Raw genomic sequence first — 52,809 nt, 5'->3', positions numbered from 1 at the left:
AAAGTAAATTTTACTTAAGGTTACTCTTGGGGAAATGCTCAGATACATCAATACATATATATATTTCCTTTTATTCTGTATTCATATGTTCCCATAACTCTTACTGCAACAGAATAAATGTCTCCGAACCTCATTTGACCATTTTAAAGGGATAAAAAAAAAAAGGAGTTCAGAAAGTTGGTTTTATTCATAAGATTCTGACTTAAAATTAAGGGTCATGACTCCCGCTGACCGTCCTTCCCGTCGCTGCCGTAAACGGCAGGGCAGATTTGAGCCGCAAACATAGGAGCGGGGTAGGTGGACAGTGTGATCCAAAGGGCGACCAGGGCTGCACCGTGATGCAATAGTGTGGCAGTTACTGTAAAACCGTGAGCACCGGAGACGCCTAGTCATCCAAGAAAAAGTAGTTGCCGCTCTTCTTCTGCTCCACATCCTGAAGACGGCAGAAAGCGAAATATGAGCGCAAAAATGCAGGGGAAAACAACAACGGAGAGGGCTCACTGGCCATCGTCATGGAGACGAGCGCAAGAGGTCAAAGGTCAAAACGTAAAGCCGGAACGGGACTCCTACCTTGATGGAGTTCATTTTGTTGATCCGCGGTCGGAAGTTGTTGGGGTCTCTTCTGAAAGTGATCTCGAGCTGTGACAGGAACTTGTTCATCCCGGCAAGCAGCGTTTGAGGCCTGGCACGGGCAACAGAGGAGCCAAATTACACAATGTCACCAAGGAAGTTCAAGAATAAGTAATGCAACATTATTACACCAGGGCTCGACTCACAATAACTAGACAGGTAACTATTGACATGTCACTTATACCAGCATTGTGTCTAACGCATAATGAAAAAAATGATTAATTTGATGGTGGTAATACATAAAAAATGTCTGCAGAGCCATTATATGAGCAGTGTACTGTAACGGCGGGCAGTGCCCCAAAATCCGGTCCGATCTACTCACGTGTTGGCGGTGGTGCACTTGGACGGGATGCCGTCGAACACGATGACGCGGTCGGCTAGATAGGTGGCCATGATGAAGTCGTGCTCTACAATGAAGGCGGTCTTCTTCGCATGGAGGATGAACCTGGATAAAATGATTCAACACGCAATAGTGTGAGACCACCCTAGAGGGCGCTATTTAGGGGTACCACCCCAGAGGGCGCTATTTAGAGGTACCACCCAGGCCACTATGGCAGTAAAATCCGCACTGAGTGACTTGCGGCCGTGACTAGCTGAGCACGGCTGGCGGTGACAATCTCGTCCAATGGCACCTACCGCTTGATAACCCTGGCGGCCATCAGACGCTGTTCGGAGTCCAGGTAGGCGGACGGCTCGTCGATCAGGTAGACGTCAGCTGGTTTGCCCAGACACAGAGCCAGGGCCACTCGCTGCAGCTCTCCGCCGGACAGGTTCTGAACCTACGGGAGGAGGAGTCGTCACACGCGGCCCTGCTGGTCCCGAGCGATGGACCCCGCCCATCACACCAGTGTCCCCGGCCCATCACACCAGTGTCCCCGGCCCATCACACCAGTGTCCCCGGCCACACTCACGTCCTGGTCAATGATGCTGTCGATCTGCATGGGCTTCATGACGTCCGTGATGAACTGCGGGTGAGTGTAGGCGTCGCGGATCTTCTCGTGCAGCAGCGCGCGGACGCTTCCCTAAGAGACCAGCGATTGGGAAATCACATGACCAGGGGAGACAAAAAACGTGGAGACACAACCAGGACAGGACAGGCGACGTGCGGCATACTTTGAACTTGGGGCTGATCTTCTGCGGTTTGTAGCTGACATTCAAGATGGGAACTTCCCCTGAGAACGACAGCATGTCAAACGTGGCGGAATATTACACATCATTGGCTGGAGAACAAGAAACTGAACCTATCCGTCTGCAAGACGTCTGTGAGGCCGCTCACCTCCATCATCTGGCTTAAGGCGGCCCGCTAGCATCCTGATGAACGTCGTCTTGCCGGTTCCTAAAAAACATATCGGATCAAGGTTCCTTTCCCACAGAAGCACCAGCCGCATTTTAAAAGGACAGCGCCGAGCCAGACCTCCCACCCCAGCCAGTCGTGCTCACCGTTCTCCCCCAGCATGACCATGATCTCCGAGTCTGTGAACTCCCCCCCTATAATCGCCAGCGTGAAGTCCCCCATGGCCTTGTTCATGTTGGGGTACTGGTACCGACACAGCTTCTTCACCTCGTCCTCGTTGGCCGTCTCGGCCACCTTGAACACCAACGACGTCTCGCGGAAGCGCAGGTTCTCCGTGGGAACGTAGCCGTCCAGGAAGATGTTAATACCTGCGGCGCGGGCCATCGGGACAGAACAACTGAGGCTTAGCCTTAATTACCCCACAAACGTGATATTTATGCTTAAAGAGCACAGGTGGACAGACCAACAACTTGCACGACCAGTCAAAACATTTTTACACACCACAGGTTTTTACCATTCTTCCACTGATTTCATAAACTGCAGATTTTTTTATTGCGGTTAAGCATTGGAAAGTTGAGTGAACAACTATAAATGAAAATATAAGTGAAATAAAACACGTTTCCTTTATAACATGGAAAGAGTATGTAACAGTGCTTGTCTGACATCCTATTAACTGGTTGTGTGATGACGGCAAATTCATGGCCGTCTTTTAAGTTTAAATGCAATAGTTAACCGTTTCATCACAGGCAGACACAAGGGTACAGAGTAACAGACACTGTCCCTTTTAGGCAGAATGCCTCAGATTTTCTCTGCTGTTATAACTGCTAGAGGAGGTCAATTTTGATTAATCAAAGATGATATTTTCTTGCTAATAAAGGTACTAAAATGGTGAATAAACTGTAAATGTATTTGTTAGCATGCAAATGTAGAAAATCTCAGCGCTGCAAAAACTTCTGACTGAGAAAAAACTAAAAGATAACCCTATCCAGCAAACATGACCATAATGGGCATAAAATCTGAAAGAGTACCTTCACGGACGCTGAAGGGCATGGTGACCACTCCGTATGCGCTGGGCACCCCATACAGGCAGCAGATGAAATCAGACAGGTAGTCCAACACGCTCAGGTCATGTTCCACAACAATGATGTACCTGGAGATGCAACAGAAACAGAAAAATCACATCGGAGGAAAAGGAAATGGAGATCCTCCATAAGATTAATTGCTGTGCAAACTCCCTGCATTTTTTTGGGGTGACCAGGTGCAATGCAGGAGCCTCACTAACAAGTAGCAGGGGAAAGCCTCGGACGTGCACAGACAGGCAGGCGCGCAGACACAGACAGGCAGGTGTGCAGAGACACACGGGCACAGACAGACAGGCGCGCAGAGACAGACAGACAGGCGCGCAGAGACAGACAGACAGGCGCGCAGAGACAGACAGACAGGCGCGCAGAGACAGACAGACAGGCGCGCAGAGACACACGGGCACAGACAGGCAGGCGCGCAGAGACAGACAGACAGACAGGCGCGCAGAGACACACGGGCACAGACAGACAGGTGTGCAGAGAGACAGACAGGCGCGCAGACACAGACGGGCACAGAGTAACAGGCGCGCAGACACAGACAGGCACAGAGTAACAGGCGCGCAGACACAGACAGGCACAGAGTAACAGGCGCGCAGACACAGACAGGTACAGAGTAACAGGCGCGCAGAGACAGACAGGCACAGAGTAACAGGCAGGCAGACACACACACACAGACACAACCTGTCTGGGGTGATGAGGGACCGGATGGTGATGGCAGCCTTCAGACGCTGCTTCACGTCCAAATAACTGGACGGCTCGTCAAACATGAAGCTGGAGAGGCAGAGGAAACACCACGACATACAGTCATTATAAACCCCGTACATCCCCATAAGCATGCTAACCACTGCAAGTAATAGTTAAGGGTCCCATCTTCGTGAGGCCGAATCCATTTCCGGCTGGCAGCGACTCACATGTCGGCCTTCTGGATGCAAACCACGGCACAGGCGAATCGCTGTAGCTCCCCTCCAGAAAGGTCCTCCACGTTCCTGTCCCTCAGGTGAGTCAGATCTTCCCCAGGGAGGAAAAAAAATTAATTACGAGTCTAGAGGTTCCCAGCAACCTGAACACTGCAGCTTCATTTAACATCCTAACATAAAAGCATGCAGATAGCAGTTCTATATTAGCTGAGGAAACCATATCCATGTTTCCTTGAGCAGATGGCTCACGCAGCACAGTAGCACGGGTGGCAAGCACAACGAAAACAGCCTGTCTCGAGATCACCATGACAACGGGGTTTATCGCACTCGGAGCGAGACGCACCAAGCTGGTCGCAGACCACGTCTTCGGTCTTAGTGTCGTCCTTCCTGCTCAGAATCGACCCCACGCTTCCCTAGGAGGACAGAAACAGTGCTTTTAAAATCACAAAGGCAGTTGAAAAAAGAGAACAGCAAAGTCCTCTAAAATCCCACGGCACTGACCTTGACAGTCTTGGGAATCTGGTCCACATACTGGGGCTTGACGATGGCCTTCAGGTCATCCTCCAGAATCTTGGTGAAATAGTTCTGCAGCTCGGAGCCTCGGAAATAGGTGAGGATTTCCTGCCAATCTGGGGGAGCCTGAACAACCAAGTAATCTACACTTCAGTCCCAGCAGGTATCTGGTTTGGCTTCTGGTTTGTTCAAAGCAACCACTCTGCATTTTTTTCATCAATCGATCATTTATCGTGAACACCAAAATGGCCGAAATGCAGCCCTCACTCACGTCGTACTTCCCCAAGTTCGGCTTCTGTTTTCCCGCCAGGATCTTCAACGCCGTCGATTTCCCAATGCCGTTGGTGCCCACCAGCCCCAAAACCTCACCGGGTCTCGGAATTGGCAACCTGGAAGACGGGGGCCCAAGCAGAGTGCAAGGATGAGGGACGAGAACCTGAATTTGCTGAGAACAAAGGGACGGAGCTCGGCTACGGTCTGGTCCACGACTTGATGGGATGAGATGCAGACACCAAGCACAGAGTTCTGTTTATTTTGGACGACACGGTCAGCATACTCACCGGTGCAATTTGAAAGAGTTGGCACAATATCTGTGCGTTGTCTCCTTTTCAAGGTTGCTTGGCAGGTTGACAATAGACAGAGCACCAAACGGGCATTTCTAAAAATAATAAATGACATGAATGCATCGCATCACTAAGGATGTCGCTTCCAGCGTTCACGCCGCGCTGAGAAAACACGCCGAACGACTGACACTGGGAGGGCGAAGACACTCACTTTAATGCAGATACCACATCCAATGCAGAGGGATTCAGAAATCCATGCAATCTTGCTCTGAGGTGTCACCTCAATGCAGAGCTTACCTGGATTCAATGAAAATGACAACACAGACATGTAAGCAATCAACTTCTAGGCTATTTTTATTAATTCACCAAATACATAAGAAATAAGAAAAAGACACTGTAGCTTTTTTGCAGGCATCTTTAAAGAGAGAGGAAGTAGTAGTAGTTTTCTGATCTTTCCAATAACCCGTTTGAGTAATAAGGATGATCAGACGCTAAATGTCTATGAGTGTTTGATAAACCAGTTACTGAACGGCTGGTGTATGTTCTTACCCATGCGGACCACGGGGCAGCTCTTCTTACACTCCTGTCTGCATTTCTTGGGCTTACACTTGTCATGGTTTACGATGGCGATACGGGTCGGTTTGTCTGACATCCTCTCACTCCTTCACCGCCTGGCAGGGCAGATAATTTTCTCAGGACGAAAGGGGTGGAGAGCTCTCCTAGACAGATAAAACGACGAAGCTCGGTCTGCGAAAAAAAAAACACGAACAACGACGAAGTTTCAATAACGTCGCAAAGGCCAGTTTTCTAGACAAAATGTCAGCTACACGGCTCCCAACTTCGGTCAGCTGGCTGACGTGATTTTTTCAACTCGAGACAAGTCTGCACACACATTGACATGTATGTTTATAACAGTTTAATACCTTGTAAATAATCTGTAGGGTTTACAAACTGGCCCGATATTTTTTAGGTTCATAATGGAATAAAATAGATTTGCCGTTAGATTTCTTGCGTGAGCGTTAGTCTGAAAGTGTGAATGTCACGCCAGATGCGTGAGAGTTGGCAATCCTGCATACATCATTTCACTAAACATACGATGCAGCCCAACATACGTCAAACGTTATCTAACACCGCGCTAGCAGAACATCTGAAATGAAATAACGCATATTAAAGTAAAAGCGTCAATTGTACAATCAAGGCCACAAAATATGAATGAATAAACACCCGCACGGAGCATAGTTAGGGCGTGGATATGTGGCATTTTGGACACGGCAGCGAAAGCGTCAGGGAGGCCTCCCGCTTCTCCGCATCCATCAGGTCGCCCGGCAAACCCTGCGCTTTAGCATAGCCGCACCGAGGGACACGAATGGCGCAGGCAATCGAAAGGGCGACATCCAGTTGGATACCTCTGCATGGGAGGATAGCCTTGCAGGGCGGGTAAAGGGAATGGAGCCGGCTGGCCACGACGCACATGGGGGTGGACGGGACGGCAGGCTAGCCGTTAGCTGCCGTGGCGAACTAAAATGTCATCGGCAAGAGTTTTATTAGCCGGCTGAGTAAAAGGGTCAAATTAACGGGCCGCCCGCACGACGTTTCGTTAACTCACCCCACGACGGCTCCCTGGCGGTTGCTGTTGCGCCGGTAACGCGGCTTTCCCGAGCTCCCACCTCTAACAACGTGTTCTCAGTAGGAAAGAAAGCCGGGGCTGGGAAGATGGCGCGTCAGCACGCGCTCCATGCGCGACCAGGGGCGCTTCTCCACTGACGTCATGACGGTCGACGTCATCGGGGTGATGTCACTGAGCGCGACCGCGGAGCCGAGTGCTACGCAGCTTGGGCTCATGTTCAGATCTCTTAAATGAAGCTGGCGGCAATAACTGTCCCACTTTTTTACTATTTTAACTATATTGGTTATAATTTCTTAGCATTCCATATCAGTAATGATTCCTGTTAAGTTTGTATGTGGCTCATCGCTTCTTAAAGCATTTAGGGAAATTGTAAAGTTTTCTTTGAAATAACCTGGTTCAGATTAAGCATGCTGGCACGTTTTATACGTGTATATTTTACTGATAGACAGAGCCTCAGGCGGTTTTTAAAAGCATCTCAAAGACAGAAGGATGGATGGCAGCCTTGGCGTAGACTGATCGAATAATAAACCGCGAAGTGTTGCCATTATTTTACCGCACTGATTCGGATTTTCTCTTCCAGATGTCCCGTAGAAGTTCATTGAATAAGCAGAGGAGCACAATGGAGACAGCTGACCTGAAAACAGGTCCACAGAAAGCATGGCCGATAACACAATACAGAGCACGCGGCCCTGGAGTTGTTAGCTTTCGAATTAATAATCAGAAATGAGCTACTGCATCACTTTGGGTGTTAATTAGCTGCCTAAATGATCAGTTAATAATTTGGTTAAGTAATAGACCATTTTGTACCTTCGCTGATCACAAATTGTATATTTCTATGATAAAATAGTCACGAAATATACACTGATTGACAGCCCTACTGAAGGGAGTAACTCAAAAAAATGTAACTTAAAAATACTTGTTATTTTTGAGCAGACATAATTCCATATCACAAATGCACTGTAACTGCAGAATGGGGACAGGGTAGCCTTATGAATAGCTGGCTTATTATGATGGTAAATGTCAAGCTTTGTTTACAGGGGTGGACTTTCCAAGGTAGTTTAGTGTTCGCTTTTGTATTCGTACGAAATGTAACAACTGACAACCGTGTGTGTGAACACACGTGACCAATAAACTCGATTCTGATGTTGATCTACTTTAAGGGAAAGAGCTGAAAACTGCCATACGCTAAAATGACCATAAAATATCTTTTGAATGGATGTTCCTTCTTTGTACACTAGAGGTCAGCATTGCTACACACTAAAATGCATCCGGATGCGACGCTTGTTTTTGAGACGAGTCAATGTGTGTCTGCACAACTGCGACCACCAGCATATTGAAATGAATAACAAATACATAGTTTCAAATTAGGTGGTATGTATTGCAGTAAAGAATGTCTCACGCTTTTAAAGCCGTCTGTCTCTCATCACTCTGCACAGCAAGAGGTTTAAATTGAGTCAGGCTCTAGTGAGCTTAACTTTGTGTTTCCTTAATCCTATACAGGTGTTTGTAATAGCTGGCAACAGAGTACATGCATTTCCTACTGATGTATAGGTAGTACAACTGGTCATACTGTTGAAGTCTCAGTCAATGTGGATATTCTGGAGTTATCGTTGCTGTACTTTAAGCACTATTAGCCGACCTAAATACAAGCACACATCTTCAAAGATTGTGACAAAACCTATATCTGTCTGGACATCTTTTAAGTATACCGAGATAAATATTAGGCTTTCGTTTACAGCGTTAGAGACGTCGCAGACTACCCCATAAACAAAACTGTAGACAAAACTGTCCGCCATTGTTTACGGCGCTGTTGTGTTCCGAAATCAGGGAAACGGTTTAGTCTGGGGAAAAAAAACATGTCGAGCTCTAACATAAATGTTATTCCCATGCTGCAACCAGATGAAGACCGCCCGGAAGCTGGCTCTCCGTGATGTGCAGCATGATCGACACCAGAGAAGCTTGCTATCAGGCTCGTTCATGCTCCTAGCTTAGCTCAGGGTCACTTGGGTTGTAATATCTGTGCCCTTGGTGTGGTTTAGCATGCTGATGCATCATATTTATTTGTTTATATGTTTTTTAGATAGCAGGGATCAGAGAGTTCCTGGGGGTCAAGGGCCCAATGACCACGGAATTTGAACTGACGGCTTTCTGGTCACAAGAGCTTAACCTGCTGAGCCACATGACGCCCCCATTTAAATCATTTAGCAGATTGTTTTTGACTAGGTAGAACTAATAATAAAATAAAAAAACAGATGCCACATATCGTATTGTGTAATGTATACTAACATATATTCCAATATCATGCATTCATTGATCAATTTATCCATGCAGAAGTGCTTATTATTTACAGCAGGGGTTCTCAAACTTTTTGATCAAAGGTCCACATCAGATTTCTGTTCTAAGTCAGAGGTCCAGCACAATTTTCAGTAACAAAACACCATTTCATGAGCTTCAATGACAATAACAAGAACTTTCAATACAGACATAAATATACAACAAAAATGGGAGCTTAACATAAAGACTGGTTTAACGCTCAGTCATCATTTCAGATGTCTGTCATGGGGGGAGGGGGGGATTATGGTGAGTTATATGTATGTACAGTTAGTTTGGTGGTACCATACAAGAATTTCCAAAGGCAAAAAAATTTCACTGGTCCATTACCTCAGTAGGCAGCTCCCGTGCTTCCTATTGGTCGATGAAAGTCTTTGTCAATGTCCAATCAGAAAAGGAGTGTGTATACATATATAAACATTACTTTAGAGGTACTCACGTTAACCTCTTTATGTCAACCATATTGATCCATAAGGAGCATTATCAGCCGGGTCGCGCTATATTTCCGTGTTTTAGGCCTCTTTGCCGTCTCTCCGCAGCGCCTCAGCCGTCCGCCTCCCGTCGGAGCCTGGCAAGGCGGTGCCCCGGAACTTGATGCCAGGGCACTGGCCACACTCGCCGAGCGATGGGGCCGGGCTCAACCTCTCTCCTGTGGTGGGGGCACCTGAGCTGGCACGGGATGGTGGGGGGGGGGGGGGTGCACTGAGGGTGAGCCCTGCCCACCCAGACCAGTCAGCCGGGTATGTGCCATGCAGCAGCTGTGCCCCCCCCCTGCCCACAACAGTTCCACTGTTTCACTCCCAATGCAGTGCTAATTAAAACTGCGCCTATTGCGATCCCTGCCAGCAACAACCCCCCACGACCCCCCCCTCCCCAGCAGCTCTGTCTCTCACAACTGCCTCCTCTGCACATTTGTATTGAGTTATTGACCAGCCTTTCTCTGCGCTGAATTTACTGCTTTCGGCCCGGTCCCCGTCTTCCTCGTGTAATTGATTCCTTCTCTGAGCAGCCCCCCCCCCCTCCTCAGCCCGCTTTGCCTTTTTCTTTCCTCTCCTTTTCTTCTCTGCTATTGAGAACAGCTTGGGAAATTTAACTCGGGGGGGCTGGGGGAGGGGGGGGGGGGTTACAGTGGAATCCCTCCAGTAACACAAACAGCAATTGAGATATAACCAGATGCTTCCCAGTGCCATTAGAGCGCCCGAGCACCAGTGCCGCGAATGGGAAAGGCGCTCGTCCGACCACTTCCGAGGTAGCAGGCGACGTCCCCAGAGCTGTCCTGATTTTTCTTCCCTCTGGTCGTCCTTAAATTTTGTCTTGTGATACTCCTCAAAAAAAAAAAAAAAGCACCCGGCCTTGTTTTCTTTGCCGATTCTTTAGCAGAAGTAGTTTCATCTCATCTCCCATCCATCCCTTAATTGCCGCACAAAAGAATAATGGCCCGTGTTGTGCTCCAGAGAGCAATGCTCTTTGGATCTGCTCCCCTCATCCCCAGGCCTGCTGCTTGAGAGTGGCATTCCATTATAGATTAGTTTAAAGTCTTTCCTGCTCTGCTTGGATAATCCCCGTATAACACTACTCCATGCACATACTTTGGTGTACTGTATTCTGGGTAAATCCGCAGGCCCCCGTAAGCCTGCCCCATACCCACAAGGGCCGTCTTACAAACGCTCTCGACGGCATCCTTTGTGGGGTTTTAAAAATACTACACGGTACTACACAAATATAGTTCAAAGTAGTAATTTTGACCCGATTGTCACGTGAGTGGTGGTGGCAGCATGACCTGTCAGGTCACTTAAGGGGTTTTGTTGAGTTTTTTTAAAGTGTGCCTTGCATCTTTTGGCATTAATTTGTTATTTTTTGTGGCTTAACCTCTTTTGAGTCGCCAGTCTGTCGCACAACCTTTGCTTTTACAATCGCCGGCTAATATTTTTCCACAGAACGAGCCTCGATAGGGAGGAGATAGAGGCAATGGTGGCAGCCCTTTGTGGACCTGTTACCCAGAACCTTCGGCATGGATGGATAGGACAGGGGGGACACGCAGTGGCGCACCAAGCAAGCGGCGCACCAAGCAAGCGATCACCGAACAAGGCGTGTGGCAAGTGCGGGGAGGCGGAGCTTAAGATCGGCAGTTTGGCGTTCCGTATACCGATTCCCATGGAGTCGAAGTCTTCGGAAGATTCCAGGCTCCACACTGCGATCCCACCGGATCCGCCCCTACATGGAAACACGAGCGGCCATTTTGATAGCGGTGGCTGGAGAGTTCGAAGCCCGTCGAAGGCCCAGGCGTAGAATTAACTATGTAAAGCCTTCTCCCTGATCGAACAGGAAGAAAGGACGTGTTTATTTCACCTTAAGTGAAAGGGACAGTAGGGGTAACCCGAGGCTTTACAGTCCAGTGCCTGTGTTTGGAAGCTGCTCTTTCAGCAACGTGGGTGGCAGCTTGTGCTAGAGTCATCATTCAGCTGCTCGGAAAATGTTAATATTGTTTTATAATGAAAGCCGAACCCTGCGCTGAATTCCCAAATAGGCGAGGAGAGGTTGTAATTGCGGACTTCTAAATTAGATTTACATATTTATTGTCTTCTTTCTTGTGGCGGCCCGCGAGAATCCTTACGGCCCAGTCTGTTTCCACCCGCATGCGAGGCCTGGGCCTCGTCGCATAAACACACGACAATAAAATAACAAGCGCGAGCGAAAGAAACTTTCCGCTTTATCGTGATTTTTTTTCTGTTTGCCTCCCTCTTGCCCCTTTATTTGTAGGACAGCCTTTGGCATTACATCTTATTATTTTTTGGTAAATAAACCAGTTTCTGGTAAGAATTACACACAGCTTAGTGTGAGGTCCCTCTTATAAAAGGGCTCTGGAACCTTTTATCTAAAATGTTTTCTATTTGTGCTATTGTAAGAAACTTTTGACTGCTCCGAGAGAAAGAGACCAGGTTTCTGTCGTTTCTAGGGGTGAATTTAAGATTTTTTTGCGGCATTGTGGTGAGAGTTATTTGAAAGGGGTGCATTTTTCCTCTGATTTCGCTCCCGCCTCCTTTGTTCATCTCTGCGCTGTAAGTAGTTCCAGGTTGGCCCTGTTTTTTGTGGCGGCGGCCGTGTGTGTGCGTGTGCGGCCCGCGCGGGGTTCTGCGCGACACCTGCTGTGAGGTTGAATGGGGTCGGCAGCGCGACCGCTGCAGCTGCTGCTTCCCAATACGGCCACACCCCCCCACCACCACCACCACCTCCCCCCCAAAGAGCTGGCCCCACAGACCACGCCCACCCACCTGCCCACCACACGGCAATACCTCTGCCCATGGGTGTACACTCACCTACAGGCCGAGGTGGGTAGTTCAGGTCCAGAGAGTACAAATCCAGACCAAGATTTTGTTTCATCCAACCAGTTGAGTATATAGAGTCACAGACATGGAGTACTCAATTGGCTGGTTGAAACAAAATATTGGTCTGGATTTCTACTCTCTGGACCTGAACTATGGGTTGTGCTGCCTTACTGCATTGACACTGTCGCTAACGGCTGCGTTTCCATGGTGACACATTCCCCCGAGGCTGTCCGCTGCCTGCTGTCCCTCCCAGCCGTATAGGTGGAGTGACTGAGTCACCGTCTCCACCCTGGAAGCCCTTCACACCCCAGGACCTGTCAGCCCTCTCCGAATGAATAGTTTGCTGCCAGGGGGAAGTGGTCACACCCTTTTGGGGGAGCGAGGTGGCAAACTTGACCGTGTCTCAAAATTCTTGGTGCCCTCCTGCCTCTGCTTAAGGCGCCGTATGTGTCCCGGGTCTGGGATCTCCACGCCGTCCTTGTCTGAAGACCATGGCCCTGTCTGTGAGCTTGTTTGACTGACGGCGCTGCACTTCCCCGGTTTGGCTTCGGCATAAATTCTCCGTCAAAATTCAACGCTCATTGGGCGAGTCAAACTTCATTCGCGGACAAACTTTAGGCCAAACACTGGGAAGCAAAATCAGCAAATGAATGCATTTTGCTTATTTGACATTTGTATCTAAAGAAGAGGTGGAAAATTCAGGCCCAGAAAGTAAAAATACAGACCAGGATTTTGTTTCAACCAATCAGTTGAGTATACAAACTATACTCAACAGGTTAGCAGCCTAACCTGTTGAGCCACAGTTACAGGTAATATGCGAATAGACATAGCCCTGATTATTCAGGGGCTGACAGTCATGTTATGTCCTGTCCAGTGTCCATTTCATGGACCAAGAGGTCCAAGATGGCACGGACAGGAAGGAGGGGAATGTTCTCTCTTATCTATCCACCAGAGGTCAGCATTTTATTAATAAGTACCAAATCCTCACAAATCATATCGCAGGACATGTAGTGAAGCCATGTATGGGTTCTATGTAAACGGGAATCTGATTGGTTCTTGTAGCCGTGTTTCTATCCTGATTCGTCACAGTCACCTGTAGAGGGTGCAGCTGTAGGCTTTGTGTTTTTTTGTTTTTCTTCTTGAGCAGTAAACACGGGTTCAGACCGGCTGGGTTCAGCAGTTCATGCGCCAGGCGGCTTGCGGGGGGGTCTAACTGGGGGGGGGGGGGTGACACGGCATCCTCCCCGACAATCTGGCTCCGGCCGCTCCACGCGCTCAGCGTGGCAAAAGAAGCACCAGGTGGCGTCAACGGGAAGCTGCCACTGGGCCACCGGTGAGTGACAGGCGCACTGACATCAAAGGACGTTAATGGACATGATGTCATGGCAGGCTGAAGGTGGTCCTTCGAGTCTCGACCCGGCGACTGGGGACGAGCCATTGTTCAGCCATGTCAAACACTTGAAGGCCGAGCACTGCCTTTGCTAGGATAGCGGCAGTTGATGTACTGAGAAGCAGCACTGAGGCTAAGCTGCTCGTAAGACTGATTGTAATGTCATTTTGAGGGTGACCGTGTCCCGAGGTGGGGTCTTTTGCTGGTTACTTCTACAGTCGTATGCAGGGGCGTCAGAGGGGTTTGGATACCCTGACAAATTCAGGGGGCCCATCACTTTACTGGGGCCTCTGAATACGTAAAATAATAAAATTACATGGGGGGGGCAAGGTGACATTTTGTCAGGGGGCCCAGAATGTTTAGCTACTCACCTGCTCACATGGCTCAGTATCTCCCAGCAAGTTAGTAATCTACACTCACCTAAAGGATTATTAGGAACACCTGTTCAATTTCTCATTAATGCAATTATCTAATCAACCAATCACATGGCAGTTGCTTCAATGCATTTAGGGGTGTGGTCCTGGTCAAGACAATCTCCTGAACTCCAAACTGAATGTCAGAATGGGAAAGAAAGGTGATTTAAGCAATTTTGAGCGTGGCATGGTTGTTGGTGCCAGACGGGCTGGTCTGAGTATTTCACAATCTGCTCAGTTACTGGGATTTCCACGCACAACCATTTCTAGGGTTTACAAAGAATGGTGTGCAAAGGGAAAAACATCCAGTATGCGGCAGTCCTGTGGGCGAAAATGCCTTGTTGATGCTAGAGGTCAGAGGAGAATGGGCCGACTGATTCAAGCTGATAGAAGAGCAACTTTGACTGAAATAACCACTCGTTACAACCGAGGTATGCAGCAAAGCATTTGTGAAGCCACAACACGCACAACCTTGAGGCGGATGGGCTACAACAGCAGAAGACCCCACCGGGTACCACTCATCTCCACTACAAATAGGAAAAAGAGGCTACAATTTGCACGAGCTCACCAAAATTGGACAGTTGAAGACTGGAAAAATGTTGCCTGGTCTGATGAGTCTCGATTTCTGTTGAGACATTCAAATGGTGGAGTCAGAATTTGGTGTAAACAGAATGAGAACATGGATCCATCATGCCTTGTTACCACTGTGCAGGCTGGTGGTGGTGGTGTAATGGTGTGGGGGATGTTTTCTTGGCACACTTAGTGCCAATTGGGCATCGTTTAAATGCCACGGCCTACCTGAGCATTGTTTCTGACCATGTCCATCCCTTTGTGACCACCATGTACCCATCCTCTGATGGCTACTTCCAGCAGGATAATGCACCATGTCACAAAGCTCGAATCATTTCAAATTGGTTTCTTGAACATGACAATGAGTTCACTGTACTAAAATGGCCCCCACAGTCACCAGATCTCAACCCAATAGAGCATCTTTGTGATGTGGTGGAACGGGAGCTTCGTGCCCTGGATGTGCATCCCACAAATCTCCACCAACTGCAAGATGCTATCCTATCAATATGGGCCAACATTTCTAAAGAATGCTTTCAGCACCTTGTTGAATCAATGCCATGTAGAATTAAGGCAGTTCTGAAGGCGAAAGGGGGTCAAACACCGTATTAGTATGGTATTCCTAATAATCCTTTAGGTGAGTGTATGTCTTCTGTGTATTATGTCTTATGTTTTGTCTGTGAGGGAGGGGTTTTCAAGTAAGAATTTCATTGTGCTCTGTACGCTGTACTTTGTACATATGACAATAAACTTCAAACTTCAAAACTTCAATGACTGACTGTTGGAGTTGTATATGAGGGTGGATGAGACGTAATGTCCCATATAAATCAGACAGTATTCAGCGTGAACTCGGTATGGACTCAGTGTAACACAGCGGCCAAGCCAGTGATGGAGGCCATTTTGTCCATCACAATAATAAAGTGCCCTGGAAGACTCTGGAAGATGACGATGATGAGTGTGTTGTCATGTAGAACTAGGGAAAAATGCTCCATCGCAGCAGAGATTGCATTTACGAGCCCATCGAAAGCTTTATACTTCAAGCAAACGAGGAAGATTAAAGGAGACCTCAGGACTCTTTCAACTGAAACCCAAAGCCAGGCTCTTAACAGATTCCTGAGGTTTCTCTTACTAATTTTGTTAATTAGCAAGCCAGCGACGTGCATCATAACGACAGTGTGGGCGCCCTCATTTTCTCCCCTGGTTCTGTGGTGATGGACGAGCTTCGCGTGCCAGTCAAAATGCAAACGCAGGACCTCCACCCGGGGGGGGGGGGGGTATAGTCTGCAGAATTCAGGCCACTCGCTTAGGATCCTTCTGCAGGATTTAGACCTGCTGGGACACTCATTTAGGATCCTTCTGCAGAATTCAGGCCTGCCAGGGCTCTCGCTTAGGATCCTTTTGCAGGATTCAGGCCTGCCAGGACACACACCTAGGGTCCTTCTGCAAGAATCAGGCCTGCCGGGACACTTGCCTAGGATCCTTCTGCAGGATTCAGGCCTGCCGGGACACTTGCCTAGGATCCTTCTGCAGGATTCAGGCCTGCCGGGAGACTTGCCTAGGATCCTTCTGCAGGATTCAGGCCTGCCGGGATACTTGCCTAGGATCCTTCTGCAGGATTCAGGACTTCCAGGACACTCGCTTAGAGTCCTTCTGGAGGATTCAGGCCTGCCAGGACACACACCTAGGGTCCTTCTGCAAGATTCAGGCCTGCCGGGACACTTGCCTAGGATCCTTCTGCAGGATTCAGGCCTGCCGGGACACTTGCCTAGGATCCTTCTGCAGGATTCAGGCCTGCCCAAACACTTGACTATCGATGCTGCTGGGCATTTGCCAAGGCAACGAGGCTAAAGGTCCAGCCACAGGGGTCACGGTTGTGTGCTGACTCAGGGTGCAGGTGCTTGAGAAGATGGGGTTTCCTTTCTTTGAAATAATCAGGAAGTTAATATACCCAGAGTCTAATGGAGTTTCCTTCTGGCTCAGGCCTGTAGCCAGGAATAAGTTTAATGAGGTGTCCGGCATCCCTACGATAGGCCCCCCTCTGTAGATTTTGCCTACTGGGGGGGTTTAAAAAAAAATTGGCAGGGGGAGTACTTATGCTACCTCTCTAGATGGCCTGGCGCAACAGGAAGGTGAATAATATAGTGGGCAAGATGTGATGGCATGCGTGGGTGTATGAGGGCAGGGGTGGACTGGTGAATAAGCGGCAAGGGAGTTTATATTTTGCCAATTGCTATGAGATTGGAGGGGAGGCAGTGGCATTAAATAAATGGACGCAAACCTGACTGACTGCCCGGGGCTGCTGCTGGTCCAGCGGAGGCAGGTCAGTTGCAGGTAACCACAGGTAACCATAGGTACCGGCGCTTTCAGGATGACAGGTCCCTTTGTGCACCAGCCGAGAGCCTCAGAGTCAGCCCCGGCGCAGGGGACCCGTCTCCGACCTGGAAAAAGCAACAGTCATTACGGCAGAATGACGATTCGAACGTGCAGTGTTTTCTCTGCCGCCCACCCGGACGGCACCGGGCCAGAACCCTGCCTGCCGGGCGGAGGCCCGAAAGCGGGGCTGCCACAGAAACACCGGCCACGGTGGCACTGCTTGGACACAGTGATGGCCCACCTTTGCGTATCCTCAGCGGTCAGGTGGGCAACCCGCAGGAAACAAACTCCACCTTCAAACCCGCTCTGCCAGGACCTGGCAACCCTTCCTCAAATCCCTCTGCCAAGGCCTGGCAACCAATTCATAGGTGGAGAGAGAGACCTATGGAGGAAAGGTATCATTATTCAACCAGAGAACACAGAGACCCAGGAATCCCTGCTCCTGCTGCATTCTTCATCAATGATTATATCTCTTCACATTCTTACGTTGTCTAATAACTATGGAATGTACCATTGCTCGACACCTGGGGGAGGAAGATACCATCTGTGTCCTGAGGTGAGCAGATCCAGGGGGGTACTCTCAGACCGCTGATGTAAGAGTGTCTTGCTGCGCGATGTTTATACAAACAGATTTACCGCTAAGACCTCGGTTTACTTCCCTCTCTTTTGGGATTTAACCCATAATCTGCCCCCTTTGCGCCTGCAGTATTTGAGATTCGTAGATAATCTTCACGAAGAACACCAGCTTCTCATAAATGGACATTGACTTACAGTAGCTCTTCTTCCTCTAGGAGGAACATCTAAAATAATGCATGCATGTGAGAACGCAAAGCAAAGGACGTGATGTCATTGTGGATGTGGGGGCCTCACTGAGATTTCCTCTTCCGAATTTCCATTTTGATTCCATTACACTATTTCCATGTTTTCGATGTACTTCAGATGTAAAAATGACAGACTGGTATCCTCCTGTATGAATGCCTTTCATTACACCTGCATCCTGCAGCTGCATTGGCAGCGTTTGATGGCAATATTCTCCGAGGGTGTCCTGCGCATGTTCCATTGCAGTCAGCACTGATGTAATTCTCACCCAAAGCCACACACTGACGCTCTAAAGCTGGTGTTCAGAGGAGCTGGATCTGCCATGCGGGAGATGTGGAAAGCGAAGGGGGGAACATGCAAGGAACTTCAAATTGGGGAAAATGTGCATGGAGAGAAAGTGCTAATCCCTGGTCACCTGAATTTTGTGACCACCCCGGTAGTCCCCTGTCACCCAGATACAGACACAAATACAACACAGGAATTTCCACCACTGGTCTCTGAGGGCATCTTAAGATCACAGAAACGCATTCAAACATACCAGCTTTTCTCCCTAAATAGAGACAAACATCAATTAATTTCAGGGCCTAGTTTCACAGATACACTGGTCTGGATCAGAACCCAGGGGGCCCAGATGCCCTAAGCAGGAAGCTGAAAACCGATGTTAGGTATGTAATGTCGTTACGCTTTGACATCCGTGTGCATATTTCAACACAGGGTTTTGAAACATTGTTTATATGTCATCAAATGTGACAGCATAGTGACTAATCGTCTACTGTTTGGCTATTAAAAAATGGGAAAATGTGATTAATAACGGGAATTCTTTGTAAAGCGAATGTGTGTGGGACAGCCACAGAACAACTCGTGAAAACTTGCTGTCATGTAACAGGTTGAGCTCTTGGGGGATCAGTCTGAATTTTTTTGGAGCGGACATATTATCGCCGAATGCAAGCGGAGGGTGAAAATTCAATTTCAGAATTGCAACATGCAAGATAGATAGTGGTCATCTAAATATTCTGGGTGAAGTAATTTTGGAGGTTATTTGGCTGAACTGCTGGTAGCGCGGCTGGGGAAACGACTGCGAGTGTGCGAAGATGAGAGATTGACGGGTGAGAATTCCGGCTAACTAGATGGACAAAAATGTGCTATCTGAAGATATAGGAAATAAAAAAGCAATGTTCCCTCCCTTAGACTCAGGGTGGAGGTTTGGCCAAAGCTCACATGCCCTGTGGTTTAGCCGCTCGGCAGGAAGTGGTCTTCCACCTTTTTCAAAAGAAATTTGATTATTTCAACAGGCCAAACTTTTCAGATCAATACCTTCAGTACTGAACACCGAATTACTGAATTACTAAATAATTACAGAATAATTTAGAAGTGGGATCTATGATGCATATCAGCAAATTGAATTTTACCATTCTAATCAGTACGTTAGCTAATTTCCAAAATTTCAGCACTATTTCATCGTGCAATGTGGCCAGAATCATGTTCTCAGACAGAGTTCCGTGCCAGTCTGAGTACGCTTTTTACTGAACAGATTTGAAAACACGATACGTTTTTAAATGTATCTTTTTTTATTGGTATGGTGGCAAGTATACATGTCTCACAGTACTGGAGAATAACAGTACTGGAGGATCCTGTTTCAAACCTTCACATTACACCTCGTGAAATACTCACTAAACAGCAGGACAAAGTAAACGCATTGATATCAAGTCTAATATTTTTTGTAAGTATGTCAATGGAAGATTTGTGTGATTCTAAGGGGCACATGAGCATAGCCAATAACCTTTGAAGCAGTAAATTAGCTCACCGAATGATCAGTTAGCAAATTACATACACCCTAGTTGTGCCTGTCATGTTTGACATCTCCTCCAAAGCAGACATGTCTGGGGCCAGAACTCCACCTGTGACCACCTCGAATTAGGAGCTTGAGGTAGTGGAGAAACCTCGAGGATGTGGGGAAAGTGAATCAGAGCTGGACAGACCATGTTTCTTGGGTGTTTGTGTTTGAGGCACGTTGGTTAGATTTACCTAGTAGCAGGTCCCCATGCACATGGAGCGTGTGACTTCGAACCCGCAGTCAGGCAGCTCTCAATGAACTCATTTCCAGGAAACGGAATGGCATCTTGCTCTTCCGTCCAAACTTAGTGTTTTGATTTTGGAAGCCCAGTCTCCTGCCCAGGGTTAATGCCCGGCTGGTGTACAAGCAGGAGCTTAAATAAAATCGTGCTTTCTCTGGATGCCCTTAATTTCACACATGTAGACCACCCCGAGCATCTCACCTGGCTGGCGTCAAACAGGAAGTCGATCGCCTGCCTCTCAAGATAAAAAAGAAGTTTCGCTCTCAACGTGCGATTTGATGACGAGACAGCTCCTTAAACACGCTGCTCTGTGTACACTGTGTATACAAACAGCGATTCTGTCCAGCCTGCGAAAACAAAACCAGTCCCAAATAAACACTCTGGAAGCAAGTAATGACTTACAGTAAATGGCACATTTTTGGCACCGTGCAAAGCCAATGCGCTAATTATGAGATTATTGCGGAAGATAGCCTTAAGGTAGACTGTGGTTAAAACAGGGCCCTGTCCTCTCATTTGGAAACATGTGTGTGAAGGATTTCGCTCGCTCCGTGCCCCCCACCATGCTCCGAGCCACACGGAATTCCATCCCCTAAGATGATTAAATAATCGGGAAGGGCAGGAGAGAACCGTCTGGCAGGCCAACACCATCCGCCACACGTCACGAAATCGGTAAAACCGTATGATGCGTGTGTCCAATCTGCCTTGAGTCCAGTCCAAACCACAGACCCCATTCATCATTATATGGGAGTTAAAATGAAACCGGCTTTGCTAGAAAAAAGAAGAACAGTGAGTACGGACAGAAAAACACAACAACTCGGTGTGTGTCCAGAACCGTGGATATATCTGCGACTTTAGCGTGGCACGCTGCTATGAGCTAACCATGTTTGTATCCCCTGGTTGGTGTTTTATTAGATGATCCAGAGACCCCTGATGATCATTGGTTTGTTGATGTGGGTCTGTTTGAGGCGACAGTTGGTCTCTGGATTCTATGGGAAGAGCTGAGCTGGTATCGGCTATATTTAAAAAGCACGTTGGATGTGGTTTGTGTAAGGAGGGCAACAAACACATACGGTCCGAGAACAGAACTAAGGGGCACCTCTATTGAGCCCTGCTGCAGCTTCTCACGGACTCACCATCCTCTCTGTGATTCGTTGTGTGACTCCAGCATGCTAACCATTGATGGGCCGATATCCCTGACATTATTAAGATGTGATTGTTCCACTTCCCTCCCTAAACTCAAAGGAATTCAAGTCAAGTGAATTAGAAATCATGTAGCTAAGATGGCGAATTTGTGGATGTTTGAATAACTTGTCCAGGATGTGGACCTGCAGTAAATTTCACCTCTACTGTGGCTTTGGTCATATGTATTATCTGGTTTAACAGCACCTATGCCCTTAATCAAAGCTTTCACTCTACCAGACCTCTCTCTACCAAGGCTACCAACAGGAAGTAAGCAAGTTAGCAAGTATTCACCTGTTCCACACAGGAAGAAGAGAAAGTAGGGTGTCTGGCAGGTGAAAGAATGACCGTCATGACTACCTCTGAACTGTGAGGACATATTGAGGTCCATGTTTGAGCAGTATCACAGTAGGCCGTGAGGGTTTCACACTGTGATTTGCAAAAACACCAATAGACTCAGATGAAGCGGAATTCAGGTCCACAGCTTCTGGTAGGTCAGGAGTGGTCCAGAGGTTCCAGAACCTGGCCAGATACAGGTCCACTGGTATGTTTCAGCCGCCTCGGCAGGTTGCTGAGAAGATAAATGAAATGTCTGGGGCCAGAACTCCACCTGTGACCACCTCGAATTAGGAGCTTGAGGTAGTGGAGAAACCTCGAGGATGTGGGGAAAGTGAATCAGAGCTGGACAGACCATGTCACCGACTAAGGATCTGGCAAGGCCTCCGGCTCAAGACGAGTGATACGAGATGTGACTCCAATTCAAATACCAGAAGGGTGCAGGACAGCCACATCTTTGGTAGCTCAGACTTCTTTAGTACTTTAAGCTTGGAAGCCTTGGATGGGAGTCAAGGTCAGTGTTATCTAAACAGCAAGTAAGAGTGAGTGTGAGACGGGGGAGGAGGCAGTGCCTCCAGTCTCTGGATCATTCCCTGTTTTTTTTGTTATATGTTTCTGGAGTGAAAAGAAAGGGCCGAGTTTGAGACCATATAAGCCGCAAAGAACACTGGATGTTTTCTCAATAATCCATTCCTAGCCATCGCTCCCTCAAGGCCATCTCGAGTTCTCCGTCGGAGCGAGCCGGAGGAGCAAACAGATGAGGCCACGGCTCTGTCATCTTGATTGCTGGTCCACCGGAGAAGCAACTCGGGGGGGCGGGGGGGTGGGGGGGGAGGAAAAACAGATGCAGAAGGACCGATGAAAAAAGTCGCGTCGCGCACACAAATAAAACATCGACGTGTTATAAAACTGCGACCGTTAACTATATGTGCAGCCCTTTCAGTGTGTTTGGGAACATTCTAAGCGAGTGACCTCAACATGGAAACTGAAATTCAGGTGGTACATTCCAGCATCAGTTGTTTACTAAGCTCTGTGCAATGTCACTGGCAGGGGGAAAAAAAACATGAAACAAGACATCTTCTGCATCACACTCTCAAGCCCGGGGATGACCTCATGGCCTCCTCCTCATACCTTCTGACCTTCTGGGCCCTCAAGTGTTTGTTCAGTTATAATTTACCAGGTGCGACAATAAGGATCCTTCATAAATAACCCTAACGGTCACCTATTTTTCTCACCCCCCCACCCCCCTGCCATCACTCTTTCTCAGCACATTGCATGTGTTTACATGACAGATTGGGACTCGGTGGGGGCTATAATGGCATCATTTTATGGATGCAAGTCAGTGTGGCGGCTGGGAGGTGGCTAACCAGAGCCCGAGTGCCCCCCCTTTAGGAGGCCCAGGTTGCCGTGGAAATGGTGTTGACAGAATATTAAAGTAGACCAGCCATGTTGAGGGATTACAGAAGTGGTAATCTTGGACAGCACGCATAAACACATGAAGTAATAGAATGGAATATACATTCTAGCCAGTGACAGAGCAGGAGGGACAATGAGGAGAATGACATGACTGGAAACCACTGTAAATATTTACACCAACGGCATCCAGCACCTACAAAATAAATCGCCGGGATTGAGTAACACGGGCTATATTTTACGTAACAGTATCAACAAAGTCACAGGAGCTTTCGGGCTGAATTTTGAGCTGAGCAGACATTGGACTGGTTTCTAATTAGGCCGACGGATAGAATGAGAAAAGGAGGAATAATTCGTGGAAAAATCCCCCAAAACGTTTGTTAGAGCATTTTTGTAATGTTGTTCTCCTTCATTCACACATCTATCCATATTTTGTTATATCAGCTAACAAAATTATAACAAGGAACCAGTATGATTTAAATGTCAACAGTTTGTGTCCTCACAGCTTCCCGGGCACCTGTTTCCCTGGCGTTTACCGCCGCTCTCTCAGTTTTTGTGTTTGTCTTCCGGAATCGTTGCCCAGCTTCTGTTGCCAGCACCTTTCTTGCTCCCGCTGAGCCGCCCGGTCCTTCGGAAAAAGGGGGAACGCGAAACAGGAAAGCGGAGGACCTGCCAAGTAGCGTACGAGGGTGGCAGGAAATGGACAGCCGCGCGGGGCTGCCGGTTCCGAACCTGAGGGCCGAGCGCTACAGCAGCGGTCACATTCCTGTGGTCACGGTTGGCCAACTATGACTAAAAAGTAGTGTTAGAATACTAATGAAGGAAGGAATATTAGGAAAAAAACAGAAACTCCCACAACGGGTACAAGGCTGTCATAGACCAATATAAACAGGTTGAGTTACTCGTCAGGTAGCGGTTGGGTTTTGTCTAATGCTATGGATCCAGTTATGGGACGAATGCTGTGCTTGTTGGATGGACACACAGTTGGGTCAGTTGGGATCAATTCTGCCCCATTACAGCTAATTGTAAATAGTCCTAACTCATACATCATTATACCCTGGAAACCTCTGTTAGTCATTTTATTTGCTTTCCAATCCAACGTGGTCAGAACATATGGTTCTAAATAATAGTTGTGACATTTCCCGCCTTATAAACTCAGCAATAAAAAATGCGGCCCTACAGTTTCCATAACTATGTATAGCAATGTAGGAAACGGGATGCTCTTGTGCAAGTTCTCCATTAGCCAATGACGTCTGCAAAGCCAGCGAGGAAGGGCAAATCGCTGCGTATAAGCAATGCATTTCAAATATCGCTATTGTAGAATTTGTATAATTGACCTTTTCCTCTGCCTTTATCTGCCGGGGGTGTCTGTCGCGCGTCGGTCATCTGTTCTCGCACCCAGTGTCACCACACTGCCCACCAAAGCAGTGTTGCAAATATTTAGCGTACCGAGGGCGCATGTTTATCCGAACGCAGGGTTACGGTGTTTATCGCAGATAGCCAAACGAGGGCTCTTTGTGGAAAAGAAGAACAATTCCAAATGAAAAGCAACGCTTCATGGTACAGATAGAGTATAAACGAAAATATACCCCAGACTTTAAAGCACAATTGCTTAGTTCCACTTTACGCAATTATGACGGGCTCTGAGCACAGATAAGTTAGTATTGCATTACTATAAATAAGTCTGGGGGTCTGTAGTGGGTGGGTGGTCTTCTTTACTGGTGGAAATAGTAAATGAGATCAATATTTGGGAGGATATTTTAATTATTCCATCAGCTGGGGCTGTTGCTTGATGTGTGGAAGACTGTGTTATCGTTCTAAGATTCCACAACCATGACAAACGGCCAAGCTGCCTAGATGGGCTTCAGAGAATAGCTAGTGGCTGTATAACACACATCGTACAGATAAAAGTGATACCTGCTGTACGGCTAGCGCGCAAACCGAGACCATTTGCCGGCCTGCAAGGTTTAAAGAAAGAACGGCCAGCGTTTATCTACGTGGGGCTCATCCTTCTGGACGTGTTATGTGTAGTTTCAGCGTCAGAGCCGTCAAATAAATGTTTCCCTTGTGCCGTTTTCTTCTAAGGGAGATGCTTATCGGCCTGTCAACACTCAGCTTTCCGAGACGTCCAGGATTTCATACTCGTCTAAACATTCCCGGAATCATGAGCTAAAAGCACCACTGGCAAGACCCGTCTTTCCTGCCGGCCCATCTCCTGCTGCTCCTCCGCGCCTCACCTACGTGTTACCTGCGCAAAGACCTGCCAGAAGAGCCGGAATGGCGACGGCTGACAAATTAGGACGTTTCGCAGAGGCGGCTTGTACCGAAGAAAAAAAACTCACCTCCCATCCAATATTTAAACTTGTGGGACACTGAGGAACTATGTTACCACATTAGGATAAAATTTTAAAGCGAAGAACAACTGTGTTTCATCAGCCGTTTCGCCATCCGTACTTGAAAAGTGTAGACCAACTGTGTCCCTCGGAAGGTTGCTGGATCAAATCCCAGGGATTTCACCATTGGGCCCTCAAACAAAGTCCTTAACCTCCAATTGCTCCAGGAACTGTCTGACCCTGCTTTATTGAAACAAAGTACATCGCTTTGGATAAAATGTAGGTAATGTCATATGATGAGTTCAACACACTGAGCAGTATGTCACCTTCTGTCTGGCCGACAGACGCTGAAATAAGAACCTAACACGGGGCTGATCGGACATGCTATAAACTTTAATAGACAGCTATTTCAGAAAAGAGACCGAAGAGAATCCCAGTTATATTTACAAAAAAAAATGAAAATCCATATCTTCACAAGGTACAAACAATGTAGAGGATTTAAATAACCTTTGCATAACTACTTAAATAATGAAAACGATTACTCTATTCACACGGGCCATCTCAGCAGCTCTGATGCAAGATTCACATTAAGTGCTAAAATTATGGATTTTAAACTTACAGCATGGATTTTGTAGAATTTACTATTCCATATAATAATCAATAGCACACACATTTAGGACAATAATAATAATAATAATCATCATCATATTAATAATAAAGAAAAATAAACATGGTTTTGTTGCAATCAGAATCCCTATATAGAAATCTACAAACAGTGCTATGGTACAATTATCTCGTAATGTTACAAACCCTGATGATTTTAAGCACACTTTGGATGTGAATTCTGATTAGCACTTATACTCACACGCCGCGCTAAAGCGGAGGGCCAGTTGGGGTGGGAGACGTGGGACGTCTGGAGTGACGTGGAGTATGATATCGATCGGATATCCCTTGGTAGTGGATGTGGAAAGTTTCAGCTTCTTAAACATTCATATTATATATTTTAACAATGGCCACTTTTTACGACATCTGCAGTATGGCTAATTTATGATGTCACCACTGGAGTCTTCTGAAGTCTTTATATATCAAAATTCACGGCCTACAGCACACATGGTTATGAATCACCTCTTATTTACTAAAAATATCGCTTAAGTGTTTTGCATGTGTCATATGGGCTCCTCAGACACACTCGGCCTTACTGAACATGAGAATAAAATATCTGTATGCTCTCTGTCACTTTCATTATGTCCAATCTAATCGTTTTTGTAAAATAGCATGGCAAGCATGTCCATAATTTGGCTTGTCTCCAAACAGCTGAGCAGACAGATGCATTATAGGAGAATTACGAGATTGAACACCACGATATGGCTTGCATTTCAAAATGACAGAAAGACAGGGAGTATGTCTGGTTCACACCAGGTTGAGTTCTGGACAAACGGTTAAAATGGGCCTTTCTGGTATCCAATCAACACCGAAACCCAGGCACATGGGTGAGAGTAACAGAGATGACTAGGAACTTTTGACGAAAAGTGGGATTGCTAGGCGTTGACGCTAGGCTATTTCGAACAAGAAAATGTCTTACAATCAGCAAAAATGGCTGCTATTTCTCAGGTTAAGGAATCATCCATCTTGTCCATCACAGAACATAACCCATGACGTGTTTTCTCTTTTGAACAGTGTTAGAGACTAGGGTGAATTTGACCAGTATGTACGGCACATGAGCCGCGTAGCTGGGGTGTAAATCGAGACAGCTTGATCAACCGACACCTTGGGTCCAGAAGACCTTAGCGTTGAACATCTAAACTGTACACCATTGAAACGTGCCTGAAACCAGTGCTGGTGGATTTCAGTATCCAGCAGGGTCATGAGTATGTGGACACTGGACCCTGATGCCAGTGATGACCTTCATTCTACACCAAGCGAACTAGAGGAACGGTCTCAGAAGAAGAGAACATGACATGAACATATCATGAAGCAGCCTGGACGATCCTCATCGAATGAAAGAAAAGTAAAACATGTAAATTCAGTGGCACTTTATATAGAATATTTTCTCTGTTCATTTATTTGTTTTATCCACACTTCATCACTATCAATAGCCATAAAAATTAGTAGAGTTTTAAGCTTTGTGTTTATTCACCATGATGTTCTTTTACTACGTACAGTAAAAGGCTATTGGCTGTAGATTATAATTACATCACTACACTATTGAATTATATCTTCATTTGAAAATTTAAAATGCATAATTCTATAGCTTTGCGGGCGACGGGCGCTAATTTTGGGGGACAGGCCCTCGGGTGCCAATCTGCGGGAAACACAAGTGCCCAAGACGTTGTTTGTTTGTTTCTTTTTAAGTGACGGCTGTCACCCGGTGCTGACGTTCCGCCGCTTGCCGTCGGAAAGTCCGGACCCCTGGGAAAGAGCTCTGTCCCCGTTACCGGAGATGGCTGACCCCAGATCAGCACAGAGGAGGCGCTGCTGGTCGCCACAGCCCAGTCCATGGTACACTGCTGATGTTGATGAAAAGGCTGTTACCCTACAACAAATTAAAAAACGAATCTCTGCGGAAAATGTGCTTCTCTGATAAGCTCTGGGATATGGGTGTGTGTTTTTCGGATGGGGGGACCTCTCTCCATACAGGCACAGGCACGAGCCTCACCACCTCCCCCCCACCCCCCCCGGCCACCATGCAAATGTCAAACTGAGAGTAAGACTTCAGACGAAACACTCCCGATATTCCTTCATCTTGTCCATACAGAAGGTGTGCCTCCTTGCCAAGCTGCACCCAGGGTCTGAGAGTGAAGAATTGCTTCTTTTCCTGGAGGGTCGGGGGGGTCCCAAGAGTGGTGGGAAGACCAACAACAGAAGGTCCTCGTGACAGAGAGTCACTAGCGAGTCTTAGTGACTGGGAGTCACAGTCAGGGGACTGACACAAATCCAGGACAGATGTTGCTCAGAAGAGACACTCAGCCAGTGTCCAAGTCCTTATGTTGGGTGTGGGGGAGGGTGCGGGATTTGCCTTTTCATTTTCTCTGGCTGTTGCCCTGTTTGGGGGGGGTCCATTCGGTGGGCGCCGGCGCGTAGCGTTACGGGGCGTGTGGATTGGAGGCGTGATCAGCGGAGCAGGGGGTGATATCTGTGGCGTGCGGCGATCGAAGCCCCCCCCCCCAGCACCGGCCTACACGATGTAGCTGGTGAGGTCCAGCAGGTAGGAGGTGACGTCGATGAGGTGGTCCAGCAGGCCGTCTTTGGCCTCGGGGACTGGCTCTCCACGCTCGCCGCGCTCACACTGCAGGCCCGAGTAGCCGCTCTTGCACAGGCACACGTTGGGCTCCATGCAGACGCCACCATTGCGGCACGTGGGCTCGCACCGGGCTACAAATGACAGGAAGGCAGAGGGGATGGGGGTTAGGCCATCGCCAACGGCAACTGATTAATCTCAAAATTAAAAAGGGTGACGATACACGGGGCAACTTTTTCAGCGATGTTGCCGACCAGTGTTGCTTGGGCACTTTCTCAATGATAATGGGCAACAAATTTCTGTTTGAAAACCTTGACCAGGAGATCAGCAATGGGCAACTTTTCGTTGTGTAATCTGAGCCGCTACTCACTGCATGCTTGCACATGGGTCAGAATTCTACATTGGGGGGGGGGGGGGGGGGGGTGGGGTGGTTGGGGTATTTTACACGGCAACAAATTTCTGTTTGAAAACCTTGACCTGCAGATCAGCAATGGGCAACTTTTCGTTGTGTAATTCGTTATGTTATATTCACGTGTAACATTATTTCTCAGATGCCACAATGAAAATGTCAGAGGCACAACATTTAGTCATTGTCGCTGAACGGTTATGTGAGCGTGAGCGAGTATTAGGCCTGTATGGGGGGGGGGGGGCAGTGCACTCACCCACTCTGCAGAAGGGCCCCTCCCAGCCGGGGCTACAGCAGCACCTTCCGGTTGGGGTGCAGTGCCCGTTCTTGCACTGCCGAGAGCATGCCGTCCCCAGCAGCTCTGGGGGCTCCACCGTACGCTGGCATTCCTTGGGCAGCGGGGGCCTACAATGCAACACGGTGTTGGAGGGGGGCACAGTCAGATAAGACCTCATGTACACATGCATGTACAGCACAAATGCACGACATTATAATGCTGCATTTCACCCAACCCCAGCTAACAGCACACCCAACTCTATACCAGCATGTAGCTCAGCAGATTAGGACGTCATGTCTGTGACCACAAGGTTGTCGGGTCAAATCCCAGAGTTTGTTGGTTGTTTCACTGTCGGATCCCTGAACAAGGCACTTAAATCCTTAATGCTCTAGGGCCCTGCTTTCTCAATAAAAACTGCCTGCTAAATAAATAAAACGTAAAAATTTACAGTTGCCCCTTGTATCTGTAACAGGTAGTGCCAGAAAAGTTGAATCCATGTAGTTAATTTAAGGGCTTTAGTTAGTAGCCTGGGATGGACTGCACCGTGATTTAACTGCCTTTTCAGCCTCCGCTTTAATGCTGCCCCCTTTATGTATAGAATAGTATTCGAGGACCATGTGTGATGGTCGTTCATGATAGTGAAGGAGGTATCTTTACTCTAGATTTTATACCATTTCCTGAGGCAGATGGATTGTCCAACGTGCGATCACACGCACGCGCCCACGTGCACGCGCGCACACACACACACACGCTGTAATTGGAGCCCGGTGAGGGGGCTGCATTATGGTAGGGGCAGGCTGAAGTGCTCTTAGCCTGCGCATCCTGCGGCCGCATCGAGTGCATGGGAATGGTATGCAGTCTGTGTCGCCACGGTCAGAGCACCGAGGCAGGGGGGGGGGGATGCGGATTATACGCCGTGTTTGCAAACACCGGCGGTGTTGCTGATTTGATGTAAGCAAAAAAGACGAGGAGCGGGCGAGTAAATCTGAGCCGCTACTCACTGCATGCTTGCACATGGGTCAGAATTCTACACTGGGGGGGGTGGGGTGGTTGGGGTATTTTACACGGCACCCAGCCCCCCCCGTGCCCTGCCTGTGTGGCGGAAAGCCGGACGTGGGTCTTTTTGCAAACAAGCCAGGGGGTGGGGGGGATGGGGGGGGAGGGTTATCACCCTGACAGGCGCCGTGACGGATGGCTGGGAATTTCTGTTCCCATGCTCTCCTCCTCTCTCCTGGGCCGCTCTTTATACATACTTTATGTGAGATGGAGTTTTGTTGTGACAGGCTGTGCGCTGGTTTTTTAAAAAAAAAAAAAAAAAAGAGAAGGAAAACAGAGAGAGGGAGAGAGAGAGGGAGGGAGCTCCCGAGGATTCGGTAACGCCGTCCGCGGCGCAGGGGTCAGCGCTGCCCCCAAACAGTTTGTCTTACTTCCAGGGTGGTCATGAACACAACACCTGCCGTACCAACCCACAACAAAGCAGCTGGGTCAAGCGGCACTGTGGGAATGCATCAGGCGTGGGCGGGCCTCTCGCACAAAGCCGCAGACTGATAAATTGGAGGAGGGCAGGCTGATTAGCTTCAGACCGTCCAGCGCCGGCCTCTTCGGGACATGAATGGGGCCCGCCGGAACCGGCCCGGCGGGCTCCTTTGTTCGTCCGTCGGCGCGCCCGGCCCTGTGTGTCAGGAGTTCAGCTCTCTGCCGCAGGCTTGTGCGTATTTCAATCAGGAAACATGCCATGATGTTTTTTCCAAGCATTGAGCTGAACATAAATCCTCATCAGCATTTTTATTTTTTTTATTTTTTAAACAAAGGATGTGTCCTTAAAGGGTCATTTTGCCCTCGTACTGTTCTTGGGGATTGTTTGAGCACAACTGCTGTGCATGGTGGGTAATTGAGTAAAACAGCTGTTGAGCTCATGCAAAAGATGGCGGGGCGATTGTAGCTTAAGGCTTCCAAAGCCTGTAAAAACGACTTTCGTGACAAGGACAAGGAGGAGTCCGAGACGTCTTCCTTGGGTGGCGGGGGCCGGCATCGAATGGCAGGAAAACCGGCACAAACGAATACAACGCAAACATTCAAGGAAGTCTCATGACATCATGAGGTTAGGGTCAGCGCTTGGACATACAGTGAGTGTGTATGCGTGTGTGTGAGTATCCTGCACACGCGTGCCGATCCTCACATACTAAATAAATGGCCGTGTAAAAAATAAAAATAAAAAAAAAATAAAATAAAAAGGCTGAAAAACGACATCCTGCCTCAGGGTTTGTATTACAGCTGCTGGTGTGCACCACATCTGCCCCCCCCCCCCCGGTCCATGGCCATTTCCTTCTCCTCCCGAATCCTAACTTCCGGTGACGCCTACCCACAAATGGCTGACATTCCCAGAAGGCCTCTGCCCAGCATGGGGAACGAGCCGCAAGATTAGAAAATCCTCAATCGAGCATCCGGCCTCATAATCAGACCCTGCGCATCTCCATGTACACAAAAACAGGCCTCTTCAACTCATTAGCAGAAACCCCCCCCATAAGAGCACCGCACCCCTCGTCATTTGATGTTAGGCTAACGTGAAGTGCTCTTGGCCAAAGAACCTTCCAGGCGTCCCCACTGGGACTATACATGACACACGTATGTCGTGAGGTATCCCTGTCAGACCACCCTACAGGACAGCCTGGCAAAGGTCACGCCGGCGCCCCCCTGGTAACGAGATCCTCGGGACGGGCTTCTGGATGCGCGAGGAATCGACATCATGCCCCAGGACCAGCAGACTAAACATGCCTATAGATGGAGGAGGGGACTAACTGTGACAATGCTGAGAAACGCGACTGGTAAGGAGGATACGGATTGCTGTGGGGGGCAGGTTTTAGGATTTAAGAATAATTACAGAGAAATCGCCATGTGTCGTCAACACAGAAACAAGCTGGTCAGGTTCAAAATGAACAAACATTTTAATGGACAGAGATGGACATTCCAGGTCCAGAAAATTAAAATCCGGACCAAAATTTTGCTTCAACCAACCAGCCGGGGACTCTTCCCACTCGAATGATTGGCTGATACAAAATCTTGGTCTGGATTTTTACTTTCCGGACCTGAAATTTCCACATCTGTCAGTGGATGATTCGAAACACAGTACCACTGAAGAGGTTAAAATGGAGGGAAACTGTAATAGTATTGACCCAGAACACAACACATGCAACTGGTTTGAATGATGAAGGGGGCCTGTTTCTGCTTACTAGAATAATAACCCTAATAATGCTTTTCTTATGATTAATCTTCTGTATGAAGGCTGTATATGCCATATGTTGGAGGGTGTTCAAATTCAAACTAGCGCACAATCAAAAGGAGCCTTTATTGTGTGGACACGGTGCTTCGCAGGCCGGAACACGTGTTAGGAATTACACATGCAACGCGTGCACATGACACGCTTACACGCACGTGTGGAAGCGCCGCTAACCCCCCCGGACCACACGCCGCGTTCGTATCTGGGTGTCAGTCCCTCCAGGCGGGGACTGGGGAGGGTGAGGGAACTGGGTTATGGAATGTGGGGGCTGAACTTTGGGACAGTGAAGCACATTCACAGTTGCTTCACTACCCTTCACCCCCCGCCCCCAACAAAAACACGGCCCCAGGCTATCGACAGGTGTCTCATTTTCCCTCGAAGACCCACGGCGATGTTGCCATTGGAAATGGGCTACACTAACATTTTGAAACCGTACACCGTCTCTCTGGTTACCCGGCCGTTTGTCTTGGCCACCAGGGAGGCAGATGTGTGGCGAGTTGTTGCAGGATGAAAGCCCAAAGGCCCATTATGAGATGGTTTGGCTCGGTGCGCTGCCCCCTACTGGGCGGCAAGATACATGACATCTACCAAAGTCTGCCTGCCTGTATAAATAAAGCCTGCCTGAGTGACTGAGCGTAGAGACACAGTGAGCGAGACCTAAAGTGCTCCTGAACAGAAACTGCTGCTGGATATCCTCTGCCCAGTGTGTGCGTGTGTGAGAATGCCAACAGAGGGGGCGCCACACCGTACCTCTTTGGATCCACCAGTTTGTATAGCTTGCCATTATTGGACTGGGCCATGCTCTTGCTGGTGACCAGAATGTACACCTCACCTGCAGGACAAGAACACAGTGATTAATGACTTCTGGATGTTAACACTGGGTGGTGCAGCCTTTGAGAGAAGCCTTGGACACGTTCGGCGTTATAATGTTGAAATACACAGGAGTGGGTCTCGCATTTCTGGCCTCCGGCCACTGGGGGCAGCGCTCTTTGCTCACTCCTGCTGAGTCCCTGATGCTGCTTCTTGGGTGTGATGGTTTAGCAGCTGCGCTAATGCTAACACCCAAGCAGCCTTATGAGAACTCCTGCTACCGCATACGCAAAACGCAGCCTAGCGGAGATGCCGTCTCCCTTGCGCCCCCTACAGGCTGGCCTGGCCTCTGCTTTTTAGGCTGTTTGTAAACGACGTCAGGGCCAATCACGCGCTACTAGATGACCTCACTGGAATGCGCCGTGAATATCAGCTTCTGGTAGCTGCCAATCGCTATTCAGACACTGCATGCTCAGCTGTGATTCACCGGCAAGCGCCACACGGTGGGTTTATGCTTTTTTGAGAGTTATTTCTCTGTCAGCTGCAGAACTGTCATGTGAGCCTAAACCCACCCGCTCACATAAAATGGCTGGCCTCTCATGTCTTGGCGGCCACTCCATAAAATGGAAATTATTTTCTATTCCAGCCCAGGCAAGTTTATAAAAAAAACGTGGAGGGTGTTGGGGATGAGGGTCCTCCTACTCTATCACTTCAGACGGCCTTCTACAGACGCAGGTTGAAAATTTGCGGTTGACATCATTCAAATGATAATATTGCAGAAAGTCCATCTCACAAGAATCAGCTGCTTTCAAAATTCTCCTAGCTTTTTTTAAAATGAGAAATTAAGGATGAACCATAGCAGACCCCACAACCCTTGGTCCAACAGAACAATAAATGTAGTCTTGTTTTTGGGCTCAGCAAGATACTAACCCAACTCATCCTCCCCAAATCCCAGGATCTGTCCAGAGATGGAGCTGCCACACGTGCCGCTGCTCCCCACACACAGGGGCTTCTCCTGCCAAGGTCTGCCCGCTGACGGCTTCTGTAGGATGCGCAGGTTCCTGGGGCGTCACGGCACATAATGTTAGGCGGGTTAGACGGCCAATAGGAAGCGAGAACTGGGTCAGAGGTCACTAGTCAGAAAACGTCACACCATAATTACAATCACGTGCATTTTCTTTGTTGGTAATGTTGATCTTACAAGTGTCGGCCCGGGAGCGTGAGGCAACCGCCGCATTACCCACAATTCCCCGCGTTTTGAGCGACTCACCCGCTGCGGTCCCCGAAAGCGTAACTGCCGTAGAGCCTCCTGGACTGGCAGCCGCGGTAGATGAAGCCACCCACAGGGGCCGAGCTGCTGCTGCCGTAATTCAGGTCCAGGATCGGAGGCTCGTACTCTGGAAGGGGACACGGGAAAGTGGCAGACAGTCAGCCTGGACCGAACGGCAACGCCGGACCAGCGCAGGGAGAGAAGACTGATTTTCTCAAACTCGTGGGCCTGCCTAGAAAATTAAGGCCCATACGGCGACAGCCTTTATGCTAGAAAATGGCTGCATAATGTTGAAAATGCAAAAAAACTAACAATAACACAATTAGAACAATCACCCTTATCGATGGACACTGTTTAAATTGGCCTAACTGATCTAAATGTACATGGGTTGCATTTACAGGCATCTCAGACGTAAGAAATAATCAATCTGCTACACACTTGCCCTCCCCATTCGAGCTCTATCTGTCCTCAAGGTCCAGACAATGCAAACGTGTATTTTACTAGTCAGATTGCAAAGACGTTCTGTAACGTTTTCATAACCCTCCTTCAAATACAAACTTTTCTTCTATTTAGGAGCCTTCGATTCCTGTAAAACGGAAAATCTTACATTTCAAAGCTCTTTTCATTGCCAAAACACATCGAAGCATCGTGCGCAGATGCGCGAGATGTTAAATTAGCCCTAGAGTGTGGCGCAGTGTTCCGTGCTGCATCTGCCTGATCGCTGAGTGCTCAACCAATCGATTTTGTTTGTTTGTGCGGGACCCTGGAAAAAATAGACGTTTTCCGTCATTTTTCGCGATTTTATCAGCATGTGGGAAACTTTTTTAATTATTGCGGTGCACCCTTAGGAGACCAACAATGTCAAGCAATTTAAAAACAGCACTACATATTAGTGTCAGCACTTGGTGCTGAAATCTTTCTCAATCCTTTCAACATTTTTCAATGCAACTTCCATGAGACTCAAATTGCATGTTGGACATGCTGGTTTCCAACGTGTCAGGGAAGGGGCCTGAAACCACGACACGCATTTTGATGGAAAGGCCTTCAACAGTAGGCCCAGCTGGTTTTGTTTAGCCATGTGAAGAACCATCCCAAAGCTATGAAGAACCCCCCAGACTCTATAGACAGACTTAAATGACCCATCTTGGCGTCACATGGGTGTAAACGGTCTGCAGTCCGATCTGCGGTCTGCCCATGAGGCGGGATAAACGAGGGCAGTGTCCTTGAGTTGGGCTAGTCGGCACTGGATGGATTTTCTGTGGGGACACGGCATTTCTCTGTGAAGACAGTGCTGTGTCGCAATTTCGACCAGAATGACAACCGACAAACTATTGTTTTTTTCCCCCACACAGGAAATAGCATTTCTCCCTAAAGTATGGGACTGATTAAGCTCAGTCAGCATTATAAAGAAACAAAGTGAACACGACCATACCACTTTCAGCCCAAACCAAACCCCATCAACATCTTCTGAGTACATGGCACTGAAGTCACATGGCATTAATATCTTGATATTTGTATATTCTTATATTTTTCCATTCTTTAAACCTACTAATACCCGAGTATGGCTGAGGTATCACTGTAGAGATTCCTGCTCTTCTAGTACCCGGTCACATGATGCACATGGCACAAGGCTGGGAACACCTTCGTTGGGATTATATGAAAGCACTTCAAAAATAGATTCCAGAACTGAAGGTTGCAAAGAAACAGCTGGAAAGGGTTTCCGGAAACTCCCAAGGCTCACCGTAATCTTTTCCCTTGAGGACCTCGAGGATTCGCCCGCCGCTTGAGTTTCGACTGCTGGCATCGGTGCACAGGATCCGGAGGCTTCCGTTGATGTCCATGGGATGATGGTCTACGACACATCTGCAGAAGCCCAGAACGGAGCATCATAAGAGCTGATGGTACCACAGCCTGCTCGCGTTCAGCCACGCTTAGGTCTCGTGTGAAGAGCCGGCGATTCAGGAATGGGATCGAGGCCCGGCAACCCACCTGCCTGGATTATGCAGGCCGTGGGCAAAGATTTCCGGGGGCTGGTTTGTACTGTTGAAGTAAGGGTTGCTCCTGGGGATGGAGTAGGGGGTGTTACAGCAGTCTGTGTCCACATCCACCCGCAGGACGGCCCCCGTGAAGTCACTGGAGATGGATGGGTTACAGATGTGAGTGTAACGGGGAATTTGCACATGATTTAACTACCCGATGGCGTCTATAAAAATGTAAAACACAAAACATCACTAGGAAAAAACGAAAGAGGACCACAGGACTGAGGCCACACTCATCCAGATTTGAGGCACCTCTAGTACTTCTTACGAGCTGAGCTGGCGGTCTTTGGACATTTAAACATTTAGCAGACGCTTTTATCCAAAGCAACATGCAATTGAGAAAGCAGGCCAGCCAGTCCCTGGAGCAATAGGGGGTTGGGGGCCTTTTTCAAAGGCTGGACAACAAAATCATTCTGGCAACACTGGGATTTGAACCAGCAACCCTCTGATCACAGACAATGTCCCAACCCACTGAGTCACACACCACCACTGAGGTTTCTTTCGAGAGGTGACCTACAATGCCCGCCCCTCCCCCCCATCTCACCTAAGGCCGTCCATCTCCTCCATGTCATCCAGCGTGATCATGCCGTCACCTAAGATGATATACAGCAGGCCGTCGGGGCCGAACAAGAGCTGGCCGCCCAGGTGTTTCCGGTGCAGCTCGGCCACCTCCACCAGAACTCGCTTGGTTCTCACATCCACCTGGTTTGGGTTTTTCCTGCACGGAGAAAAGTGGATCGCTAAGTCAGCAGGCGTCGCTGTAGACCGAAGGTCACATGACCCTGGTCTGCCCCGTTACCAAAACACTGAGGGGCGTTGATGAAGCCATCGCGCATTACCCAATCCCTGCTGCTGGCCAGATCTTGACCAATGGGAGTTTCCCAACACTTCCATACCGAAAACCAAACTGATGCCACTAAACGCATGAAAGCTGAAATAAAATGATTTCCAAAATTTATCCTGCGTGGGTGAAGTTTATACTGTACAATGCTTTTTTATAGGTCATTTTAGTTTTTCGTGTATGCGCCATAAAAACTTTAGTTCTTCATGGGGCCAGATTTAATTGGCAACTCGTTAATCATATATATTTCTTACCCTTCCAGCTGTACCTCCCGAAGGGGAGGGACCTCAGCGCCATACAAGTTCAGTCTTTAATGATATTTTGGCCAATTTTTCATTCTCATTATTTCACATGTGCCTCTGTGCCAAAAGTACCGCCTTTGCGGGTTTTCAGCAGAACCTTCAGGCATTCCCTCCTACCCGGTACCGCCCAGATTAAGCTGCCAGATCCCTCGGAGGAGTTCTTAATGAATGTGTGAAAAGTGAAGTCCCCAAACGTGCAGCAGACCCCCGCCCCGGTCATACGTGATGAGCGAAGCTCTCTGGCCTCTTCGGGGCATTGTGCAACGCCGCCCAGCATCCAAGCACCAGGAGAACAACAGTGCGGCCACCATTAACGAAGTCACGTAATCACACGCAGCGATTACACGATTTTCCTATAAAAGCGCTGTCAGTAAACATCTCGCTGGCAAGCTAGTAACGGACTAGCGTCCAAACTAGCTAATAACGGACTAGCGTCCAAACTAGCTAATAACGGACTAGTGCACAGAACGGGGCAGTGACGTCAACACTATGGCCAAAAAGAGCTTCCCCGGGATATTTTTTCTCGTTTATTAATTTCTAGAAATTTCCAGAATGTTCTTAAAAGTTCCAGCAGAAACGTGCGGATTTTTCGGGGCCGTTACCTGGAGACTGTGTACTCCACCACTCGGAGGATGTGGTCGTGTGGCCCGATGGCCCAGCGCTCCTGGTTGGTGGTGTAGGAGACGTACAGCTTGCCGTTCTTCTTGTAATTGGGGTGGAATGCAAGGCTCAGGAGGCCCCTTTCATCTCCGCCCTGCAGTCAGACGAGACACAAAGAACTGCAAAGTTAATTATATTCTTTCACTCCGTCGCCTCTAGAATGGAGTCCACCCCCCTTCTCTTTCGCTCCTCATCTCAGCAAACATGTTACGTCCTTCTCTTCTTGTCTGCACGGACCCCAGAAGTGAGCAGGCCTTTCTTCGTGGCCCCTGCTGTGAGCTGATTTGTGTGCGTGTGTGATCTTTTCGGGGGTGGGGGGGGGACATGCCACAAACACTACCCCCCAACCCCGACCCCCTCACACCCCCCCGGGGGTGCCTGAATGAATTTATTAGCTTGCTCCAACCTTGCGGCCCACAATCCCCTCAGCCCCCCTTCGAAATTCACGCGGATGCGGCGGGAGAAACGCGGCGGGTGGAGAATGACCTGCCAGCTCCCACCGTCTTGGCGGCGTTCTCAGGCTACGCCCTGGGCTGCTTGCACGGTATGTAGACCTCCGCTTCACTCTGGAGGGAAGTATATCAGCTGCCACAGCCCTGGTGGTCTCGTCATCAATGCTAATGCTAATAAGCACCCATATCCTTTCAGTTCCCAGGTGTGTTTCTTTCACTTCTTTAAAGATCCGAGTAAAGTGTAAATGAACAAAAAATGTCTGCAGCCTCCTATACCGGGGCTGAGTCTGAATTATTAGCATTGAACCTTTACCTTAGCATTCTGCGTGAAATACACACACCTTCGAGCGTTAGCCACCGCTAACAGCGCTGAAGTTCAGTTAGTCTACAGCTACATGTCACATCACACGTGCTCTATACCATGATGAAGCCACTAACCTCAAAACGTCATCTTTCCCAGGTGGCACGAGAGACACGGGAGTGAATTCCATAAATGGAATGATGGCGGCACGGAATTTCCCGCCGAAACCGCCGCCGCCGCCAGTGAAGTCAGTGGCAGCAGATGGGAGTTTCGGGAGCCAGAGTGCAGCCTGTCACCTTAAACGTTGCAGTTCAGTAACCTGACTGGTAAATCCAATGGCGAGGGAAATCGCGAAAACCCTACTGCGCTCCCCGACTCGGACCACCATGAAGCTGCTGTAATTGTACTGAGATATTAACTTTCACCAACCGTTATCCCATTGCAACAGGGTCGACCAGAGGCAACAGGCTGCCATAACACAGGGGGGAAAAAAACAGCATTGACTTCTTTGAGAACACAGTTGAACTTTAGCATAATTTACTGAAGAAAAACACAGAGACGGAAACTTCAGAACATCAATCATCAGTGATTTACTGTAAATGCTACAGTTTGTTGAGAGTCTCCATATTAGAGTAACTATGGTAACGCAGAGACCGTTAAATATATTAGCTGTTTGGGGTTTTAAGTCACGCTGCGTCCTATTGGTGCCCGAGGTTCCCATCAGCCCTGTGCTGTGACCTGGCTCTGCTGAGTGGTCATGGCGGGGGGGTGAAGCCCCCCCCCCAAGCACCAAGATAATGGATGATGATGTCACCGGCCACCTCCTATTCTCGTTAAACTCCACAAATCACGTCACCGCGTCCTATTTTTTACGATCTCATTCAGGCCCTCTTGATTCAGGCCCTCTGCCTCCGGGAATGGCGCCTTTCCCCTACACACTCGCAGCTTTCCTCCCGCATGTAGGATCCACCTCCGACATGGGTACGCGACACGGGGAGGCGCCATGAAAACAGGGTTAATCCTCCAAGACCCCCAAAGTTACGGCCAGTCTGGAACAGGGGCTGGCATGCCACACGGTGGCTACCGTTTCAGTCCCGGAGGCAGCTGCCTCTCGGGCCCCGTCTCACGGTTTCGCATTGTTGTCCAGCACCTTTTGATCCTCATTGGCTCGGGCAGCCGGACAAAGGGAAATTCCAGCGGAGCCGATTGGAGAAAAACAAAGCGGCGTACCTCAAAGCAACGGGCACGCTAATTCAACCCGCTCCGCTCACAAAGGAGCTGAAGGGCCAACTTAAATCCCCTCTCCACCTGTTAACACATTAACTAATCCTATGGTAGGGGCCGGACGTAAAATGAAGACCTTTCCATTCTCCATTAGCGTGGAGAATCGGGGCTTAAACCCGAGTCCGTAACTTCCCCACTTATTGGTCAGAATACTGATTTACTTTCTGTCGTTAGCGAATGCTGTTAGGGAAAGCTATGCGCTAAATGCTATTAGCGAATTAACCGCGTGCAGCTGCGATACCTTGTTTGAGCTGTGCAAAACGAAAGGCGCTTTTTTTTACTACTTACTTGCGTTTTATAGGACTGTGGACGATTTATTGATGCGAAAACTGCATTTTAGCGCGGTACAGCCTCAATGTTTCCACAACAGTCAGTCGCAGTCACCAGGCTGACGCAGACCAACAGCTGCTCATACAATGTGACAAAAACAATAACACTCTGAGGACCGTCCTGCTCCTTCTAGAAATTTTATATTACAGCTGGGCCTCGTCAGCGGCCTGGTACATTTCTCTGCCCCCTTCCCCGTGTCTCTCGCAGATGTTTGGCTTTACGCTGTGTTAGCTGCCGCAGGCTAAGTCAATTGGGCGCAGGAATTCCATACTCCATTTCAGTCCATAAATATTTTACTGTGGCGGGCTTGTTTCTTAGCCGTTTCGTACAATAATTGCTGTTAGACAGTAAGGCGGATTTACATAATAAGTGTTGATATGTGAAAAGCCATCTGGAGGTAGTTACTGTCATAACCAGTTACAGGCCGCGTAACACCACGCAATCGGCTAACGAGTGAAACACGAGAGATCGCCGCGCCCGGCGTCTTCAAGACGTAAGAACCAGAGTGAAGAATAACTAGGCACTCCTGGCGCCCAGTGGCATTGTGGGAAGCGATGGAGGATAGACATCTCCGTGTGTGGGATCGCAGAGTGGCCCCTACCCCACCCCTCCGGCAGGCATCCCAGCGGAAGGGAACTGCCAGAGTTCCCGAAACGCATTACCCACGGCCCTTTAATAAGAGGGTACGGGGATATCCAGTTTCGGAGAACACCCACCCTGACAGGTCATTGTTTTGCAGCTAACTTAGGCTAATAGGCATCAGGAGACCCCAGATGAGGAAACACAGAACATTAGAATCAAAGCTTGTTCGCATACAATGATAAAATATATCTCTTCCCCTGCCCACTGCAACTACCAGCACTGGCGTCCACTGGGGACTGTCCTCCTCAGTGTCCTGTTGATGCGGACGTTTAGGTAAACAGGCCATTGGAGCGCAGCTCCGCCCTCCAGACTAACAGCCAACATCACAGAATGGGGCTCTGGGGAAGGCCGCTGGTAATTGTCATAATGGTTATTTTATCCGCAACCAATTAACTTTAATGATGATAAGACCCCCAAGAGCTGTTGCATGTCCATTCCTCAGGTCTGTTTGAGTCTCTATGACCCTGCTTCCCCCCCCCCCCCTCCTTCCTGGGGGTATGTCTCCTACATAAACTTCCTGTGAAAATGCGTCTCCCCTCTTGGGTGCGCTATCTAAACAAATCGCCTCTGGACCCGAGCCACCACGGGTAAGCGTACGACAGCAGCCACAGTGAAGACCGACATCCTTAATTTCTCGGTATTTAAAAATGTGTTCAGATGCAGCTATTTAGCGTTCTGTTCCAGTGCATATACTGCTTTTAATCTGACTACTACCGTGTTCTTTGTGTGGGGAGTAACTCTGTGTTCTGGGTCACATTAACCGCTAACCTTTAATAGACTGCATTTCAATCCCGAAAGAAAGAATCCACCTTTTCCAAATCATAAAAAAGCACAAGCACTGGCAGTATTTCTTCTTAATTTGATTCCCGGGGTGTGCTCCTCTTTGCCTAACTGCCCTGAAAAGATGCCAGACCAGTACATCAGATTGTTTCTTTTTGGGGGGGTGGCGGGGGATGCTGGCCCAGGTTCCCGCTTTCTTGAAGAGGGACTTCCGAGACTGTGGGAGGTCAGTGGGAGTAAATGTTGGTGGCTGTGTGTGTGGGGGCGGGGGCTAATTCTTTTTAGAAGAGCAGAAGTGCCTGCGGTTTCCTGACTTAAAACCAGCTCCTGGCTGAGGGATCCCCGGGGGTGTTTAACCTCAGGCTACGCAGAGTCATTCATCCCACACTCCTTTTTCTTTACACCTGGCACCGAAGAGGCTGGAAGCCCTCGATGTGGAAATGACATGAATGAGCCCCGCTGAGAGGCAGACGGACAGCATGGTGGTCAGGGAACTCCTCTCTGGCGCTACAATAGGTCAACGAACCACACTATAAGCCACGTGAGATGGATTAGATAAAGTCATCTAGTTAATATTCAGTGGCTGGCTCAGTGGGTAGTTAGACTCCCATCCCCAGCTCTGTGCTTGTGGCGATTGCCCCTGTGTTTATCCAGGTTTTTCTCTGGGTCCCCTGATTTTCCCTGCTAAGGTCCAATATCCCATCCAGACTGTTCCACGTCTTCATTTCCTGTGCTTTCACACTCACTGCAATCCTATACTGTGTAGGTGGCTGGATGAAGAATGGATGGACAGAGTGCTTACGGAGTCTGACTGATTCTGGGTGCTCCCATTTGGACTGATTTCTGAACCCAAGCCTTAGTCCACTGGTAACCAAGTAGCAAGGACCACACAAACACTTGCCAAGTCCTCAGGGGACCTTCTTACTGCATGCTGTGACTGGGTAGGCAGTGGTCGATGGAGTCTCACCTTCAGGCCACTCTGGACCAGCTTGTGGATGTCTAGGAAGGGCTCGTGAAGCAGCTCCATGCCGGGGGTCAGGATATGCACGTAGCCCTCTTTCTCTAGCAGGAAGAGGCGCTGGGAGCCGTCCCCGCAGTGCACTGCCCCCACCAGCTGCCGCAGGCCGCTCATCACCTCCCGGACGCAGTAGCAGTTGTGCTTGTGCTTCCTGACAGATGAGGGAGGAGCCGGCCGTTACCAACGGCAACCGCACCATAACATCCGATGCCAGCTGTGACCAGGCGGGACAGTGACACGTTCTGGCGCCACCCGCTCACAGGAAATGTGCTCACAGCGTTGCTGTTAGAAAGTGACCCTAGACCACACACTAAAGCAGGGGTGGCCAATCTTATCCGCAAAGGGCCTCTGTGTGTGCAATTAACCATTCCCGGCGAAGTGTCGAAACATGACCTCAGTTCACAAGTCGCAGCAAGATACCGTGTCATTTGACCTTCAAGGGGGGGAACCTCTTTAACTAGGAAGCCCATCTGGTAACTTCAATATGACAGGTACCCAGAATTCTTGGCTTATTGTTATTTTGACTTGCCAGGGTCCCGTTAAGTGAATCCCCGAATGAGACGGACTGGCGCTAAGATGCTTCGGCGCTGAGAGAGGCTTCAGGGAGCTGCGATCTCCTACTACATCTTGGCCTTCCAGGAGGGGCTGCATGTACCAGCTCAGCCATCCCAGGGGCCTAATTACAGCTCTTTGGAGTGAAGGGCTGTTGGATAGGGCAAGCACCGTCGATGAGAAACGAGGCTGGGCTGCCCGCCCGTTTCCGCGGAGATGGCACTCTCCACCAGGAGTGGTTCGGGGCCACAAACAAAAGACCAAAGCGTCCATGAACCAATCAGGGTGGGGTGTGGTGGGGTGGCAATAGGGGAGAGCTGCAGCTGAAGCACTTTGATTGTACAATTAAAGCTGCCCAGATTTCCCATTGAATAAATGGTGCTCTCTGGAGGCAAGAGGATGGGGCCGAGGTGGATTCCAGCCATGCTCATCCACCTATTGAGGTGAGCCATGCTCCTAGGTAGGACCCCCGCCTTTGCCAAAGAGTCAGCCATCTCAGAGCCTGCTCAAGTCATGTGCCTGTACCGCGCTGACTCACCAACGAACAAGAAGCGAGTCCCTCGAGACGAACCTGTTGATGTTCTCTAGCTTCTCATCCTCCAGGTCCAGGTAGTTGGTGGTGGGACCTCGTGTCTGCTGTCGGTGGAAGTCGGGGAAGCACAGGCCATTGTCCCGTCTCCCATAGTACTGGCAGAATTCGTCCACATCTGCTTGGAACAGCTCTGCAAAACGCAGAAGTGCGACTTGTTATGATGTAACACAAGTTCAACGTGATGACACTATATCCCTATACTAATAAACCCAATGTCATCATGGAAACCTGTAACTCATGGTTGTGCATGCGCTTAGAGCTTCGGAGACATGCTGGCTCAGCTGAGCCAACTGGACTTCCGAGTCGTAGCCCAGCATAGACCCTGAAATCAACCCAGATTTCATACACGCAATGGACTCAATACCAAGAACGTAAAGATCGTACTTCTGGTCCTGGCAAGACCAGTCTTGCTAACTTGCCTTCCAAGAATGAACTTGGGCTGCAATTACTCATGGGATTGGCCTCGTTTGGCGAGGATGCAACCGATGTATCCTTGAGTGGGGCGAGAATGACATCTGGGGATTTTTACCATCCTCTGTACTTCTGTTCTTGAGTATTGGAACTGGTCTTTGGCAAGGGGAGATGACGTAATAGGTGTACATGAGAACACAAGTACGGTCAAGTATGCATATACACCCAATGAGAGCACACTAATCTCATGATCTCCATTGGCACAGAGCTTTCAGGTAGCACTGGCTTAGGTCAGGACAGATTGAATGAAAACTTTCAAACATGGAGTTGGACATCGGCGCTATGTAGTAAGATTTATAAACTGCAAGGAGCACTAGTTGCTGCAACTTCCAGAAGCCGTTTGACCATAACAGTGATTCCAAAGCTTCGACTGACCTTGAGATGAGAGAGACAGTGAAAATATGTGTAGACTCAAAAAAAAAACAAACACCTGAGTGGAAATTTTGCAAGCTATAAAAAAGTAAACCTGTTTTTTCCTCTGACAAGCCCTGGAGAGGCTTCAGTCCTTGAGGCCACTGGTCTGATGCATAAACACATGTAGAAATGATCATCTGTCCTTTCATTAGTTAGGTACAGGACCACAGTGGGTCAAGTCCATGATGACCTAAACCGTGTGAGCTTCTGAATCCAGAGGATGGACTGTTCACCGGCGACCAGGATGAGAAGAGGAGAGTTCATCAAGCAATTTCTCCAGGGACATACCTGTGCCACGTCTGTCAGCACTTCGGAAATTAAATTATTCATCTTAAAGATCTTGGAAAGTATGCACCAACCTGTTTTTCTCTACCAGACTCACGAATTTTACTTTCTTGGAAAAGTGTAAAACTGGATCCAACTCAATCAAAAGTCTCTCCACGACCCGCATAATGAATTAAATAAAGACATCCAAGAAACTGTAAAAACTCGCAGTATATGCCGACGTGCAATCAATTTTAATCTCCCTTAAACAGACAAGTACACAAATAAAGATTGTGGCTTTACCGAATGTACTACGGAAAAAAAAAGAAAAACGTCTCTGAAACTTGAATTATGTATGTTTACAAAACCGTCCAATTTAAGCAATTTATGGCCAGCTGCTCACATAAACACATGGCAGAACATACCACGACATGCCGCGGCTGCCAGTCTGCAGTGCAGCGCTTCCTAGCCTTACCACGATCCTCCCCTGCTACATCCGCGGCACTCGCGGCTCTGCCGGGGCCTCCATCTGGTTATCTTCCAAGGCAACCTGGGTGGCCACAGTGGGCACTTGACATCTTCACTTCAGCGGTTTTTACGTACACACAGCCTCTCGTAGAAAAATAAATGTGTCATTCGTCACTGCATATGCTGACGCGGGGTGGCGAAAGCTGCCCCTGGACCTCCAACTCACACCCCCTCCACCCCCAAGCCCCGTGGTTGCACGGCTGGCCCGGTTTACCTCCAGGCCCCTCTGATGGCAACTGGACGGTGACCCTCTCCCCTCAGGGTGGCCGACCGTACGCTTAAGCAACTCCATAATGTAATCCGAACGTGCAATTAGTGGGTTTCTGTTTGCGTCTCTCAGCGGATCTAATCTGTTATGGATAAATATGGGGTGGGGGCAGGGGGAGGGTCGGAAGGCCGGGCCACGTGCTGTATTGTTAGCTGGGTATGCGCTAATGAGCTAAGGGCGTGACGCGCAACAACAACATTTGTAGAGTAGGTTGCATTTCAACAACAATGGAATACAATATCAAATTATTACCCCAACCCCAGAGGAGATATAAAATCCTGCCTGATAGAAATGTGGCCCAGACTCAGACCACGGAGTTCAGTTCTATTTGGACTGCTGGCGGTTCTGCCGGTTTTAAGTTTTCATTGCATTCGCCACCAAGAAAAACAAACAACGTGCGAGGCAGCTCCCCCGGTGGCAAGGAGGACTGGGGTCAGTCACGTCTAGACTGTATCCAGAACCGACACACCTAGGAATGATCAAGCAGGTATCGGGGGGGTGGGGGGGGGGGGACACTGACGTCAGACCTCCAGGACTGCCAAGGGGCTGGGAGGGAATGAAGTAATGGGGCCATTCATTTTCAGCTGGAGCAGACAGCCGCCTCTCCTCGGGGCAGAGGAAGAGCCAAAATGCACATTTTCAATCAAGGCAGGACACTTCTATCCAATGAATGTAGATTCTCACAATTCTTCTGCTTTCCCGGCTTCATGGTCCAGTCTACCAATGTCTCACGAAACCCCAAAAGCAATAAATCCACATCTTTCAAAAGCTCTTTGCTATGGCGAGGATGTCTGGTGGCTGCTTTAGAGCAGTAAGGGCTTATTAATCCCGGGGTCATCCACCTGGATGCCTGCGGGCATCACCAAGCCGTGAGCTTGCATTCAGGAGTCAGGGGTCACGCACACGTGTGGGCGTGGCTGGGAGAAGAGAAGCAGTTTGGTGTGGTTACCTGGTATGCGGCCCCTGCAGGTGTAGTAGAACTCCCGGCAGTAGTCATGGCAGAGCCGGGGCAGGCGGGGCTCCGGGTGCAATGCGGCTGCGGGGGCCGGGGCGTGCAGGAGCACCTGGGCATGAGGCGAACAGCGGGCGCATTTGATCTCGTCTAAGAGCCGTGCGCACTCTGTGTTGTTGGTGGAGAAGACCTGGGATGGGGCCAGGCGAAAAAGGGGGAACGAACAAACAAGCAAACAGATGAGACAGATGAAAAAGAGGAAACAAACAAAACAGCCTGCTTGTTTGTGACAAAAGTCACTTTGGCGTTAACGAGGACCGGGGTCGGCACAAAACAGTCATGCTGTGCCCGACCCACAGAGAACGGCCTGAGCGGACTCCAGGGGAAATTAGCCGGAGTCGTTTATGTAGCAAATTAGCTGAAGCGAGACGCGGGATTATCTTTCCGGCCCGGTGCCGCTCCAGCGGCACGGGCTGGTGCAGGACAGCCCTCGGCAGCGTGTGAGGTCCTGGCGTAAACACTAATTAGGAGTCGCGCGGGACCCATTGCTCCGGTTTCTGTATCAACAAATCAGCAGCCTGTCTGGAGCAATAAAGCCCTCGGCACAAGCACGCGTACCCTGTCCAGCTGCCCCTGGTGACTTTGACGGGCGCTGTCATAACTGGGTCTTCATCAAACCGCCGCCGGGTAAACAGTCCCCCAAACAGGGGCTGACGTAACTGGTAGCTCGGGTTAGCGCGTCTCCCCCTGGTCGCGTCTGTCCAAACAAATGCCCCAAAAGTAATGCGCGCAACGGCACGTGCCGGGGGCACTGACGTCAGCCCCACCTTCACAATGTGGGCCTATGGTGGCCTTTTATGTCCTGTGCTTAGCGAGCGGAGGGAATGAGTCACGCGGTGTGACACGTATGGCGTTTCAGAAAACATGCGTGTGAACAGGGGATGCCGAAAGAGACAGAAAGGGGGGGGGGGAACAGGGGAGGGATGGATGGAGAACGCAGCTCCCTATCCAAGTCTTTCTTTTTCCGAGGGTTACAGGTGAGATTGCAATAGAATCTTCAGATGACAATAAATCTTGACCGAGCCGAAATACTAAACTAGCACTCATGACATCCTCATGACAATATAACTCCATGCTCACACCTCCACCGGCTAATCAACGTGTAGCGTGGTATGTAACGATCCACCCTTTGCCTGATTTAATTTATAAAGCACCTATAAATCAGCCGCTTGTATCATTCATCAACGGGCCCCACGCCAAATACGACAGCGAGGACCGAAACTTTGCAACCTGCGTTGATTTAGTGGTTAGCATAGCTGCCTTTGAAGGAGTTGACCCACATCTGATTTCCAGCTAAGATCCTGCAAAGAATTTCTTTTTTTTTGGGGGGGGGGGGGGGGGAGCAGGTTAGGATGAATGCTGTGTCTTCAGTCAGAAGGTTGCAGGATCAAATCTAGGGTCAGCTAAGTAATGTTACAGGTGGGCCCCTAAGCAAGGCCATTAAGACCTCCCCCCATTTTCTCCAGGCCTGCTTTCTCAAAAAAAAAAGAAAAAAAAAGTATGCCGCTTTGGATAAAAGGATCTGCGACATAAAAAAAATGTTAGATCTCAGAGTAACGGTACACGAATGACCGGCAGAGATGATTTGCAGTGACGAACACCTCCACCGGACTGCTCCCATCCCACAGATGCCAAACTGACATTTCCAAGAAAAACGTAGACCACTTACACTTCGACGCTGCGAACCGCTTAACATCCCTAGTGCAGCACCTGGCAGCCAGATGCCAGTGGTGGATTTCAGGACAAGAAACATATTTATAAATCTGCTGCCAGTAAAGAACTATGTCACATCGATCATAGTTATAGGTCTGTATGCAACTTGTGTGTAGGGAGTGTAACCAAACTGGAGATGGTCTGCATGCCCCTTGCATGGTCCATTTAAACTGGAGTCACTTAAATCCGAGGAGTTATCTAGCTAAGAAAAATCCTGCTTCGTGATACAGGCCCCCGGTTAGGACATTCCCGCCTTTGCTCCAGGCTCTGTTTACAACACCTTCGCGTTAAAAAAAAAAGACACATTCGGGTGTAAGTGAGTCATTTTTACGCTGTCACGTCGTCTCCCCTAATCTGTCTCTTTACGTGGTGTCTTACCGCCCCCGGAAGGCGTGCGCCTCGCTCTGATTTGTTATTCTAAATTGACCGTGGACTTACAGTATGGGGGATTGGCACCCCCGTCCCGGGGCCGGAGCATTTGGGTGCACTCAGCCATGCCCTGTGCCCATATGCCACGCGGGATCGGCTCCAACACTGCCATCACCCTCACCAGGATCCAACTGGACGTCTCACAACATCTCCTCCCCCCCCCAAGACTCAGCGGTCTCCCTCAGCGCAGCCGCAAAAAGCCTGGATGTTATAAATGTGCTCCCGTCAGGCTTCCGTCTAACAGCTACGGGATTCCGCACGTGTGGCTTTATAACCAGTAAAGACGCACTCCGAATACTGGTTCATGGTTTTCCAACGACGGCTACCAGCAGCACCGTAATTTGCATAGAGGCAGGCGATTAATCATGTCTCAGCTGCGATAAATATTTACGATGTTGCCATTACGTTACTATGAACAAAGTGCTGCGATTAAAAACTACTTTTTGCAGTCGCTGTTATACCTGGGTCTTTATCAAACCGATATTATATAAACAGTTCACTCAAGGGAGGTTGACGTAACCGAGCTGTTAAGCTTTAACGCCGAACTCCAGTCATATCTGGACAAGTGGTGTCTGGCTGAGCAAACGTACTAATGTAATTTATCCGAGGACATCATCAAGGGCTTTCAGTAAAGCATTTAAAAACATAATTTGCGTGGTGACAGCGGTATGCTCTTGTATGTTCTGTAAGTATGCGGGAATGATAAACTGGGGTCGTATCGCGATTATCCGCAACTATATTAACGTTTATACAAGTCGTATAACAACATGCATCATAAATAAGAAAGCGCACAGCAGGACTGAAATGATACCAGTGCTAGAATATTTTACACTGAAATAAAGTATCTTCTTATGGTCATCTGGGAATCGGTGTAAGTTTGTGAGGGGGTTGGGTTGCCCTATAAACGGCATTACCCCATGGTCAGAACTGAGGACTGAAGGAGAATGATGTTCCCCAGCTACACCCATTAGCGAAACCAACAAACACAATGGTATTGCTGTTATTCTTTAGCCATAAGCAGAAAGACTCCGTGTGTGGGCAAGCGCTGTTGTAGGGAGGCGGATAAGTCGACCCCTTTTTGTTCTATTGATTTTTGCCTATTTGCATGTCTTGAGCAAATTAAATGATGCAATATGGCTTTTTGTCACAAAACAAAGTGAGCTCCCACCCAGTCACATATGTTGATTCGCCGGACCTGTTTACATGAGAATGGGGGGAATTCTACCGTGAACTCGGCGAAATGTGAATCTGACCGCTTTTTGTTTTATAATTGCATCAGGGATGGCAACTTTCTTCCCCCCTCCTGAGCCACCGGGAATCTTTTAGCGTTATCTTACAGAAACACGCACTCGCCTCGATAACGCGCATTAAATGGAGATTAATGTGCATATCTTGTGAGTTTATGTCAGGCGCTCGTGTATTTATGGGACAGCCGTTCGCGTTCACTGATCGGAGCATTTGGAAAACACTTATCTAAAAGTAACTAGGACTGATCTTTATGTCGGGACGCTAACTATCATTATTTCAGATTAATGAGCCTTGCAGCTGCGTATTATTATTATAGATCTGTTTTTGCATGCACAACAGTACAGCGATTCTAAACTACATCATGCAGAAGGAAAACCCTGGAAAGCCCTATTTTGGCGTCTCTCATTTTAGCTTTGTCCGAGCACGGACTCTGAAATCGAATCAGCGCAGCCCCGAAGCCGCGGCGGCTCCGGGTCGCTTTATAAGCCGCACTTTTCCGCTCAGCGTGAACGCGAAAGGTTAGAGAGCTATAACCATGGTAACACTGGAACGCTGTGCTCGCGCCCCGGCCAAGAAAAGGTTCCCTACTTCTGCCCTGCTGTCTTTTCGCTCCCGTAACACTGTTGTTTTTCTGCGCAGTTATCACTGTTCTCGCAATTACAAACTGCATAGCATTTTGATGATCCCCGAGCCCCGCACAAAAAGCATTTGGAAACCGATCATCAAGCTACGGCTCCCATTTACAAATGGTTATTTGCAACGTTGCACAATTTTGTCTCCAAAGATAAGATGCAGAAAACGCAGTTATGCATATCTCCCCGAGCGTTGTGAAATACAGAGACTCATCTAGGCATGCAAGAATGCAACGTGCCGAACATACCCTGGCGTCTCGCCGGTGAAGAATCTGATAGGCGGCTCTCCTGGTGGGACAGCAGGACACGCGAGGGTACAGTCTGTGACAAATCTCCCCGCTGCTGCCGCTGTCCACTGACAGTTTTCTCTCTCTCTTTTTCAGGCGCTTCGGTAGGCTTCCATCGTAACATCTCCTCCTCCTTGGACTAACTTCACCCTTTTCACCGAATTTTGCATCACCACATTCCCAGACGTTAACCGCGATTGCCAACACCAGTACAATTTTTAAATGTTTCATGCTCAAAATGCTTTAGCAAAACAAAAATTAAAAAACGGCAAATGCAACTATTTATCTATATGAAAAAATAAAATGCTAAGATTTTTGTTACGAGAAAGAGGTAAACAATGCTTATAATAATTTACTTGAATATATATATGCATAAAGAAATCTCTATTAAATATATTTAAAAGAAAATAGTACTTAAAAATAAATAAATTGAAGTGCTGGTTATGATGACATAACACAGAAATAAAAACAATATCTGATATTAAAATAAAACAGTGTTTTGATGTCAGCTTAACTTTTTTGCCTTTCCATAAGTTAAATTCCGTTACTGCACAGTGGTTGGTGTGTTAGGTCAAAAAAGTAGCACTAAGTTCACTCTCACTGGACCTTCAAAAACGCTCACATGTTTCTTTTTGCTTTCCTCCTTCTTTTTAACTAGCGCGCGAGAAGAGGAGCGAGCGCGGTGACGTATCACAGAATTAGCGAGTGCGCGCCTTTTGCCCACTCGCGTACGCGCTGCGGGGTGGGTGGGGGGTGGATTACCTGTCAAAGCGGAGCATCGCGCCTCTGTTGACAAATTTAAGCGCTGAAACTGGTCATAAAATGAGCCTGTAAAACGGCTCTTTCATTCACACTGCGAAAATACTAAGAATGCATCTGAAGAATCGTGCCTTTGTTCTGTTTGCTACAGGCTACACATAAAAAGATTTAACACGTTGCATTTCATGGAAACTTATTTAGACTTTGAGCCGATTTAAGGTCTTATTTGTATACACGAAATTATATGCAGAAATGTCATTTGACACTAACGCAAAAACGTATGTCAATAAAATTACTCCTCGCCTGGTTTTAACTATAATAATATAATAACGAGAGAGAATTAAAAGTAATTACCAGTGGCTATTATATAATGTTTCGTATATACTCATAACATCACGGCATACGTATTTATACATGAGAATACGCAAGCTTTCTTCGTAAAATGCTTCTTTTCTATTTCATCGCCTTCAAATGTTGTTTCAGCAATCACAGATGTTTGTTTGACTTAGAACTACAGTCCTGCCGTTTTTCT

At 48.5% G+C, this 52,809-nt stretch overlaps 2 protein-coding genes across 4 annotated transcripts in view; both read right to left on the bottom strand.

Annotated features, from left to right (window-relative positions):
• The window catches only part of abce1 (ATP-binding cassette, sub-family E (OABP), member 1), a 7,080-nt gene extending 308 nt beyond the window's left edge, over window positions 1-6,772 (bottom strand). The window contains exons 1-19 of one of the 3 annotated variants that reach the window (XM_072707225.1): window positions 6,606-6,772; window positions 6,406-6,517; window positions 5,549-5,746; window positions 5,211-5,296; window positions 4,997-5,094; window positions 4,708-4,825; window positions 4,425-4,562; window positions 4,267-4,336; window positions 3,918-4,014; window positions 3,688-3,777; window positions 2,953-3,074; window positions 2,071-2,292; window positions 1,907-1,966; window positions 1,744-1,802; window positions 1,542-1,652; window positions 1,267-1,409; window positions 953-1,075; window positions 571-682; window positions 1-433 (exon numbers count right to left, since the gene is read on the bottom strand). The exon at window positions 1-433 is cut by the window's left edge and continues 308 nt beyond it. In XM_072707225.1, coding sequence (XP_072563326.1) covers window positions 386-433; window positions 571-682; window positions 953-1,075; window positions 1,267-1,409; window positions 1,542-1,652; window positions 1,744-1,802; window positions 1,907-1,966; window positions 2,071-2,292; window positions 2,953-3,074; window positions 3,688-3,777; window positions 3,918-4,014; window positions 4,267-4,336; window positions 4,425-4,562; window positions 4,708-4,825; window positions 4,997-5,094; window positions 5,211-5,296; window positions 5,549-5,651 — 1,800 coding nt within the window. In that variant the 5' untranslated portion in view covers window positions 5,652-5,746; window positions 6,406-6,517; window positions 6,606-6,772 and the 3' untranslated portion in view covers window positions 1-385. The remainder of the gene's footprint in view (window positions 434-570; window positions 683-952; window positions 1,076-1,266; window positions 1,410-1,541; window positions 1,653-1,743; window positions 1,803-1,906; window positions 1,967-2,070; window positions 2,293-2,952; window positions 3,075-3,687; window positions 3,778-3,917; window positions 4,015-4,266; window positions 4,337-4,424; window positions 4,563-4,707; window positions 4,826-4,996; window positions 5,095-5,210; window positions 5,297-5,548; window positions 5,747-6,405; window positions 6,518-6,605) is intronic. The other 2 variants (XM_023799477.2, XM_023799479.2) reach the window with 2 other exon arrangements.
• Window positions 6,773-25,553: 18,781 nt separating this feature from the next.
• hhip (hedgehog interacting protein) lies at window positions 25,554-52,177 on the bottom strand. Its single transcript, XM_023799462.2, has 13 exons — window positions 51,480-52,177; window positions 47,147-47,339; window positions 44,232-44,382; window positions 43,058-43,259; window positions 38,244-38,395; window positions 37,043-37,216; window positions 36,449-36,592; window positions 36,201-36,322; window positions 34,460-34,586; window positions 34,120-34,250; window positions 33,130-33,211; window positions 29,082-29,230; window positions 25,554-28,553 (listed from the first exon to the last, which is right to left on the bottom strand). Exons 1-13 carry the CDS (start codon window positions 51,747-51,749, stop codon window positions 28,357-28,359), a joined length of 2,094 nt encoding a protein of 697 aa, XP_023655230.1. The 5' UTR covers window positions 51,750-52,177; the 3' UTR covers window positions 25,554-28,356.
• Between the last annotated feature and the right edge of the window lie 632 nt (window positions 52,178-52,809).

The sequence above is a fragment of the Paramormyrops kingsleyae genome, chromosome 25 (genome assembly GCF_048594095.1).
Source record: "Paramormyrops kingsleyae isolate MSU_618 chromosome 25, PKINGS_0.4, whole genome shotgun sequence".
In the NCBI taxonomy this organism is placed as follows: Eukaryota; Metazoa; Chordata; class Actinopteri; order Osteoglossiformes; family Mormyridae; genus Paramormyrops; species Paramormyrops kingsleyae.
Note: the sequence above shows the minus strand (reverse complement) of the source record. Positions and strands in the feature narration are given on the sequence as shown.

Bases quoted from the DNA above. Each gene is read 5' to 3' on its own strand.
- hhip (XM_023799462.2), bottom strand. From the start codon at position 51,749: ATGAAACATTTAAAAATTGTACTGGTGTTGGCAATCGCGGTTAACGTC. The intron at 36,323-36,448 runs GTGGGTTGCCGG...GGGCTTCTGCAG, and splicing joins GGCCTGCATAATCCAGGCAG to ATGTGTCGTAGACCATCATC. The intron at 28,554-29,081 runs GTGAGTGCACTG...TGTCATTTGTAG, and splicing joins GGGGCCCTTCTGCAGAGTGG to CCCGGTGCGAGCCCACGTGC.